Source organism: Ixodes scapularis, unplaced genomic scaffold (genome assembly GCF_016920785.2).
Source record: "Ixodes scapularis isolate PalLabHiFi unplaced genomic scaffold, ASM1692078v2 PGA_scaffold13__105_contigs__length_92229423, whole genome shotgun sequence".
NCBI lineage: Eukaryota > Metazoa > Arthropoda > Arachnida > Ixodida > Ixodidae > Ixodes > Ixodes scapularis.
Genome location: NW_024609839.1, coordinates 90,846,828 through 90,918,916, shown reverse-complemented (window position 1 = coordinate 90,918,916; position 72,089 = coordinate 90,846,828). Strand labels below are relative to the sequence as shown.

Genomic DNA, 72,089 nt, shown 5'->3' with positions numbered 1-72,089 from the left:
AAACAATGAGTATGTATGGTGCAGTGATTTTATTTAAACAGATACTTCTCACTTTAACAAAAATATACATTCCTTGCACAAACTAATTTGATCTAAAAAAAAAAAAGAAAAAGAAACCGTGAATCACCGGTAGCCTGCTCTGTTTGAAAAATAAGCGAAAGCGTGTGTGCGCGCGGTATAAAAAAGCAGCTCGGCATAAAACATACATAAGCTAAAATAAGTCGCGTTTCAGTATATGATTACAGCAAGGCAAGCAAAAGAAGATTAATTACAACGGCTGAAGGACGGGATAAAAATTACAAACAAACGGTTTTGGAAATATGAGGCGCTGCGGCAATGATCAGGCGAGGTATAGCAGTTGTCGTGGTTAGTAACAAAACAATTACCGATGATTAGGAAAAAGCAGAAGCCTTCAATACATATTTTGAGTCAGTTTTTATGCTTAGTGATAATGTAACCTGTGATAGATGCTCGAGCTCGTTCAGCGTAATTCCACCAATTTAACTTGGCGTAAAAGGGGTGTTGCGGCTTCTAAAAATTATTGATGAAACTGAGACATTAGGCCCAGATGGGATCTCGGCGAGAATAATAAAGCGTTGTGCAGACGCAACTGCACCATGCTTTTTTACAATATATAATAAATCGTCAAACGATGCTTCTTTTTCAGACGACCGAAAATTGGCGCACATGGTGCCTGTGCACTCGAATAAAATATGGTTCAGTATTTCACAATATATTAGATGTTAGTGAAAACGGCCTGTAATTTATAATTTATCTTTTAGGCCCTCTGAAAGACAAATTATAAATTACAGACCGTTTTCACTAACGCCTAATATATTTTGAAATACTGAACCATATTTTATACTCAAACATCATAAATCACCTAAACTTTCAGCATTTTTCTTTGAGTAATTAGAGCGGTTTCGAAAGTGATATTCCTCCACTACATAACTGACCGAGCTAACTCACGATTTGGTTACGAATGTCGAAGGAGGCAGACAGATTGGCTGTGTCTTAGATTAAAAAAAAAAAAACATTTGACACACTATCACTCTCAGTATTATTACATAAATTAAAGCTCCTAAACCTTAACGCCGTCATACTTAAGTAGATAAAATCATATTTATCACCATCTCGTCAATGTGTAAATTTAAATGGTGACAATCTAATTTTATTCAGGTTACATCTGGCGTTCCTCAAGGCTCTATTTTTGGAACCGTTGTTATTTTTTATATTTGTTAATGACATTTATTATGGTCTGATTTCGAAAGTATGATTATTTAAATATGATTGTGTCGTTTACACATGTATAACAGACGATAAAAGTCCCACGTGGTTACAGGCTGACCAGAATCGAATAGAGCAATAGAGCAAAAACTGGAACACGGAGCACAAAGTAAAACAAAACGTCGGACCTCCACTCCACGCTGCGAACGTCGTGGGCCAGCGAAGCCTTCAACTATTGCCAACTGGATTATACCAAAAGATTGAATAAAAAAAGGAAAATGCACTGCACCAAAGTTTTTTCACGTATGAAAGGCTAGTGACGTTTCCTCCAACTTGACAGACGTGGATTCATACTTTACCGAGTATAAATCCCGAGACTACTACGCTCTGTAGCAGCTTGGGAATCACAGGAGAAGTACCTCCTCGCAAAGCCCTCTACTCTTCTATGTGCGCACAAGAAACGTTGGGGAAAAATAATCAACCAATCATAGCGAGACGAGGGTCTCGTTGGAGGGGAGCTTGTACTTTTGTGCTAAACATTCAATGCGGCACAGCCCAGTGTTGCCAGATAATAAAATTCTTGACCAATTTTTATTTTAATTTTGCGGCATTCTGGAGCTTTTTGTGTCCTGGTTAGTGGACCATGTTACCAGGCGAAATTTGGTGAAATCTGGGGGAAAATGAATGATGACATCAAGCAACTGAAAACGCTAACGCCACCGCATTAAAGTAGACACCGTCTATTGGCCCAAGCCGCTGATCCATTGAAGTATAACCGTACACCCACACATAAAAGTGACCAGATCAAAATATCTAGTTTTCATAACAGCCATCTGCCAGGGAGTATACATAATGAACCATTGTCCTTTCAGTGAGACTTACATGTTTCAAGCGCATGAAGGATTTTTCGTCTGACAACCAAAGATTTCGACAACGCTATTTTGCGAAGTTAATACATGTTACGAAAAATCTTTTCCTTTCTTTCAGATGACATTTCATCATGCATTGTGGCATTAACAGGCTGAAAGTGAGGGCGCAAACGAGCTGGTGAATATTAAGCATTTAAAAAACCCGGAGGGTCGAGTCAAAATGACACATCTAATAAAAGGTGTATGTGCCGTTTAAAACGTTAGACATTTAAAATGTGAGTCTAAAAGGTGGAACCTTTCAGTGTCTATGTCGTTTTTGCCCGTAGTCTTGCGGTTATTTGTCATTGTGAGGTCCGCAGTACAATGGACCGATTTGTTTAACCGTAGCGCTTGTTGTCGTTGAGCACGTTTAGAAGTGTGTATATATACCTAAAACTGACTGAACTTATATACGTTTCTTTACTAAAATAACTGTTCTGAATAATAATTCTGAATAAGAGTTTTGAAGAAGAGTTCGTAGAAATTTTGAGAAATTTGGATTCCAATGTTGTGTCACGATCACGTTCCCCTCTGGCAACGCTGCTATAGCCCTAAAGGGGTGTCCAAACAGGTCACTACAAAACGCACGACTCCGACAAATCGTGAAAATTGAAGCGGGCGCGTTTCGACACCCCTTAAAACGGCCAAGCTTCACTCGTTCTCCGAAAAACCAAAGAAACCGTAAAAAACCTATTACACAGCTTACCTAATAATAATCTATAGATGCTTAAAAGAAGCCGCACAAGAACCCAGCCGCGACATGAGCCAGAACGGCGTCAATGTCAAATTTCGGGGTATTCTGTGCGAAACAAAGAAACGGCATCTGGCGCTCTCCAGCGGCCACCTGGGAGGGTTTTGTCGTGCAACCGAAATTTCGGTAACACAGTGACTTCCCCGCAATGGTGGTCCGTAAAATTGAGGGCACCTCGGCCGGGATACAAACCCGCCAAGTGAGGATCCCTAGGGCGAAATATCCCGCAATCCCCTAGGTTTTTTTTTTTTTTTTATTACTAGTGCAATATCAGCAGTACACACAGGTCCCTCGTCCGAAACCTGTGGTGTTAGAACAATACGTCCAGTTCTTTCTTAGCGAAAGTTAAAACCTTCGCATTTGGGTTAGTGCGTGAAGCATGGTTATACATTTCGGCACATGCTCGTGTGCTTTTAGGACATCTTTTTCGGGGACACTTAGGCGACCCTCATTAAAGGTACCATTCGCGTTTGCCCACGTGCAATATGCATTTCTACTATTAACTGATTTAATGGTTCCGATGATGCTCAGCAAGTTTCGAATTGGATCCAGATATTCATTTTCGCTATTTAAAACGTTAATTAGCCATTTTCTTTTATTGTTCGACCTATAGTGACGATTAGTCCTCTATAATATTGGCTTCTGGTGAAATATACCTCACCTCCATTGAACGCATTTGTGTTGCTGCTCGACTTTTATTATCTGTAAACATTTGGAACAACCTTTATATAAGAAGGAGAATCAACGCAACCCGACACAAAATGCGTGTCAGAGATATGCAATCACTTGATTTTGCATCAGTAAATAAGGTTTGTGAACATTCTAAAAGGAGTGGGAGTCACATTTTATTGTAGAGTTAAAACGCAGGTACGAAGAACTAAAAAGATACGTATTAGACGACGTAATAAAATTAAAGTTGGGGCTACATAAAGAAAACAGTGAGTGCGCAGGTGAGCTGGTGGAAGTTGATCCTACATATCAGTTAAAAGTATAAAAGGCGCGAACCAAAACGACGCGTATGTGCCGTGCTTGTGTATTTTTTCGTCCTGTTTTAGTTCGCGCCCTTTAACACCTTAGACGACGTGTCTGTAAAATCTCAACTCCACTTAAAGAAGAGGATTGTTATGTCGGTTTCATCCAACTCCACGTTCGCTCACATCTCTTGCTTAGGTGCCATCTCTGCAATAGCACAAATCTTCATCCCTTCAGCGGCAAACAAGTGACGTTACACTGTGGGTGCAGAGTAAAGGAATATCGGCGACCCAAACTCCATTTCTCTTGCGCCTTTCTTTTGCCGTACTCGAGATACAAAATCTTAATTATTGCGAAGGAACACTGAAGGTAGTTTGTAAAACGTCGCGTCTTTAGAAACGACATGGGAAAGCAGTATTTCTGCTAGCATAGGGCAAATCGTCGCTGGCCGGTGGGAATTCCGGCACGTCTGTTCTGCAGAAGTGGAAGCCAGCTGTAACCGATTGAAACCCTTGGCAACGTGTGAAAAAAAGAAGAAAAAAACATTGGGAATGCTGTTTTTATTACAAGAACTCTGATCTTTCTACCGATTGATGCTTTCGCCAGTAAAAGCCTCAAGGCAGGTTCGCACATGGAACTCAGTCCTAAAATAGCTCCCATTCAGCGCCACAGACTGTTACGAAAATTCCCAGCATTTTACACGTCCTTTATCATCTGGGATCATGACTTCCCTGCTTCCTGTCCGCAATCATTCGAAAGAATTATAAGTGCACCGGGAGTCGTGGATTTTTTGAAACCCCGCCTGCTGAAATTAGAAACGCCGACAACGTCATAATAGAGGCTGGCAACAAGCAAGATCATCGCGATAAGTAATGATTTGAACGAAATATATGACACATGACCACTTGTGTGCAAGCTCGCAAACCAGTGTGTCGACGACGAACACTCGACATAAGACGCTATATTTAAAAAATTTCTCCACACGGAAGTAGAGAGAAAAAAGACAGAATTTTAACGAAAGTGCGTTCGCGTGCTAGATTTCAATTATTTACGTTTGGAATTAAAATATTGCAAGGCGTACCAAACATCCTGTCCAGTGGTTCTAACACTCTAAATATTGTTCCACATAAGATCCAATTAGTAAGGGAAACGTTTTTGTAAAAAAGTTCCACTTGTTTGTGGTGAAACGGTGTTCAGATGCGCAGAAAATATGCGAAACATTGTTCCGCATATTTTATGTCACTCTGAATGGAACGATGTTTCACTTATCGACGATTGTTTTTATGAGGAACAATTTTCCACGTATAAAAGTTTAGACTTTATATGGAACCATGGTGCACTTATAAACGGGTAGCTTTTATGTGACAAGACGTGCCCTGGACACGTCGTGTCACATTTGGCAAAAATGTCGGCAAGGAATTCTACCGCTGTGACTGGTCAGCGCCAAGGTCAATCACGGCACCGGCAAATCACTGTCGCCAAACTCTTCGCGGGCGTTTTTGCCAAGCGTTCAGATTAAAGCCTCGGGTCGTACATTCTTCAGTTTAGTGTGGCTAGATGCAATAGCACTCCTGTGTGTCCTCTTCCTATCCCGGCCTACTCATGCAAGCATTAAGTAAATTAGAATATCAACTAAACGTTTTGAATACAGCAGCTAGCAGATTCTGCAGGAACAACAGATTGTTTTTTAAAAGCTTAGGTTTTTATTGAGCCAGTCGTCATGTCCTGTGCCTCATGTGCCGTAGTTCGTTTTGTCTCTGAATGACGCGATCCTCTTTGACGACTTGGCTTATTCAATTTCCGTAAGCCCTAAGCCTCAACAATAGCACGCGGTTGTCAGAAAAATTCACTCATGAGACCAAGGGAAATAAAACAGGTTGAATTTAAGTTAATATCACCTCCTGATGTCCCCAGATCACAACAAATGTTTCTATCAAACTACAAAACCAGGAGAAAAAATAATGTCGCACTTTAAACACTTTGATATTACTGCATAAAAACATATAAGGTGCTCCTAACAGTGGAATGTGCCTGCAATAGGTGTGTTTACAAGAAATTAAAGTCTTGTTTTAGAAACCTAAAGGAGCCTTTTAAGAGCATATCACATTTGAAAACGTTGGCACCTGAACAAAAACATTTGAAGCACACAATCACTACAATGTGCGATAACTACTGCCTTAAAAAAATGTTTTTTTTTTTTTTTTCAAATAGAAAGTTATAACGCGATCCTTCTGCTCCTCTTAACACCGAGGGACTATAACATTACTGCAGGAAGACAGTTTTTCTTGGATGATACAAAAACAGCATGCCAGCCCAGAAGTGATGCGAACTGTAGCCTTACAAAATAGAACACCGCCAGCCCGTTCATGCCATAGGGGGTTACTACAGAAAAAAAACATGATGCCAGCAAAAGCCAGACACTGCTTCTTGGGCTTGGAACATGACTGATTCTCACTATTCAACATTGTTCATAGAGTTAAATCTCCGACACCAGATGTTGCTACTCCACTTTAGGATTGGAAGTTGTTGGCTGCACTGTCACTGCACAGTTAATAACAATGGAAGCCTGGGGCAATGTAAGTTCCTCTAGAACGGTGCAGTTTGATATTAAAGGAAAGCGAAAGCGGTTCTCAATTTAGGGAAAAACACTAAAATCGCATTTATTCCACATTCCGAATCAAGAATGTCGAGTTTATTTTTCACTATGGCGCACAGTGGCTGCCGTCATATTGAGAGTTTTTGGAGTCTCCGCTCTTGCGTATCTCAAAACTATGCACGCGCACTTTTGCTGAATTTAAAGAGGTCAGAACACGACGTCACGACTGGTGTCAGTGCGAGGGAATATACCTGGCAAGCTTGGAATTGCACGCGGTGCCCCCACGAGCGACACACAGATGGCGGCCGAAAGATCCTACTATGACGTAACGACTGGACGTAGTTTAGTGTTTTTTCGCCTTTAGTTACATCTTCAAGCAAACCGAATGTGGTATTCAAGTTCACGAGATAATAATACTACCCCACAGAAAGTTGCCTCATTTTGTGAATTTTGATTGCTTGAACTTGTAACAATTTTGACATTGCCTTGAAGATTAACTTTAGAAGAAACTCATTACTGTAAATTTATATGATAATGCGGCACAGTTGAATCTTAATGGAGAAAAGGGTCTCCTAACTTGGCGACAAACAATAGAAGAGGCAGAAAAACTCGAAGAATCTCCTTCCACAAGTACTCTTCTGATCACAGCGATTTCACAAATTAAATTTGATCCTGTCCCTACAGCCTTTTACTATACTGTCGTAGTCCAGAGAGGCTGAAATGACCAATCGACAACCAAAAGAATTTAATGGCACTGCGCGACACAAACAATTTAACTAGCAACGAGAGTGGCGGGATATCTGACTCCAGCTTTTCATGACGGAGAACGGCACACCGTTGCTGTACATGTGCTGCCTGTGGGCTTGTTTATTGTTACCATTATGTAAGCCTGTTGAGGCATTTGACAATATTATTTGACAGGGACAAAAACACAGGCTGATATAGTGGAAGCAAAGACAAGCATGGGCAGTAGGTAGAAACACGCAACCGTGAACGACATTTCAGCACAGCTAAACACGGACAAACAACAAGCTGGGTCGCATGGCAGCGGCCATGGCACGCTAGTCCTCATACCATCTGTTGCTGCTAGTTCACCTTCTTTCGTCGAGGCACAACCACCAGAATCTTTTGGTCATCGCGCGGTTATTTCAGCTTGCACTGTCCACAACTCGAGACAACCCCTAACATGCCCTGGGGCAGAGGATAAAAAGAAGGAACCTACCAACCTTTCTGTAAGTGTGATAAAAAAATACTGATTTAAAATACAAAAAAAAGGCCTTGAGCCTATAACCTACGGAATAAAAATCATCATACACAACCTCAAGCTCCCAAGAACAGAACGACATAAAGCCTAAACATAGCCGAAGTTTTATTCAACACATTTCTATGCTTTATTATTGTTATTGATTCTTTCAGTTTAAACGTGTAATCATTTCTTTCTTCAAAGCTATTTCAGTAAAGAACTATAAAATGCAGACAATTATTTCATAAATTTACACATTTCCAAATGCCGATTCTTATTTTATTAAATGTTTATGACAAAACCCTGCATTAAAGACCGATTTAACTAAGTAAAAACGTTGCAGAAAATAAAGATCTGTATTCAGCTGTGCCAAAACACATGATATCATTTAATAACTGTGTGACGTTAAGAAACGCTTCTGAAATAGTTTTGACTAAAGATAATGACCACAAGTGTATACTAAAAAAACAAGAACAATGATGAAACCTAGAGAACTGTTGAATGCCTTCCTCGTGTTTTGCAATCGAATGGAAGAAGTTTTTTTGCATACAGTCATTTTAGAAACAGGGGTGATGTCCGTCTGTTTTTGAAATCATCATGTTGAGCATGACATTTTTTTATTTCCTCGGTGAAAAGCCGAAGGGAATCCTTTGTTGTTTGATTAATCACAGTTACCCAGCCATGAGTTGATTGCCTTTTTGCGTTCATTGTCTTTGGGTTTGTTAGGGGTTGTGAACAGTATAACGCTATAAGATCGACGAAGCAACTCCCTTTTTAAAGTGGTGGTATCCAAAAGAGAAATTGTAAAGGGTGTCTTTAAGTCTTCGACCACGTTTTTGTTTTTTCTCTTGGGACGCCCATTCAATTTTTGTCCACTAAACCCGAGGTATTTTCAACACTTCTCAGCATTTGTGTCATCACTCAAAAACCCGTCTTGAATAAGTTAATCTTGTTGAGCCTGTACTAGCTAGCTTGCACCCTCGTTCTTTCACTAATAAATGACTGTAGAATTTAACTATAAGCACAATGTTAATGCATAGTAATAAATAGCAGCATACTTTGTTGACAAGTGCTGATTATTGGACCAGTTTGTAGGCAGTTATTAAAAGAGATCATGAAGAATATGGGAACAGAGAATATGAACACAACACCGCGCTGTGTTCATCTCTTCCTTCTTGTCCGTGCCATTCACAATCTTTGTGAATTCGGGATGGTTTCTTTAGGGCCACGTCAGCTACGTCACGCAACCGTGGCTCAGCTGCAACCGGAATACCGCTACCATGGTATAAACCGCAGTTCGCGTGTTCCGTAAAAGTCTGGTGAGTGGTGTGCATTGATGCCACAAGGAGGCGATGGAGGCGGAAAGGCTGTTTAAACCAAGTTGACAATATGGATTTACAGCTTAGAGAGGCGACGCTTCCGAGACTACTAGCGTCTGCAGCAGTTTGTGACTCGCTGGTGAAGTTTTTCTCACAAAGCTTTCTACTCTTTCCACATTAGCCGCGGGCACGTTGGAGAAAATGAAACCAGCAATCATAGCAAGCAGATTGTATTATTGTTGGCGGGAGGCTTGTACTCTTATTCTGAACCTGCAACATTGTTGAGAGAAAATAAAGGTATGGCAGTCAACTTTCCGAGGGAGAGGGGGGCCGGTCAAGATGGTGACGACCGATGATGATGTTCGCCCGATGCAAGTCCCCCGAGAAGTCGAATAAGAAACAAAACACTAAAAGTTGTTCGATCCCGCTGGACACATTACGACGTTGGTTGATTTACGATGGACAGTGTGGCCAAGTTTATTTCAAAACAAAACGACAACAAGTCAACAGTAATTTACATTACAAAACTCCCAAAATTAAAACCTATACTTTAGTCCCCCAGTCTCAAGAGCCGAATCTGCCTGATCTCAAATGCCGAATCCCCCGAGAATCATCTCGGCAGCCCTCTTCTACACTCGTAGGGGCCTCCTTTCCCTCCAGAGACGGACCAGTCACTTCAAGTTTGCCCATTGTCACGTGGTACACTCTTACCCACTGATCAGCGAGCTGTCAACGTGATCCCCCTCCGACGCCTTAACTGTCAAACCCCACTTCTTTGTAGAGTCACCACATGCTTTCTTCGCCGTCTGGCTGGCGCCATTAAGTTAAGTTATTGCGTCGATTAAAAGCGAAGTTTCTACACTAAGCGGCGAAATACACCGGACGCAAGCACGCTCGCTTAAAAGCCACAAGGGCGGACAGAAGCCCGAGACAGGGGTGTTCCCGCGCCCCAAACTGAAACCCAATCCGTTTGTTAACGACCGGGGTCCGACTCTTCCCCACCGAGCCCCGCGGCTGCACAAAGACCCCCGTGCGTGGGGGCGGAAGACGCCCAAAAATGCATACACAAACGTAGGCAGATAAAAAACAAAATGCCGACGTAACTGTAGGAAGATAGACTTTTTTTAAAACAAATCTTACTTATTTCTAATAAAATCCTTCGTTACTTAACAATGGCTAACACTTTTTTTTATTTGGTGGCATTCAGGAAACGTTCGCATGCGAGTTAGTAGAACATGTCATCTGGCGAAATCTAGTGAGATGTGGGAAAAATGCCTGATGAAATCAAGCAAGTGAAAACATTACCGGCGCCAGACTAAAATAGGCATTGTTTAATCGCGGAAACAGCCGATTGATTAAAGTAGAACCGTAGAGCCAGACATCGAAATGGCCAGATTAGAAAATACAGTTTTCATAACAGCAATCCGCGAGGGAGTGTACATAATGGACCATTGTTATTTCATAGAAACTGACGTGTTTCAAGCGCATGAAGGATTTTTTGTCTGACAACGAAATATTTCAGAAGTTATATTTTGCGCTGTTCATAAACGTTGCGCAAAATATTTTTCTTCTTCTCGGAAGACATTGCAACGTGCTTTGTGCCATATATGAACTGAAAGTAAGGTAGCAAACGAGATGGTGAATATTAAGCATTACAAAATGTCCGAGAGTGCGGGTGAAAGCGACATATACACTAAAAGGTGTATGTGTCGTTTAATAGGTGAGGCATTTGAAATGTGAGATTAAAGGTCAAACCTTTAATCTCACATGTGACGTCCACTGTCCACTGACCATTGCGCCATCCGCTTTTTCCCTGTAGAGAAGGGTGTAGATGTTACATACGATTTGTTTATGCCCTTAGACTTGTATAGATTGTTGATATCACGTATGGCTGTATGGCATGTTGAAGTCTGCCCTAACCGCTCATTCACACTGGAAGCGGATCAGCGTTCGCAAAGCGGTTGCGAACGCGGTTGTACAAAGATCCAGTACACCGCACGCGCACCTGATCTCACCGAGTGCGCGTTACTTCACACTTGAGCTAACTTTAATTATGTTATATTTAATATGCGCAGGCGGAATTAACCGCATTTTTTTTTCTGCGTAAATTCGACGTGTACGTATTTTTTTACATCTAATTTCATCTTCCAGGTAACACATACGTTTTTCTATATATGACGTTCTAAATGTAAAACATAGCTAAATTGGTCATTAATTTATGAATAGTGCAACCGTCTACAAATAACCTTATATTTTAATCTATTTCAATGATATTCTTTATATTGTGCAGAAAAAGCGGAGGACCCAGCACAGAGCCCTGGGGGACACCAGACTCAACTTCTACATATTCCGATGTTTTTGTCCAGCAAATACAACACTCTGCTTTCTTAGGCCGTGTCACGGAAAGAATCTTAGTTCCGTGTCACAGAAAAAATTGTATCGCGCTATTGGGTGATGTTCTGCTGCCTGTACCGCTTTATCGTTTCCTATAAGGCGAACGGCCCGGCCTTGATGTCTTAAAAAGAGTGAAGAACATGCCGGTAAAGCAAAATACTACATCCTTTTTTTAAACTTCCTTGTGGCGTCCTACCCGTAAAGCCATAGTTAGAGAAAAAAGGAATATTCGTCCCATGGCGAACAGATTGTTTTTTAAGCAAGCCAAAAAACTGTAGAACAGGTACTTATTTACTGCTGGGACGCTGTGTATTTGTGAGATATACTCCAGCGCACACTCAAGAAAGATTTCCTGATAACTGCCAAGGGCATACGATTTTCATCAATAGAGAAAGTAAATGGTGTACCTTATGTCTTGGTACTACTGCTCGGTCTTCACAGTCTATGAAAAACAAGAGTATCACGCTGGTGGAACAGTCCGCTCGGTGCGCGAAAATTATTTTGAAAGTGTTTCCTGCATATGAGAAAGTGTTCCGCGCACAGCCCGAACAAACAGATTAGTTGCTCATTCTTGATGGTTTGGTGTGTCTGAAAGAATTCTATTGAAGCCACGGTAGCCAAGTTACGGCTGACGCGTTTTAGAGCGCAGCTCTTAGGGGCCCGTTTCCGGCTTGAGAGGCGTCGGCGTAACCGCGAGGTCACGTTAACCCCCCCAAGGTCACGTGACCCCCCTAAAGTCACGTGACCCCTGAGGTCACCTGGCCGCCCGAGGTCACGTGACCCCCTGACGTCACTAGACCCTCCCTCCTGAGGTCACGTGACCACAAGGAGCTACCTATTCCTCAGTACCCTTCCATCCTCTTCCTCAAGAGCTGCGTTCTAATCGGCGTTACAGGGAATTGTAAACGGCTTTCATTTTTTTAACCCCTCCTTTGTATATCTCCATTGTACAAATGTCATAACACGCAATAGAGACAAACAAAAAAAGGGCCGCCGTGGAGTGCTCGCCCCGCACCCCAGAGGCCCGGGTTCGATTCCCACCCAAAGTCATTAAAAGTCATTCATTCACTTTCTTCAACCTCCCTGAGAAAGTTTTCCCAGCCAATGGGGATTTAAGTGGCCTTTCGCCTCTACAAAAAACGCCCAGCCAAAGCTATTCAGTTGTCGTTTTCGCCTGCTTGACCAGCTTCGCTCAATGAGTCAATGCTTTAGCATTAAACGATGCTTACTTACAACGGCTATAGGAGGGGATAAAAACTATTAAAAATAATTTTGGGAATATATCGGGCGCTGCGGTGATGATCCGCTAGGTAAAGCAGATGTCGTTGTTAGCAACAAAACAATTTCCGGTGATGAGCAAAAAGGAGAAGCGTCCCATAAATGTTTTCGGTCAGTTTTTAAGCTACAGATAATGAAACCTATCATAGATGCTCAAACTCCTTAGCGTAATACACCAACTGAACTTGGTGTAGGAGGTGTGTTCTGACCTCTAAAAAATCTTGATGAAACTAAATCATTATGTCCATATGGTATATCAACGAGAATACAGAAACGCTATGCAGACGCATTTGCTCCATACCTTTTTGTAATATATAACCAGTCGCTGAATGATGCTTCTTTGCGAGACGACTGGAACGTGGCACACGTGATGCCTGTGCATGAGAAAAGGGTCGAATGTGTAATTACAAATTACACGCCGATTTCACTGACGTCTCATATGTTGTAAATTATTGGCGCATGTTTTATACTACAAGATCCTGAATCACCTTAACAGCGATAAAACAATTTTTGTGTCCCAACACGAGTTTCGAAATGGATATTTCTGCACTACACAACTCACAGAGCTAAATCACAATTTGGTTGCGAATGTTGACGTACGTAGACAGATTGATTATGTGTTCGTAGGTTAAAAAAACAAAGAAAAAAAAAAGCATTTGGCATAGTATCATAGAGCTAATATACCCAAACACCTTCATGCTTATATCTATAAAAGCATAACAATCATCACTTGGTCAATGTGTTACTTTGAAGGGTGAAAGTTGTCATTTCATTGAATTTACATCTGGCCAACCGCAAGGCTCTGTTCAGGACCGTCTGTTTTTATATTGGAAAATATAATAATGATGGTTTGAATTCGAATGTAGGATTGCTTTCAGATGATCGTGACATCTTCACGTATATAACGGACGATGAGAGTCACACACAAAGCTTCAACTTTTTATAAGTTGAATCAGAAAGTTGTACCCATGACTCAAGCAGGTAAATATCTTAGCGCCACGCTATCAGCTGACTGCACCTGGAACGTTCATATTGACGATGTTGTAATGAAGGCGGACCGAGCACTTAAATCTTGAACCGAAATTTAAAAAAAAAAGTTCCCTAAAACCACAAAGGAGCTTGCCTACCTTAACTATGTACGCCGTATTGGAGTGCGCCTGAACCATCTGGGACCCTTCACAGAAACACCCTATTGTTGCACTAGAGAGAATTGTGCATCGTGCAGCTCGTTTCGTCTTAACGCGGTACCTCTGTTTTGAGAGTGTCACTAACATGATTACAGAGTTAGGATGCTATTCCTTGGCACAACGACGAAAAAATATGCGCTCGGAGGTTTTTACAGTATCTATCGTAAGAAAACGTGCATTAATAGCATATCCTGTTTATTTCCTCCGAACTAGATATCCATTAGAGAAGGTTATATTACATAAAATGCAAAAACTTCAAACCAGGACGAAATTGGGCAAAAACTAGTTTTTTTGTAAAGTCCAATAATGACGGGAATGCCTTGTCTTTTACAACTGTTTGTACCACAAATGCTGAAATGTTTTCTCGTGTATATCTCGTGTGATGGCGCAGCAGGACCACCATCGATAAAGGCAAAAAAATAAGGATTCCGTCTTGAATATTGCGAACTTGGAGCAAATATGGCTTGTTTCGAAGGAGATTAAAATTGCATTTGTAGGGTCAAACTCGGACCATAAAAATGGATTATATGATAATTTTCTTAGCTTGAAAGAAGTGCTTTCTTTCAAAACAACCTTAAAAAACAAAACAAAAATGACAGCCACTTTGCTGTTTACATAAATGTCCGCGTTTTCCCCCGTCATGTGTGGGCATCGTGCGTGCGCAGAAATGAGAAAGGCGCAAAGTGAAGCGTTTCCGCTTGCCGCGCCGCTGAGCGCTATCTCAGCGGCGCGACGTCCGAGACTCGAGTTGGTGTGTACAGTTTGCTTCACGTTATGTGCGAGTGAAGCTGAGGTCCTACAGTCATGAGCATGTTGCCCTGGTACGACTTGGAAGTGATGTGGAAATTAAGCACAGGGCTCAACAAACACACGAAACAGGCGAACTGTATCTTTTCTCATAGCAGCGTTATCCAAAAGAGGAAGCGGAATAACGGCTCTTTGACCTGGCTCTTCGGGATGATTTGTTCAGTGCTACGTCAGCCACGCCACGAAACCGTTTGTAGAAGTGGTCGCCTTTTTGCGCGCCGCCGAGACGGCGCTTTTTTGAAAGAATGTGTTTATCATCCCAATGCGTTGTACTTCTCCGCCACGGGCGGGGCTGTGCCTCTCTCGCGGCGGGTCATTGCCGGAGGGCCTCTCACCCGGAGCGGGGGGCCTCCGGGCGCACAAATGTACGCGGGCGCTGGGGGCACCGGAGCGCCGCTGTCAGCGGCTGCCGCGCCATTTCGTAAATTCGGCCGAGCCTCGAGCTCGAGCGACTTACTCGACAACTTCGGGTCATGTTCCAATGTTTCCTGGCTTTGACTTGAAAGTCACCGGGCGCAGCTGGAGTATACGCGCCGGCGCGGACCCAGCATCGTGGGATTCTCCACGAAACGCCTTTTAGGTCGCCCAAATGTGACGGGCGCGCCTTTCGTTTGCGTTGAGGCTCCTGCCCGCACTCCGTGGTGAGGAATGTTCTTAGTGATGCACGTTTCGACGACTCTCGCCGAAATGGAGAACCGCTTGATCTTCCTTGAAACATAGACATATCAGGGCTTAGACTTTCATCCCCAGGGCCCGATCTTAGTTGTCCCCTCGGCAACAGCAATGACCTCTGGTGCGATTTGTCGAGACTGCGTTGGGGCCTGTACCCAAGGGGTTTCGAATCAAAGCCTTATTGGACAGGGCTGGTTCCAGCGCAGTGTCTTAAGCCCTGACCAAGCGTGTGAGCACAGGGTTTGAACGGGCTTGCGAGCCCCTGACTGTTCTGTTCCCGCGGTTTGCCTTGTTACCTGCCGTACGCGGCAGCCTTTGTTCGCCGGCTACTTAGCCGTTGCCCTGACCGTGCGCGCTAGGACACTTGACTTCGTGTCTCGCCATCGTAAGCCCGTGAGGCCAGTTATTCCCAGTTGTGTGACTGTATCGTGTACTCAGGGAAAGTTGAAGTGAAGCTTTTTTGTTTTTAATCAAACATTAAGCAGTCTGGTCGTCCCCCTCCTGAGTCCTCGCCACCTACAGCCAGCCCTTCAGCAACCAGCATCGTTCCACTGTCCCCCGGTCCCCTTCGGTCCGCTCGATGGGAACCCAGGGTTCCCATCGAGGTCCGGGCCAACAACCTTACGACTGCTCCGTTGCTCTGTTGCAACCAGGATACCGCTACCATGATATAAACCGCAGCTTGCGTGCTCCGTAAACTTCTGGTGAGTGGTGTACACTGATGCTGCAAGAGACGACGTAGGCCGAAAGGCTGTTTCTTTCAGCTCGACAAACGTGAATTTCGACCTTCGAAAGGCGACAGTGCCGAGTTTACTACAGTATGTAGCAGTTTGTGAGCCTCAGGCGAGATTCCTATCACAAAGCCCGCCCCTCTTTCTACTTAACAAGAGGGAACGTTGTAGAAAAGAAATCACCAATCATAGGAAGCAGAGGGTCTTGTTGGAGGGGGCTTGTACTCTTACTCTGAACCTGCATCACGTCATAGCCAGCGTTGCCAAATGTTAAAATTTTTGACAAATATTTTCTTTTATTAGGTGGCATTCTGGAGACATTTATGTCCTGGTTAGTGGACCATGTCACCTGGCAAAACTGGGTGAGGTCTAGGGGAAAATACCTGATGACATAAAACAACTGAAAACACTATCGCCACCGCACTAAAGTAGACCTCACTTAATGGTGCAAGCAGCCGATCAATTGAAGTAGAACTATAGAGCCACACATCAAAGAGGCCAAAGCAGGAAATATAGTTTTCATAACAGCCATCTGCCAGGGAGTATACATAATGGACCATTGTCCTTTCAGTGAGACTTACATGTTTCAAGCGCATGAAGGATTTTTCGTCTGACAACCAAAGATTTAGACAACGCTATTTTGCGCAGTTCATACACGTTACGAAAAATCTTTTTCTTTCTTTCAGATGACATTTCATCATGTATTGTGGCATTAACAGGCTGAAAGTGAGGGCGCAAACGAGCTGGTGAATATTAGGCAATCCGAAAACGCCGAGAGTGCGGATAAAAACGACAGATACACTATAAGATGTATGTCTGGTTTCAAAAGTGATACATATAAAACGTGAGACTAAAAAATTAATCATTTCAGTGTATTTGTCGTTTTATTTTTTTCCGGAAGTCTCGGGGTGTTTGTTATTGTGACGTCCACAGTCCACGGGCCCGATTTGTTTAACCGTAGCGCTTGTTGTCGTTGAGCACGTTTAGAAGTGTGTATATATACCTAAAACTGACTGAACTTATATACGTTTCTTTACTAAAATAACTGTTCTGAATAATAATTCTGAATAAGAGTTTTGAAGAAGAGTTCGTAGAAATTTTGAGAAATTTGGATTCCAATTTTGTGTCACGATCACGTTCCCCTCTGGCAACGCTGCTATAGCCCTAAAACCCAAGCTTTACTCGTTCTTCGAGAAACCAAAGAAACCGTAAAAAACCTATTACGCAGCATACCTAATCATAATCTATAGAGGTTTAAAAGAAGCCATACAAGAACCCAGTCGCGACATGAGCCAGAACGGCGTCAATGTCAAATTTCGGGGTATTCTGTGCGAAACAAAAAAATGGCATCTGGCGCCCCCCGGCGGCCACCTGGGAAAGTTTTGTCGTGCAACCGAAATCTCGGTAACACACTGGCTTCCCCGCAATGGGGCTCCGTCAGATTGAGGCCGCTTCGACCGGGACTCAATCCAGCGATGCGAAAGCCCTTAGGCCGGAACACTTCGGAGTTACCTACTTTTTTTAACATTGGTGCATTGGGAGCAGTACACACAGGTGCCTCTTCCAACCTCAGTTATTTGTTCAATTAATACCTACATTTCTTTGATGGCGAAAATTGAAACCTTCGCATTTTGGTTAGCACATCAAGTATTGGTTATCCACTCTGGCACAGGCTCGTGGGCTTTTAGGGCGCCTTATCGCCCTAAAAGCCCACGAGCCTGTGCTTTATCATATCATAATATATCGCTGAGGGCAACCTCAGTGATATATTATCACTGAGGTCGCCCATTAACCTGGGCGACCTCAGTGATAATATAATAGTCGTATTTATTCAAAGTATCATCCGTGCTTTCGCATCGACAGCCTTGCGCCGGTTGCACGAGTGGTAAATTAAGTGCATCTCCGCGCTTTCCACGTGCTGTATGTATTTATACAATTGACTCATTTCGTGGTTTCGACGATGCTAAGCAAGTTTCCAATTGGAACCAGGTGTTTATTTTCGCTCATTAAAACGTTTATTAGCCATTCTCTTTGATGATTCAACCTACAGTGACGATTAGTCCTGAATAATATTGGCTTCTGGTGATATACCTCGCCTCCATAAAACGCATTTGTGTTGCTATTCGGATCTTATTATCTGTAAAACTTTAGAACAACCTTTATATAAAAAACGAGATCAAACGCAACCCGGCACAAATTGTGTGTCAGCAATATGCAAGCACGTGATTTTGCATCAGTAAATAAGTTTTAAGAACAGCACCTCTTAAAGAAGTACGAGCCACATTCTAATGGAGGTTTAAACGCAGGTATGGAGAACTCAAAATATTAGCCTTAGACGACGTAATAAAACATTGGTTGGAGCTTGTTTGTATACATATTGATTAAAAGTTTATAAAACGAGAACTGAAAAGACGTGTCCTTGCCGTACTTGTGTACTTCTTTCGTCATGTTTTAGTTCGTGCCCTTCAACCTCTTATATGACGTGTCTCTTTACTCTCAACTCCACTTCAAAGGCCCCTGCAAGGACTTTTATAATGGTTTTTAATTTGCTCCAGACCTGAGCGCACTGAACGTAGAAACGTAATGAAACCTTTCTTTTCTAGAATTTAGCTTTATTTTAAAGTTAGAGGCAAGTTAAAATTGCAAAAACAAGCAAACAATAACCTCCTTCATGACGTCCTTGGTCGCCAGAGTGGCCGTTACCTATAGTGAGCTCAGCGAGCGCTCACGACTGTCGCAATCCGTGTCGACGGCTCGAGAGGGCGCCACTAAAGCATGTGCTGGATAGGCTGTGTGAAAAGGGCGGCCAGGGTGGCTGGCATTGTATTTGCTTCGCGATTAAACACCAATTCGGCATGACACTCCATTGGCCAGAAATGACATTAAACACGAGGTAAAGGACAGTTCAGAACGAGAGCCACTTGGCACGGCCATACCGCCAAAGGGCCAAACCGCAAGCCAAAGGTGCTCGCCGAAGGCCCTCGGAGCGCTCGGAACCTGTCAGATCTTCCAGTCCATACGACCGCAGCGCCGCCGCGTACATCGGGGACCTTCATACGCTCGCTGTTCGTCGGGGCCTGATCCCACTACTCCTTCCAAGTATGCGCCGCCTTCTCCACCGCTTGCTGGTGGGTATGTTGACGGGTCATTTCTTGTTTCCGTTCTTTATAAAGTGCATTTGTTTCTTTTCTAATCCAAAACACAGAACAAAAACTACTTTTACAAATAATTGAAACGGTTCGCGCCACTTATATTTTGTATTTCGACTAAAAAGAAGCTTTTAGCGGCTCTGACCAGTAGTAAGCCCAGGACCAAAGACGTCACATATTGCGCGCATTCGGCAACGCGGGTCGCCCTCGTAGGTGGGTGACGTTTCCGCGTCGTCCGGTTAAAATATGACGCACTGATATTTGCTTACTCTTTCCGTGCTCGCTGGCTTGCCCGAACCCCAAGAGACGTGGAAACCGCAAAAACGATAGACGCTTAAATATGATTGCAGCGCCCCCTTAATATCGGGCAAGTGCTGAAGCAAAAAGAAAGCTTATTTCGTACACTATAAGAAGTTTGGGTCGACGAAGGATTCGACCGCTCCGATTGGTCGGAGTCAAGGTCAAACCCGGCACCGGCTAATCACCGCCGTCGAATTCATCGCGGACTTTTTCGCCAAGTGTCCAGCTCAGAGCCCCCGGTAAGACGAAAACCAGTTCAATTTTGCTTGGTGAAATACCAGTCCAATGTGTCCTCGTGTTGTCCCGGCCTACTCATGCAATCATTACATAAATTAGATGTAAATTTTTTTTTTTTATTCAACAGCTATCACATTCTGCAGGAATAGCACATATTTTTTTTAAAAGCTTAGCTGTTTATTGAGCCAAGCGCCACGTTGCCCTGTGCGTTTTGAGGCTTAGTTCGTATGATTTTTGAATCAGCCGAAGTTATATCTTTTTGACAACTTGACTTGCTCAAGTTCCGTCTGGCCTAAGCCTGAACACAATGCCCGCCAAAATGTTATAACAAAATGCACACATTAGACCAAGGCAAAACAAAGCAGGTTTAATTTAAGTTAATAGCACATTCTGATGTCACCGGTTCAGAACAAACGTTTCTACCGAGCTTTAAAAGCAGGAGAAAACATATTGCCGCCCTTAAAACACTTTAATATGACCGCATGAAAAAGTATAATGTGTTCGTGATAATGGAATGTGCCTGCTATAAGTAAGTTAACTAGAACACGGGACCTTGTTTTAGAAACATCAAGGAGCCTTTTAAGAGCCTTTCAAAGTACGGAAAAGTACGGAACCATCGCATACTGTAGTGGTTGTGCACAAGTGCACAACCACTACACTGTGCGATGGCTGCTGCCTTAAAATAATTTATTTTTTTCTTCAAATAGAAAGTTATAATGCAATACTTCTGCTCCTCTGAACACCGAGAACCTATAACATTACTGCAGCAAAACAGCTTTTCTTGGATGATACAGAAATGGCATGCCAGGCCAGAAGTGATGCGAACTGCAGCCTTACAAAATAGATCACCGCCAGCCCGTTCATGCATAGGGGGTTACTACAGAAAAAAACATGATGCCAGCGAAAGCCATAAACTGCTCCTTGGGCTTAGAACATGACTGATTCTCACTATTCAACACGGTTCATCGACTTAAATCTCCGACACCAGATGTCGCTACTTCACTTTAGGATTAGAAGTTACTGGCCGCACTGTCATTGCACAGTTGATAACAATGGAAGCCTGGGGCAATGTAAGTTCCTCTACAGCGGTGAAGTTTGCTATTAAAAGAAAACTAAAGCGGTTCTTTATTTGAGGAAAAACACTTAAATGACCTTTATTCCACATTCCGGATCAAGAATGTCGAGTTTATTTTTCATTATGGCGCACACAGGCTGCCGTCATATTAAGAGTTTTCGGAATCTCCACTCTCGCGTATCTCAAAAGTAGGCACGCGCACTTTTGCTATATTTAAAGAGGTCAGAACACGACGTCACGACTGGGGTCAGTGCGAAGGAATATACCTGGCAAGCTTGCAATTGCACGCGGTGCCCAAACGAGCGACACACGCATGGCGGCCGAAAGATCTTACTATGACGTAACGACTGGACGGAGTTTAGTGTTTTTTCGCCTTTAGCTACATCTTCAAGCAAACCGAATGTGGTATTCAAGTTCACGGGATAATAATACTATAAAATTCGCCTCTAACTCGTCCTTTTCAAGAACACTCCATCTTCTGTTTAAGTAATGTTCTGGTCCAAGAATATATTCCTGATGAAGAAATCAATTAAAAAAATGCATAAATGTGTCAACTTTTAAAAACCCCAAGCCACATGAATTTCAGCAGCAGTTGTTGATATATTCTGTCATGGCAGTGTCCTCAAATAAAATATTAATAAACGTTAGGTGTTTTTGTTAACAAATGAGGAAACAGTTACCTCATTTTGTGAATTTCGCTTGCTTGAACTTGTAACGATTTTGACATTGTCTTGAAGATTGACTTTCGAAGAAACGCTAGAAACGCATCTCCTAACTTGGCGACAAACAAAAGAAGAGACTGAAAAACTATAAGAATCTCCTTCCACAAGTAGATTTCTGATCACAGCCATTTCACAAATTGAATTTGTTCACGGAACCTACAGCCTTCTACTTGTCGTAGTCGATAGAGGCTGAAGTGACCAACCGACAACCAAAAGATTTTAATTGCACTTCACGACACAAGAAATTTAACTAGCAATGAGGGAACGCAGACGAGATTTTAGTGGCGGGATATCTGTCACAGTGTGATCTTGGTGGAGAACTGCACACCGTTGCTGTACATATGCAGCCTGTACGCTTGTTTGTAGTTACCATTATGTGAGCCTGTTGAGGCATTTGACAATATTATTTGACAGGGACAAAGAACACAGGCCGATATAATGGATGCAACGACAAGAATGTGTAGTAATTAGAAACACGTGAATGTGAACCTCATTTGAGTACTGCTCAACACGGAGAAACAACAAGCTGGATCGCATAGCAGCGGCCATGGCACGCTAGTCCTTATACCATCTGTTGCTGCTAGTTCACCTTCTTTCGTCGAGGCACGACCACCAGAATGTTTTTGTCATCGCGCGGTCATTTTATCTTGTACTGTCCACAACTCGAGACAACCCCTAACATGCCCTGGGGCAGAGGATAAAAAGAGGGAAACTACTAACCCCTGTGGAAACATGATAAAAAATACTGCTTTAAAATACAAAAACAGGCCTTGAGCCTATAACCTACGGAATAAAAAATAATCATTGACAACCTCAAGCTTCCAAGAACAGAACGACATAAAGAGAAAGCATAGCGAAGTTTTTTCAAACACATTTTCATGCTTTATTATTGTAATTGATTCTTTCATTTTAAACCTGTGGTAATATCTTTTCTTCAAAGCTATTTCAGTGAAAAACTATAAACGGCACTCAATTATTTTATAAATTTTCACATTTACAAGTGCCGATTCTTATTTTTATTAAACGTTTAGGACGAACACCTGCATTAACGATGTGTATTCAGCTGTGCTAAAATGAATGATATCATGTAATAACTGTGTGCCCTTATGGAACATTAGTGAAATAGCTTTGACTAAAGAAAATACCCATAAGTGTATATACTGAAAAAATCAAGAACAATGAGGAAACCTAGAAAACTGTTGAATGCCTTCCTTTTGTTTTGAAATTGATTCTTTGCATACAGTTATTTTGGAAACCTACGTGATATCCACCTGTTTTTGGAATCATGATGTTGCGCATGATATTTTTTATTTCCTTGGTGGAAATCTCAAGGGCATTCTTTGTTGTTTGCTCAATCAAATTTACCTAGACATTAGTTGATTGCTCCTTTGCGTTCATTGTCCTTGGGTTTGTTAGGGGTTGTGAACAGTATAATGCTATAAGCTCGACGAAGCAACTACCTTTTTAAGTGGTGGCAAGGAAACGATGAATTGTAAAGAGTGCCTTTGAGTGTTCCCCCACGTTTCCTCTTTGGGACGCGTATGAATTTTTTGGTCCACTGAACCTCAGCTGTGTTTGAAACTTCTCTGCGTTTGTGTCATCATTTAGAAAATAAGTCTTGAATAAATTAATCTTGTTTAGCGTGTACTAGCTATCTTGCACCCTAGTTTTTTTTTATCACTAATAAACGAGTGTAGGATTTAACTATAAGCACAGTGTTAATGTATAGCAATTAATAGCAGCACAGTTTGTTGACAAGTGCTGATTATTGGACCAGTTGGTAGACGATTATTAAAACGAGATCATGAAGAATATGGGAACAGAGGATATGAACACAGCACAGCGCTGCGTTCATCTCTTCCTTCTTGTCCGTGCCATTCACAATCTTTGTGAATTCGGGATGGTTTCTTTAGGGCCACGTCAGCCACGTCAGGCAATCGTAGCTCAGCTGCAACCGGAATACCGCTACCATGGTATAAACCGCAGTTCGCGTGTTTCGTAAAAGTCTGGTGAGTGGTGTACATTGATGCCGCGAGAGGCGATGGAGGCGGAAAGGCTGTTTAAACCAAGTTGACAATATGAATTTACAGCTTGGAGAGGCGACGCTTCCGAGACTACTAGAGTCTGTAGCAGTTTGTGACTCGCTGGTGAAGTTCCTCCCGCAAAGCTCTCCACACTTTCCACATTAGCAGCGGGCACGTTGGAGAAAACAAAGCCAGCAATCATAGCAAGCAGAGGGTATTGTTGGAGGGAGGCTTGTACTCTTATTCTGAATCTGCAAAAGACCATAGCCCAGTGTTGCCAAAGCACAAAAGTATGACCAAATTTTTTTTTTTTTTTATGGCACCATGGAAACGTTCGTTTCCCAGTTAGTAGACCATGTCATCTGGCGAAATCTGGTAAAATGTGGGAGAAAATGCGTGATGGAATCAAGCAACTGAGACCACTACAGGCACCGGACTAAAATAGGCATTGCTTAATCGCGAAAACAGCCGATTGATTGAAGTAGAATCGTAGAGCCAGACATCGAAAGGGCCAGATCAGAATATACAGTTTTCATAACAGCAATCAACGAGGAAGTGTACATAATGGACCATTGTTATTTCATATTAACTGACGTGTTTCAAGCGCATGAAGGATTTTTTGTCTGACAACGAAAATTTCAACAATTATATTTTGCGCAGTTCGTAAACGTTGCGCAAAATATTTTTCTTCTTCTCAGAAGACATTGCAACGTGCATTGTGGCATTAATGAACTGAAATTAAGGTTGCAAAGGAGATGGTGAATATTAAGAATTACAAAATGTCCGAGACTGCGGATGAAAGCGACATATACACTAAAAGGTGTATGTGTAGTTTGTTAGGTGAGACATTTAAAATCTAAGATTAAAGGCCAGACATTTCCATGGATCTGTCGTGTTTGCCTGTAGTCTTGGGTTTTTTTTTTTTTCCTTTGTAACATGCACAGTCCACTGGTCCGATTTGTTTCACAGTGACTTTGTCACATCGAGCACTTTGAGAAATGTGTATATGTACCTAAACCTGACTGAATTAATTTACTTCTTTTTTTTTCTCCAAAATTGTGCTCTGGATAAGAATTGTAAGTAAGAGTTTTGAAGACAATTTCGTCAAATCTGGTGAAATTTGAATACCAGTTTTGTGTCGGGGTTACTTTTCCATCTACCAATCTTGCTATAGCCCAAACACGGTCGAGCTTTTAGTCTTCCTACGAGACGCCAAAGAAACCGCAAGGAACCTCCAAGACATCACCAGATCATTAATCTTTAGAGGTTTAAAAGAAGTCTGACAAGAAACCAGCCGCGACATAAGCCTGAACAACGTACATTGCCTGCTGTGCCGGCTGCCACAAACTATTGAACACGCCTTCTTGCATTGTTGGGATGCTATATTTTGAAGGATGTTTTACAGCACACGTTCAAAAAATACGTGTGCATGGATCATTGCGCCATCCGCTTTCTCCCTGTAGAAACGGGTGCAAATGTTTCATACGATTTGTTTATGGCCTTAGGCTTGTATAGACTGTGAATATCACTTATTGCTGTATGGCGTGTTGAAGTCCGCCCTAACTTGGCACACTTATTTTAGTAGAACTTGTGCTACAGATCCAGAATGTATTGGAACGTAGTCAGACCCCACCCGAGTGGATCGGTCCGTTAGATGCTTTAATAGACATGAAGGAGTTTTAACACTGAAAACGGCCCTAAGCATGGGCACGTGGTGTATCTTTCAGTCCTGATGTGTCTTTTTCTCACAATAAAGAAAACAAAAGAGGTGTGCCGCAGCGGCTATCGCACCAGGCTTGCATTCCGCTGTCTCCGGTTCCATCCCATTCGAGTTCTTACTGTCTAGGGTGTACCGCGGTGCTATTGTGAACCATCATAGCGTTGGCATAAAATTTATTATATTTTTAATTTTTATTTATTTTGTTTATTTATTAAACCTCAAATGCCCCAAATAAGGGGTATTACATGAGGTTAGTACGAAACATCAAAACATTTCTTTGATGAATCCCTTGAAAGGGGCGGGGTTGGAGTGGAGCACGGCGTCGGTCGACAGATCGTTCCAATTTTTCGCTGTCTGGCAGAAATATGAAAAAAAGATTATTGAAAAAGAAATTATAATGCAATTAAGTGCAAAGGTGCAAGCGAGCTGGACAACAATCATCATCATCATCATTTATTATCCTTGAAGGCCCTTACGGGCATTACACAAAGAAGTGGTACATTTGATATTATTTTCCTTAATCGAACACTTCCGCACATAATTTTAACAAAATAGAAGAGGGAACTAGTCGGATAATGAAGATATGAAAGTGGTTACAGAGGCGGCGAATTTATGTGTGTCAGTTATGGTAACAATGTCATTTGGTAGTGTGTTCCAATCGTTTATTGCCAGAGGTAAAGTTGAATTACTGTATGAAGTAGTTGACGAAAAAAGGGGCCGCAACTTGCAGGAGTGGTGAAAGCGGGGGAAAATCTGCCACGGGGGTAAAAGCAGAGATTCACGATAATGATGACGATAATAACCCCCTGAAAAGGGGAACAAGAGGTAAAACAGAATATAGTTCTGTGTTGCCAAAGAATAAAAGTATGACCAAGAACTTTTTTTTTTCATTTGGTGGCATTTATAGGAAAGGTTCGCATGCCAGTTAGTAGACCATGTCGTCTGGCGAAATCTGGTGAGATGTGGGGGAAAATGCCTGATAAAATCAAGCAAGTGAAAACATTACCGGCACCGTATTAAAATAGGCATTGCTTAATCGCGCAAACAGCCGATTGATTAAAGTAGAATCGTAGAGCCAGACATCGAAAGGGCCAGATTAGAAAATACAGTTTTCATAACAGCAATCCGCGAGGGAGTGTACGTAATAGACCATTGTTATTTCAAAGAAACTGACGTGTCTCAAGCGCATGAAGGATTTTTTTGTCTGACAACGAAATCTTTCAACAATTATATTTTGCGCAGTTCATAAATGTTGCGCAAAACTTTTTTCTTGTGGAAATCGTCCTCTATGTTATTCTCCACATTTTTCTTCTTTTGACATTTGCATTTGTGACATTTGTCCCTCTTGTTCTCCTTCTCCAGGGATTATTGTCGTCATTGCTTTTTATCTTAATTTTTTTATATATATTCCTTCCCGCAGATTAAAAGCTATCTTAATATTTGTTGTCACTTTGTCATCTCGCGTTAGGACAGAACCGCGAAGAACAAACAGGCAGGCAGGCTACCAGGGTAAGAACGCTTTATTCCGGGTAGGCGTGACAGTATATATAGCGCTGCCACGGGCCAATGGCAAAACAGTTAATAAAACAAACAAACAATAGATAACAGTATCGTCATGCTTCGGTGACGCTGCCGAAGTGATAACAATATTGAAACAGGCTTTGCGCATCACTGCTGATGATTTATAACTTTTGTCCATATATATTCATGTTCTTTTTCTCCACTCCCGCAAACCGGCGCAAAGTTACTTGGCGCGATCTCAAAAGGGTGTGTTGAGGGCCTTCATTTTCGCGTTTCATAGTTTTGAAAAATGGGGGAGTAGAACTGGGGCGCTCTTCTTGCACCTGAAAATCCGGGGAAAATCGGGCTGTTCAAGGAGTCGCTCCGGAATTCGTGTCTTGGCGGGTTATATTTAGAAACAAGATCAACTAGTTCACATAAAATTAACTATAGCTTGTCGGTTTGAGTGTGTTAGTATTTTTACTAAGACTAAAAAATTTAAACACTCTACAAATAATACGCAGAAGCATAGTGTTTGAGCTCACATAATATTTCTTGTCTCCCACATTTTTGTTTTTACTTCTACATGAAGTCTATATGGATGGCTTACGGCCCGGCTCAGGCACCACTTTTAAGCATTTCACCCCCACCGTACTGCCCAGGTTTTATTTCCCCACGAATGACCTGAAGTCACGGTGGCAAAAGAGCAATTCAAATCCGTTATAAAAAAATGTAATTTCCTCTTGAAATAACGCAGGTCCTTTTATAACTTCAAACATTGCCGCCGCGATATTTGTTAGCTAGGGTATCGCGCAATAGTCTGATGCCAAATGATCACAGGGTCAGTACTGAGCTTCCACGGAATGCTTCCAGCCTCCAGGTACAATTTAGGCTCGTCTGGAATCGAAAATGTGTCGGTTGTAACGCAAACGAGAAAATATATGTGTTCTTCGAACTAGCAACTTTGGGGACAAATGTAAAAGTGATTTTAGAACGCCTACTAATTTCCAGACTTTCAGGTGGTTTTCGGCTCCAAGGAAAGTGGGTTTTCTCGTAAAAATCGGGCTAGCCGGGTTTTTATCAAACTCGTTGCGGGTGCAAAAATTGGAAATATCGGGATTTTAGCCGAAAACAAAAGCCCCTGGGTATGATTCATGGTGTTTCTGCTGCCATTTTACTGTGGTATCATATAAGAGCTATCTGGAGGTCCAGATAATATTTAAAGTACGGCAACATGGCACTTCAGCTAACAAAAAAGTGAACAAGCTTTGTAATATGATTATGGTTTTTTGGTTCCCATCGCCAAAGTTGACAACATTCGCCGATGCGCAATTAGATAAGTGCAACCCACATATCTATAAATGGCTTGTAGAATACGTCTGCCATGCTTATGTCTGAAGCCTACCGGTAACGTAGTGGAAGGTGAGATGTTCCACGTCGACGAACGTCTCGTGACTAAAATCCACGCTGTCAAGCGCCCAGGTCACATTTCAGCATAAAATGTAGCCTTTTGATTGTAGTTAGCCATTAACCCCTACATCTAAAAGGAGCTTTTTTACTTTTAGAAAAACTTGCATCGCCTTGACGCATTATTATGGAGTGTTGGCAGTATTTTTTAGCTACACGTGTAATATAAATATTCACTCTATATCTATGAAGACTGTAGTATAATATGAAAAACACCACTGACCGCCGGAGGACAGACTAAATATTTTCCTAGAACACATGTATCGGCAAACAATTCCATTTGTCAATGGTTTTTGAGAAACATAAATAAGCGAACGTATCAGTGTGGCAGGGGTATGGCTTGATTCTATGTGGTGTCTTGAAGCCTGTTGAAAATTCCTCTGTATAAAACTTACGGTACGTATAGCCTTCACAGCTATCATTTTAATAAAATATTCTGGCGTGCTAGTTGGCTATACATACTAAATTACATATAATGCTAAGACAAGAACAGACTAAGAAGTGGATAGGATAGGCGCTAACTCACAAAGGACGGGTTTATATACAACGAGAAAGAAAAGGTGAACGAAGTGGCTGGTGTTGAAAAAGGAAAAGAAATAATTCTATTTTTAGCCGGGGCGTTCTAAGAAAGAAACTTCTTTTTTATTTATTTATTTATTTGCTTACCCTGAAGGCCTGAGGCATTATAGAGTGGAGTGGATTACATTTCATAAGATAGTACAACATTGCGCAGCTACCAGTATAGACATATAAGAGGCTCCTAATCATACAATAATAGCTAAGGCGTTCTTGAAAAGATTGTGGCCTTCGATGGCTGCCGTAGGTGCGGGAAGGCGATTCCACCCACCTTATGTGCGCGGGAAAAAGGACTGAAGAAAGCGTTAGTTTTTCAAAGTGGAATTCCAACCTTAAAAGCATGATCCAACCTGGATGAGGTATACTGGGGAGGTAAAATAAGATCGTGGCGCAGATGTGGGTGATGAAAGAGCTTGTGAAATAGACATAGTCGAAATAATTTTTGGTGAGATGCTAAAGTTGGTAGGTTGAGGCTAGATTTCATTGAGCTTATGCTGGCTGTTCTGTTATAGTTAGATAGGATAAAACGAACTGAACTATTTTGAACCGTTTCAAGTGAACCTATTAAATTTTCTTGGTAAGGATTCCACACAGATGAAGCATATTCAAGTTTTGAACGGATTAGTGTTTTATATAACAAAAGTTTTATGGACGAAGGGGCTTTTGAGAAGTTACGTTGGATGTATCCAAGCATTCTGTTAGCGTTGTTGATAACATACGAGATACGGTCGGTACAGGTGAGATCGGCTGTAATATGAATACCAAGGTATTTGTAGTGTTGCGATCGGCCTTGGCCGGGGCCGCGTCTCTTCCTTCGGCCTCTCTTTGAGCCCGCCCGACCGTCTTGTTTAAATCGGAAACCATCCGTCTAAGCCGTTCTCGGTGCTGTTATGACCCGTCTCGATCTCCCTGTGTTTGTGAAAATCGACCTTGCATTCCGGTGCGGACGACGACCAAGCGAACGTCGAGACGGTTGGCGTGCGATCCGAACCCTTTTCGAGCGTTCGACCGAAACCGGAGAAGCGTTTCTCTTGGGCTCAAGGGCATCAGAACCGACGTTCCCGTCGGTGTGCTTTCTCTACGGCGCCTGCCTTGCGTACGCCTTCCCCGAGAACGTTGCCGTCGGTGTGTTCTGTCTACGGCGTCTGCATTCCACGGAGGCGTCTGCATTCTACGAGAACGCCAGGCAGAATCCGACCCTGAACAGATGGACAGTCTGTTGTGTCTACCATACGCGAGACCCTGCAAGTCGCCCTCAATTCGGAGAAGAACAACGACCGAGCATCGGGGCCGAGAGGAGGAGGCTGACGTCGAGGCCAACTTTGGAATGCGGCACGAACCAAAAAATGGCACGGCAGCTCCAGAACACCAATTTAATTATATAAGGACCTGTTCGGCTGCCCATTCTGTGCTCTTCGAAGATGTAGAAACTTCTGTATATATGTAATTAAACAGAGTTAATCGTGAGAGACCCTCCCGTCTCCTGCTGATGTTCCTGCCTGGAGTCAGTTTGCGATCCGTGTCTTCGCCTGGCCCTGCCTGAGGCTGCCCCGGGAACTCCTCGGTCGCAACAGTAAGAAGTGACGGAATCAAGGGCACGGTGATTTAGAAAGTAGGTGGGAAAACTATTCGCTTTTACTAGTGTACGTTGTTGGGCTAGTTGGTTCATCTTAGTAGAACATATAAAATAGCGCAACAGAAAGAGAAGGACAAGAAGTATACAGCGCCTGTCCTGTATACTTCTTGTCCTTGTCTTTCTGTTGCGCTATTTTATGTTTTACTATTTGCTTTTCTAGATACCCGCATTTATTTGCATTCATTAACGTTTAGATCCATATATCACGGTTTGCACCATTCAGAGATGGCATTAATGTCCGACTAAAGGTTAGTTATATCATCTTCGCAAGCTATTTCACGAAAAACCACGCAGTCATCGGCAAAGAAGAGAATCTTAGAAGAAACGCAAGAAGGTAGATCGTTTATGTAGATAAGGAAAAAGGACCAAGAACAGAACCCTGTGGCACACCGGAGGGAACACCAGTTGGCTCCGAGTTAGAGTTGTTAACTGAAACAAACTGTGAACGGTTCAGAAGAAAACATTCGATTCATGCGAGATGTTCGTGATCAAGGTTAAGTTGGTGTAGTTTATATAGTAAATGTTTCCGGCATACCTTGTCAAATGCTTTAGAGAAATCTAAAAAAATGCAATCGGCAAATGAGGAATGCTCAAGAATTAGGTTTAGTTTATGCCTAAAGGATACCAACTGAGTTTCAGAGGAGTAAGTTTTGCGGAAGCCATGCTGTGAAGGTGTGAAAAAGCAGTTTGATTCAAGAAATGTAACGAGATGCGAAAACAGAATGTGTTCAAGAAGTTTACAAGGAATGCTTGTTAGTGAAATGGGTCGGTAATTGGAAGGAGAAGACTTGCTACCTGATTTATGGAATGGAATCACCTCCCGACCTTCCATTCACCAAAAAGATAACCGTTGTCAAGCGACTGCTGAAAAATCTTAGAACATATAATAGAAGAATAGACACTTGCACTTTTCAAAAACTTGGGATTAATTGAATCGCATCAAGGAGACTAAGAAGGTTTAAGTGACCTAATGAGGCTCTCTACACCAGTAGGTTCAATGAGTATGGGAGACATGACAAGGCAGTCAAAGCCATGAGTATCGGGTATCGGGACACTTGAAAGGGGCACTGACACATCAAAATCATATTTTTTTATTATCGGAAGCGATTGAAAACGATGCCAGGACATTACCCTCAAAATCTGAAATTTGGGAATTCAGTATTTGTGAAGTAAAAAAACGATTTCCAAATGCCGAATTCGAAGTTCCCGCGCGATCTGCGCCGGTGCGTTGACGTCAAATATTGCGGACTCCTGAGAGTCCACTTTTTTTCACGACTCCCTGCTGTTGCCATGGCGACCCAAAGCAAGGAGGAAAGAAGCGAGCGCCGGCGTAGAGGTGGACCGGTTTTGAGCGGTGTCGCCTGTTTTCCGTGGGGGGATACAAATCCAGGAGATGGCACCACAACGAACTCCCGATTTTTGGTATTTCAAAAAGAAGGGCCGTAGTGCGTTCGCAATTGCGTTAAAAAACATGTTTTAGGATTGCCGTTATTAAATGTTATAGAGATGTCGCCTACAAAGCTTCTAAATTTCCTGATTTTTGACGTCACCGATCAAAAGAAGCGAGGAGGCGAGAGGCGGGAAAATCAAACGCCAAAAATAAAAAGGCGCGCGCGCGCGCGCGGGAAAATTTCTTTTCGCGATGCGGTTTTTTTGGCGTGTCTATGACTGCAACTTGCATCGTTTTAGACAATAAAAAAAAATACGACCTTTGGGGTGTCAGTGCCTCTTGAAGTTACAGAAAAGTTGCATGAAAACATTTCATTCAGCACCACTGCACACTGGCTAGAAGGAATTACGTTTCCAGTGCTGTCAACTAAATTGATCGTATCCTCATCTGTTGGTTGTATAACACACCAAATTTTTCTAATGCCGTTTATTAACATTGATCGCAAAGTGCTTTGGAAGAAATTCTTCCCTAGCATTTTTAGTGCAGCTACATATTCGTCGGAGGCATGCTTGTAAGCAGTCCAGTGGGCACCGTTACCAGATAGTTTAGCTGATCTATATAAGCGCTTCTTTTTGTTTGATAAACGTTTTAGGTTACGGCTATACCACGGAACATCACTATTAGATATGATGGTGAAAATGGGAATGTATTTATTCGTTAAATCATTCACTTTAGCCTCAAAAAATGGCCCAATTTCTTCGTACAGTGCGATTATCAAAACCATTCAAACATTATCAAGAAAAACTGACAGTTCATAATTAATTGCTTCGAAATTTGCTTTTGTATAGTACAAATATTTTTTTAAGGTTCTTTGGTCGCGACAAGCAAATCTGGAAAGTAAGCAAACAGTGATCGCTTAAGCCAGGCCAGTAACTAGTCTCGGATGTCAAAACAAGATCAAGGGTGTTCGCGACAGATTGTGTTGTCCTTGTAGATTGCTTAATAAGCTGTGTACAGGAAAATACAGAGCACAAGCTCAAGAATTTATTGGCTAAAGAGGAGACGGGGCCGTATACTGGGCGGTTCAGTGTTCCATGATATACGTGTTCGGAATGTTAAAATCGCCAAGCAGGGATAAAGGAAGCGTGGGGTATTGAGATGAAACTATATTAATTACATCATGAAGTTCATCTACAAAAATTGTTAGACTAATAGGACTAAAACAGAGTTGACCAAAACAAAAAAAAAAGTAAAAATTATACAAATGTAATGATTTTGAACTATATACGATTATATGTTTAAGAGATTGAAAACAACCTCTAAACCGTGAAATGCGGGAATAAGATTGAAACAATTAAGTGATCGGCCATAGGTCGCCGATCAGTGCCTCGTACAGCCTACTGGCGACCTGAGTGATCGAGAGTGTCGCAGTGGTCAGCCTTCCACGATTGGCCGAATGCTGACTCTGACCTGGGCAAAGGATTTCTCATCGACAGAAATAAGAGTAATGTAAGAACTTCGATTTTCGACGGTGTTGTTTGTGTTGGTTTAAAGCGCATTGATTTCCAGCTTCCACCATGCTAATTACAAACACCACCAAACTTGTTGTTCAGAAGGTAATGACGTCACGAGAGGTAACCATGGGAGGGCAACACCCAAACATTTCGCCGCTAATAATCCATTTTACACCAAACAGGCGCCACAGCGAAAGTCATAACGGCGCGAGCGCAAGGACCCACCCAGTGCCCCCCCCCCCCCCCCCCACCCCCACCCCCACCTCACGCGCTCTCGTGCACACGTAATTGCGAAGATCGTCATGTATACTGAAAAAAATGGGGTTGTGTGTGTGTTTATACAGCCTAGAACTTGGTCTGCCTTACAGGGGCGACGAGTCTCCCAGCTGTAGATGAGAAATTTAGCCAGTGCGGTACAGCCTGGGGTCTTTAACGTGCACCACGCAGTAGTGATACACGACCGCACGCCGGTACGATGCTCATCCAGATCGAAACGGGCAGGGGTGGGGCTCGAACCCAGGATCCCTGGGTTCTGCAGCGCGAGCTTTCGCTCCACGTGCTCCGAGCTGGTGTGCGCTAGACCACTCGGCCACCGATCCCCCCTCATGTATACTGATTCAGACTGAACGCTGCATAAATACGCGCACGTGACGTGCACTGCACTCGTCACGTGCGTTTCTTCTTCGTCCTCGTCTTTTTTTCGCGCCAACTCGCCCACCTATCCATTCTTCTATGATAGCTGGAAAGTTTGTCGCCATCTGTGAGCGCGTCGGCGTGACGCGTCGGCGTCGCCGTCGGCGTAACCTCGGGGTGCATGATGGGAAACGTCCCATAATGCACCGCGGTCACGCGCCCGTTGCATTATGGGACGTTTCGCGTAATGCACCGCGCGGGAGGTGGGAGGGGGATGGGGGAGGAGGAGGATGGAGGAGTAGGTGAAAGAGGGAGGAGGGGAGGACTAGCAGGGAGGATGAGGAGGGAGGAAGGGTATACCCTCCCCTCAGTACCCTTCTTTCCTCCTCCTCAAGAGCCGCGCTCTAATGCCGTGTTACAGAGTGTTGTAAACGTCTTTCATTTTTTCCTTTCATCTTTTGGTACCTGCTCTCCCCCTCTATAATGACTTCGGGCCCTGACGGTGTGTTCAATAAATAAGTAAATAAATGAATAAGGGGTAATCACAGGCGGCCATAACTGAGCCGGTGGCTGCCAATCCCGACTTGACGGCGAGCTTTTCCTGTGATTTCGCAACGTGTATTCCACCCCGTCAAGATTGCCGGGCTTAGCAGCCTGTAAGTGTGACTTCTCTTTGAAAGTGTGGTGTGAAGAGAATACTCAGTAGACCTCTCCAGAGAATCCCAGCAGACCTCGCGGCAAGGGGAATCGTAGGGCTGTTCCGATGCATGCATGTGCCTAGTGACACACTTCGTATTTCCTGGAAGCGGCAGGTTTTATTATCACTTGTCTTTAAAACCTCATAACCTACACAAAAAATAAAAAGATAAAGCGAACACAAATGACAATTATATACTCTGTCTTGCTTTCCTACTGCCTTCTCTGCGTTCTAAAATCACGAAGGGTTAAACCAACGTCAACTTCGTCTCCGATTCCGGGATAATCTTGCGTGCCGTACATCGGAATTTCACAATGTCTTAAGCAGACGGCAAGTGCACCAGATGTTTTTTAAAGAAATGTATTGTGGCGTCTAGTTTAACATCTTCGTGTCGGAAGGAAGGTACAACCTTTTCTCATATAATACATTTCTTTGACGCCCTGTATTTTTTTTATGTTCGCTGTCGTATATTTCAAAGCTTTTCCCGGCATAAAAGGTAGTTACATCGAAGCATGTAAGGTACCCAAAGGGAAGAAAGCACCCTCGAAGTTCATAATTTTGTGAACAAGTGACATGGCGCATAGCCTTCAGCTTCACCTCCTTCTTCTCGCGTTGGTGAGTGCAAAACTTAGTAAATAGTGTACACCAGCTGCTGAGAAAAACGATTCTGCCACCTTTTGTGGAGAGTATCTTTTAACTGTCTTTGTTAAGAGGTTACGCGGCTTGACCATTTCTATACAGTGAGATTGCAGTTCTGAACAATCTGTTCTCGTTACAACGAACAGGATAATGGGGTAACAAAATGTACGAAATGCCGCCACAGCTATAACAGGAATTTGATATTTGTCTGACGCTTCCGGTAGCAAAGTTTGCTGCATGCCGCACACAACTGATGGTCATCACAGACATAGTCGTAGCTATTAACTTTACAATTAAACAGTACTTACCAACTTCAAAACCGCAAGTGTTCATGCTCATGACAAAACTAGTATCAGCTAAATTTTAGTGGTGTATTTTATGGTTTTAATTATAGATAATATTCTTCAAATACCTCTGAACAGAGAACCCTCGTTTCATAATCATCCGCGCTTCCCCGCCGCTAGATTTGAGGGTTCTGCACGAGTGGTGCATTTCCGAGTTTGCCACGCGCTTCGAGTCGTTCTAAAATAAACTCATTTATTGGTTTTCGATGACGCCCATTGATATTTTAATTGTAACCATATGCTTAGTTACACTATCTTAAAATGGTAATTAACACATTTTAGGTCATCATCCGACTTGCATGGAAAATTAGAAGCGTAAATAATGCCTCCCCCCTGGCCGTGTAACACACCTGCACAAAGCTCCTTTGTGTTCATTTTAAAATTTGATCTAATTAATCTGTTCGAAGTAAATAAAACGCCCTGTTTATCGAATAAAGCTAATATTCTGGCATGAAAGTGCGTCATGGAGTAACGCTAAAGCTCTGCGCCAGTTTACTATTTGATCTAAAAGCGTAGTGTTCAACATAAAAAAAACACTGCGCTCATTCTACCAAACCCACAGAGACACACAAATGTGACGATATATTTCTACTTCCGGCTTGAACTGTAAAAGTGATTAGCATATAGAATATGCTGTTTTGTTCTAAAATCAAGCGATGTCCCTGTCCGGCGTTCAAATTTTCACCTCAGCGTGCTTCCTCTTTTATACAGATCCCCATCCAACAATGTAAGTACACACTATTCAGACACGCACTTTACAGATTTGTTATCATTCATTACTGCCACGAAACTGGTTTTCGAACTACCAATGTTTGTGAAGAGCTCTAACAAGAAATTTTTCGAAAGAGAAAAAGCTTACTGTGAATTGTTTTATGTTTATTTTTCTATATTTTAGTATTGTTCGCAGCTATTAAAAAACTTGATACATGACCTCCCCCATTCACTCGAGGATTTTGTTTTCGAGGTAAAATTCTATCAGTTGCTGATGATGAAGATTACTAAAACATATGACAATGAACAATTTAAGGCATACGGATGAAGTAACAGAATATATCAGATCATTGATGTATATTACAATTTTATAAAAAGTAAGGTACCTAAAACACTTCCGTGTGGGACTCATAATTAAACTGGCAGAGGTAGAAAATGAGCATTGTTAATACTAAGAGATTTCTGACGATTCATTAGTAATGAAGGTATCCAGTCGATTATACTGTCTTCAAAATTAAGTTGGGAAAGTTTCAGTAGCAAACGCTGATGAGGTACAGTGCCGAAAGCCTTGGAAACATCTATGAAAGTGGCACGGGTAGAAAGTGACTTGGTGAAAGTTTTATGGAGGTCAGATGAAAAAAAAAAAAGTTGAAAGTTGCCTCAGGTTTTTTCGGAAACCATGCTGACTTGGATGGCGCAGGTTATTTTGAACTAGGAAGTTTATTACGTGAGAGTAAATAATATGTGCTTTACAATTTTACAAGGTATGCTGGTAAGGGATATATGTATGAAGTTCGATAGAAGATCTCGGCAACCATATTTTAGCAAATGTATGGCGTTCCCATGTTTCCAGTCAGAAGGAATATCAGAGGTTAAAAGAGATGCCTGGTATAAGCGAGCTAAAATTACGAAAACTATAACAATTTCTTTGGTTACAGACACAGCCCTTGGTGATGATATACCATCAAAGCAAGGGGCAGAGTTAAGGTTCAACATTTCAATAGATTTGTCGGTTATATATATATATATATTTATACGCTAGCGGTTGCGGTAAGGCGCCCGCGCAATATTTCCGTCTTTTATCTAGCCCCAGCCTTGTACCTGCTCCACCAGTGGTAACTTTAGTGCACTACTACGCTTCTCACGTGCTCAAAGTCCGTCTGAAAATGACTGATTTAGTGGTTTCGATGACGCTGAGCAAATTTCTAATTGGAACTATATGTATATCTTAATTAATTAAAAAGTTAATTAACGAATTTTAATTAATTAGCCGACTGATCGTTACGATTAGCCCCCTATACGTATTATGTCCCCCTGGCCATATAACTCTACTCCACAAGCGGCTATTTTTAAACAAATGTGTTAAGCATAAAAAAACACCCTATATACAGGGTGTTTCACGAAAAGTGGACAAACTCGATATTGCGAAAACTACGCGTCGCAACAAAAAATGCTTATGTCGTTTTTGGTCGTGTGCCAGGTGCCTATTTAGGAAAATTATTAAAGTCCGGGATAATTAGATTGTTAAATATTTTCGAGGGCAAGGTTTCAATTAGAAAATTGCTCAGCACCATCGAAAAACACTATATCAATAAATTGCAGAACGATAGAAGGCACGCGAAGCATTTTACGGCTTTCTGAAGAACCGCACAAATTCGACGGGTTTTTAGGTTTTGGTTTGCAACCGCTTGTCAGCCCCGTCGGCACCGCGCCCGGCAGAGAAATAGTGCAACCAAGCTCTGCTGTGCTTTTCTCGCGCAACGCGGCAGAGGCTGGTTGCATATATATGAATATATGCAACCAGCAGATATATATATATATATATATATATATATATATATATATATATATATATATATATATATATATATATATATATATATATATATATGAATATATATATATGAATATATATATATATATATATATATATATATATATATATATATATATGTATATATATAACGGGCATGGTGGCGGGAGGCCGAAGGCGTGGGTATAAAACTGAGAAGAAGAAAACCCTTCGTGAAAAACAGCAACAACGGACGATTTAATCTTCGACGTTTCGGCCGGAGTCCGGCCTTCGTCAGGAAGACGAAGGCCGGACTCCGGCCTTCGTGTCCCCTAAATTTGGCGGGTAATTTTTTCCGCTAATTTTAGCGGGGAATTTCGTTTGCTAAATTTAGCGGGGAATTTTTTCCGCTAGTTTTAGCGGGGAATTTTTTTCCGCTAAACTTCCTGCCGAAGACCGGACTCCGGACGAAACGTCGAAGATTAAATCGTCCGTTGTTGCTGTTTTTCACTAAGGGTATTTTTCTTCTCAGTTTTATATATATATATATATATATATATATATATATATATGCTAGCTAATAATCCATATTCTCCTAATAATCCATATATATATATATATATATATATATATATATATATGCAACCAGCTAATAATCCATATATATATATATATATATATATATATATATATATATATATATATATGCAACCAGCAGATATATATATATATATATAGAATTTCCTGGTATATATAGTAAAGATTGACAAGTGCAGCCGTAGTAATGTTGTTAACGCAGAGGGGAGAGAGTGATCATTGAATTTATTGCATTAATGTTAGGGGAAGCAAAAGGGAAAGAGGGCTGGCAAAAAATTGGGCCAGGAGTGGGGATAGAACCCGCAACCTCCGCCTATGCGGGGCGATGCGTTAACCAATTAGACCGTCCCGGCCACTGGCTTCGGCGGATGATTAGATCATTATCGCGTTCCGCCATCGCTAGCTTGGTGCCCGCTTGACGAGTATAAAGTGTGGCGCGCCACTGAGTTCCCCACGAGCCTCAAGTCGATCTAAAAAGAGTTGATATAGTGGTTTTCGATGACGCTCAGTAAGTTACCAATTGGAACCATATGTCTAGGCCATGGGCACTGAAGAAATCAATAGTAGGAGGCTAGTGACGGAGAACTGGGAAAGTTTTCAATTACCTTGACTTAAGAAGTAATAGAAGAAATTGTTATGTCTGATGTCCCTGTGCAGTCGCTGCTTATCTACGCAGCAAACTCAAACTTCGGTTTTTCGTGGCATCCGAAATTTTGCTGAAGCCAAATTTTTAACTTCTAAAACAACCTTCTATGTTTGTTGTTTTTCAATTTTCCGCTTTGAGGACTACGGGGCTTCTTTTCAGGTTCTAAAAAAATGAAAGACGTTTACAATCTCATGTAATGCCGAATTAGAGCGCAGCTCTTGAGGAGGAGGAGGGAAAGATACAAAGAGGGTATGCCCCTCCTCCTTACCTCCCATTTAGGGGAAAAGTATCCGCTAAATTTAGCGGGGAAAATCTTCCGCTAAGTTTGACGGGGAACATTTTCCACTAAATTTGGCGGGGAAATTTTTCACTAAATTTATCGGGGAATTTTGTCCGCTAAATTTGGCGGGGAATTGTGTCCCCTAAATTTGGCGGGTAATTTTTTCCGCTAATTTTAGCGGGGAATTTTGTTTGCTAAATTTAGCGGGGAATTTTTTCCGCTAGTTTTTTGCGGGGAAACTTTTTCCGCTAAACTTCGCGGGAAAGTGTTTTCGCTTAATTTAGCGGAAAGACTTTCCCGTTAAATTTAATGGTGAAAGTTTTTTCGCTAAATTTGGCAAGGAAAGTTTTCCGCTAAATTTAGCGGGAAATTTGTCAGCTATATTGAGCGAGCAAATTTACCCATAATCCAGCGCGCGGTTACGCCGACGCCGACGGCGAAGGCGACGCCACTCAAGTTGGAAACGGGCGCCTAAGATTTGTACTCTAAAAAATTTATTGACCTTTTTACTTTGTTTTAAAAGTCGAACTTTCCGCACATTTAGCGCCCTTCCCACTCTTGGGCCCTGGAAGTCTAAACGTGCAATATACTTCTTTTCTTTCTAGGCGGCGGCCGTCTCATTGATCTCGAAGATATCGTTTACAAATTCCTCCTGCTAAATTGCACTAACAATGAAAGGCTGGTAACTTATGATGTCTTTGGTGATAACAAAACACGAGGCCCCCATCCCGAACAAGAACTTTTTAAGTATGTTATATACTACATTTCTGGCTCGAATAACGAACGTCCAGTCATTAAATAATAAAATTATTGGCGTAACAAGATTCAACGGCAACCGCTTTTTATTACTGCTAAAAGAGAACAGCCGTGCAGAATTTCCCGGTATCAAAAATTTAATCGGCCCGCGCAGTGACTGCGTTCCCAGTTTATTTCGTCCAAGGCAATAGGCGTAAGCCACGAAACCCTGCAATTAATATTTGATTTCGCAAGTAAAAATACTTTGATCGAATAAAGTCAAGCGCAGTGTAAATCGCTCACCGCTAGCCGGAGGTCTTGGAGATACGACGTTGAAACCCACAAACATTAACTTCCCAAATTCCTTCTAAGAAAGACTGCATCGGTTCTTCGCCGTTATTCAATTGACCGGTCGATTTGTGTCGTATTTTGGTGTCAAATTTTACATTATTCATTACTGATTGAATCTTGCAGTACACCACACTATTGCCTTGCTACCTAGCAGCTATTGTTTGTGTTTGCTTATAACTGAAGTCTAATTTTAAATTGTGGCTCTAATGTGTGTACTAGTCGAGGACACTGAGTTTGAGAGTAGCGCAAAGACCCTTATGTTCGCATTGAGTACGAGCACGCAAGCCCTCAGCGAAACGCTGCGGAGCGCGTCAAACCAGCGCTTTTAGTACAGCGGAATGCAAACGCATAGGATGGATGGATGGATGAATACGCCTGAGCCCTTTGGGTCGGGCGGTAGCTTACGCCACCTAGCCATTTTGTTTTACCATAGCATGCGGTGCATACGCAAGCACACGCAGCGCTATCTAGATGTTTCCATGCAAACTGCTGCAAGCAATCTGAAACCAGTATTTGGTCCAGCCAATCTAAGTCCCGCGCCGTCCCGCGTGCGATGATGCCAACGAGACGGGAACGCAAAGAACCGCTGCAAGCAACCATGGATAGTGAGCGTACGTATGTAAAGCTCGTGGCGTTGCGTGAGTATAAAGCAGGGGTGGCCAGAGTGGAATTAGGTTAAAACCGCGGATAAAACTACAAAAGTTTAGAGAGCCGACAAGAAAAAAACAAAAGGAGGGGTGTGTGTGTGTGGAGGGGCGGGGGGGGGGGGGGGGGAAGGGGGCTTATTTTTAACAAGGAACAATATGGAGAGAACAGTCCTTTTCAAAGAGGACAAGTATAATCGTCGACTACAACAAATAACACCAGGCATCATAATGTTTCTCAACCGCTAGGCAAAAATAAATGTATGGTTCGTTATCCAGTCACTGTCTCCTGATGTCCGTTGTTAGGATGGAACCTTTGCTGTCCGTGCTAAATCCCAGAACCTAACTGCACGTTCCCCCGGTCCGTCCTCGTCGTCTTTCCCATTCCGTGTTTGTACTCTCGCGGCACGTGCGCGGCACGTGCGCCTGGCATAGTCCTTCGCCAGACACTCCTCACAGGTCTCCCCCTCTTGAGTCGTGAACAAGACCGGAGTATATCTGGAACTGGCTCGTGGTACGGTGTCAGCTGGTCCGCGTTAGCCACGTGTCGGTTTCGCCCAGTAACTGGGTCCTTAAGCACAAAGTCGTTAGCACCCTGGCACTGGACCACACGGAAGGGCCCCGTACGGCGTGGAGCAAGCTTCGCAGTAATGCCTTTGGCCGCATCGCTCAATGTGTGGGCGTCAAGGAGGACAAGGTCACCTTGACGTATTGTTGCAGGCTTCCGGTGCCGGTCGTAATAAGTTTTTTGGGCCTGCCTTGCTTTCTCTTGGTGATCCCGAGCGAAATCGAGTGCGTCGTGCAGGCGCCGAGTGAATTCCGCCACAAAAGCATGACATTCTGAAGCTGGTGGCTCCCTGTCATCCTTGAGTCCCGCCACTTCCCACGGGGTGCGAAGCTCTCGGCCGTAGCAAAGGAAGGCTGGGGTGAATCCGGTGACGACGCTTTCTGCCGTGCGCATCGCGAAAGCGATTTCAGGAATGTGCTGGTCCCAGTCTCTGTGGGTAGAACAATATGCTCTAAGGCTCTCCTTCACCGTGTCATTGTGCCTCTCTACCATTTGTCCTGATGACCTGTATGGCACAGTGTGGCGGTCGGCGATCCCCCAGTGGCTCAGAAGATCTCGCCACAGTTTACTGACGAATGGCTTGCCGTTTTCACTGGAGATGGAAACAGGTGTGCCGTGTCGGCAGAAAACATGCACCATGCACTCTATAATGGTTTTGCTGGTTGCTGTTCGTAAAGGAAAAAGTTCGATAAACTTTGTGAATTTGTCGATTATCACCACAAGGTGTTTGTTCCGTCTAGGTGTGGTGGGCAGAGGTCCTACAATGTCCACACTTAGCTCCTCCATCGGTGCAGTGGCCCACTGGCTGCTCATAAGCCCTTGTGGCTTCTGGCGGCGGGCTTTAGTGCGTTGGCACACTTGACAGCAACGAACGTGCCTGGCGACGTCAGCTCTCATTCCCAACCAGACAAAGCGGGAAGAGACGCGTTTTAGAGTTTTGAAAAAACCTGCGTGAGCGCTTGTGGGATGGTCATGTGACATCTTAAGTGCCAATTGGCGAAGATGGGTAGGGAGCCAGGGCACCTTTCTTTCCCCGCGTAGTTGAACGAGGAGGCCGTTGGCTTCTACTTCGGTTGTTTCCGTCAAGTCCGCCAGTAGGCGCCGGTCAGGGTCATCATCAGGAAGCTTCATGCCTTCTTTAACACTCAGGAGCCTCGACAAAAGAGTGTCCTGCTTTTGCTCGTCAATTAATCTTGCTCTGTCGCTCAAGCAGGTGACATCGTCGATCAGGGACACTGCTGCAGCTGCCTCAAAGGTGATCTGAGGCTCCGACTCTGGTGCACAGATGGGAAACAGCGTTTCAGGCAGGCTCTGATCAGGTATGTCTACCTGCTGGAGAGGTGCCCTACTGAGGGCATCTGCTGGGATATTCGCAAGCCCTCTCCGGTGCTTGATTTTGCAGTTGAAGCCCTGGAGTCGAAGCACCCAACGCTTGACTCTTGGGGAGGCCTGGTCGGTGCTGAACATCCAGGATAGTGAGGAGTGGTCGCAGTGGATTTCAGACTCGGTAAACTCGAGGTAAGGTCTGAACTTGTCTACTGCCCAGACCACTGCGAGACACTCCCACTCCTGGACGGTGTAACGCCGCTCAGATTCAGTAAGCTCCCTGCTGATGAAGGACACCGGTTGCAGTTGGTCAGGGCCTTGCCGTAGAAGCACTGCAGCTATGCCAACTCCGCTGGCATCTGTTTCGACGACGAAGGGCCGATTCAGGTCTGGCAAACTCATCACCGCATCGTGAGCCAGTGCATCCTTGAGCAGGGTGAAGGCATGCTCCTGCTGGTGATTCCGGATCCACTTTCGGTCATTTCTCAAGAGATCGGTGAGGGGGCGGGCAATAATGGAGAACTGTTTGATAAAGTTCCGGTAATAGCCAACCAAACCCAGAAAGGCTTGCAGCTGCTTGACTGTGGTAAGTCGGGGGTAGTCGAGCACCGCCAACACCTTCCCCTCGTCCGGCCTACATTGTCCAGGGCTTATTACATGGCCCAAAAACTTCAGCGACTGGCAGCACACCTGAACCTTGTCGGGGTTCATGGTGAGTCGTGCTGATCTGATGCGCTCCAGGACTTCTCGGACATGTGCAACATGGCTGTCCAGGGTCTCTGAATACACAAGTACATCGTCCATAAATGCCATAGCAAGTTGGTGGTTGATTCCATTCAGGACTCTGTCCATCAGCGTTTGAAAGGAGGCTGGACCACCTGCAACACCAAACGGCATCCTTGTAAACTCGAAGGTGCCCTGGTGGCATATGAACGCCGTCTTCGGAATGTCGTCCTCGCGCATAGGGATTTGGAAAAAACCCTGCGAAAGGTCAAAGCTTGAGAACCACTCCGCTCTCCCGAGTTGTGCCAGCAGCCAGTCGGTTCGGGGCATTGGATACACTGGCACCCTGGTGCGTGCGTTGAGCGGCCGGTAGTCTATGGCCAGGCGAAAGCCTCCGGACTTTTTGGCCACCAGAACAGGTGCACTGGTCCACTCACTGGTGCTCCGACGCACAAGTCCCTGTTCCCGCAAGTCTTGAAGGCAACTGTCAATGATCTTTTGTTTCTTGGAATTGACGGGACGCAACTTGCAACGAACGGGTGGACTGTCTCCTGTGTCAATTCGGTGCTCAGCAAGGGAAGTGCAGCCGGGAGTTTTGGTGAAGATTGGCCCAAAGATCTCCAACAATTTCTTTATGAGCATACACTCCCGGTGTCTTTGCAGAGTCTCCATCGCCTTCGGTAGCACTATGGCTGAATGTGGTGGCGCAAGTTGACTCCTCTTTGAAGAGGTTCTCCAGGGAGTACGAATATTCTTCTGCCCCAAGCTCGCTGCTTGCTTGCTTTATGGCCTTCACGGAATGGCTTTCCCATTCCGTGTTTGTACTCTCGCGGCACGTGCGCGGCACGTGCGCCTGGCATAGTCCTTCGCCAGATACTCCTCACACCGTTATGCGTATACGGTTCGAAATTCTTTCTCGAACAATAAAGGAAACATGGACACTGGACACATCGGTGTGTCAAAAAGTTTGTGCAGCTGTATGTGCGTAGTGTAGTACAAAGCTGCAAAGACTGAGTTTTTCTTTCTATTTTAGAACTTTGTTTGTCCTAGGGACACAGGAAGGGAAGAACGGCACTCTTACCAGGGAGCCGCGAGCCGCACTTAGTCCCGCAAAGAGCCAGAGGCGGCTTACGAACGACAGTTTGGCCACCCCTGGTATAGAGTATGGGCAGTGTGGATCTTGCGACCCTAACGCAAACGCACAGCACTTGCTTTTTCTCATATACGCAGTACTAAAACTTTCTACTGTCAGCTCATGTGTACGGTGCTTGCAACGCGTTCAAGCAAAGTCACAGGAAGCAGTATTGTAACTGACAGTATAAGAAACGCTGAGCGTAACGAGTTCGCAGCATCCCAATATCGCGCTACAGCTAATGAGATTTCAGCATTAGCCGATAAGAACGCCGAAGGGCAAATCACGAAGCAAGAATCGTGATCATAAACCACGGCCCGCGCTTCTCAAGCTGACAGTGAATGTAGGCTTTCACTGCATCGCTATGAGCTACAAACTAAAATTGTATGTCGGTATTAATCATCCCAAGATCTCAACCGCGATCACAATTGTGCTCTAAACAATATTTGGCTTCAGTTTTTGTAGCGCAGGCTGCGTGGCGATGGAAGCTCTAGGCGACAGCAGCAGAATAAACTGAAGGACGCAGTTTTTACCATGTAATCTGCATCGTAATGCGGGTGTTCTTTTCTGTTGCTTGAAAAAAATGTATGAATCCTTTTACGTCATAAGGGATAATATAGTCAATGATAAATAATTTGGAATAATACTTAATTGCTTTGACTTTGCTATAGAGATCAACCTTCGCTAGAATAATAAAAAAACTATAACCACGTCCCTAAAGGGATCAAGCTGCCGAGAAATGCGCCTCTTCTTCAATGCAGGAACCCACCTGTGACGATTGAAGTCGGCCCGGTGACTTACGGCAAGGCTCAAGTACAGTCGCTACAGATTTCTGCTGTTTATGTACAGATTTTTCACAACAACCAGACTGATGAGGTCGGTAAGGCTCAGATATCAGAGCAAGTAGAGCACGAAGACGAGTACATCTGGACCGTAGACAAGGGACTAGAGTTCACTGCTAAACTCACGTTCAGTGTAAACGTTCCACTGGTATATCAATTCAGCTCGGAATTTTCAACATCAGTGAAGTCGAGTACTGGATCCACAACGGTCGAAACACGCACAACGAAGCAATGGATTAAACAAGAGGTAGAAATACCCCCTTTATCCACCATTGAAGCCAAGTGGTATGTCAACGAAGCAAAAGTGGTGCGTACAATTCGACATCTATAATGAACCAACCGTTGAAATGTTACAATGCGAACACGCTATCGGTCTAGCTGCATTGTTTATTGGACCACCCTTCTAAGAAGTGATCGCTATAAAATTTGCACAACGGCATTTTTTTCCGAATAAAAGCGAAGGAAAAAAAAAGGCGTTTTGGGGTAATTATGTCATAAGACGCCACGTTCGAACTAAATCCTCCTGGATGTATTATCGTATTTTACGTTACTGACCGGTTAATATTTTGTTTGTTTACGAAGCGTGTACAAGGGGCGAACTATATTGATTAACAATTTATAATTTGCTTTGCTGCAGATACCGGTCACTTACTGGTATGTGCCCATAATATGTCCATCCTCTCGACAGACTTCCCCGTTTAGCCGCGATTTCTCTTGCTCCACCTCTGTGGCAGCCTTTCCACGCCCTGCCGGAGCCACTTTTTGGGAGCACCTGACACCCAGGCTCGAACAGCTGCTTCCATTTTATTAATGGCCAAAAATAGTGTCCTCGTAGGTAATTTTGTTTTATTCCACCCAACAGATGATAGGCACTGGAGGCCCGATCAAGCCATATCTATGCGCGACCAAACGTTTGACTGGTCGTACAGCCTGCCAAGAAGACAGCGGAGTCCGATGAGACGCTGGCGGATCACGCCTTCACGCGAATGCGCACGACGCTATTATTGACCGGCACCTGGTCGGGTTTGGCTGTCTTTGTCACACATCGTGCGACCAGTCAGACCTTCGATCAGGCATGGGTATGGCCTGACCGGGCTCCCAGTGGTTATCACTTGTTGGGTGTCATTACAAATCCCATTGTAGGACGCTATTTTGCGGTCACTGATAAGCAGGAAGCAGCTGTCTAGGCGTGGGAATTAAACACTCCCAAAAAGTGGGTCCAGCAGACCATGAAGAGGCTGCCACACACGTCGTGCAAGGGCACTCGACTCCAAGAGGAGTCCGCCGAGAAGGATGACAGATATGCACAGATTTCTAAGTTACCGCGGCGTCTGCAGAAAAAAAATGTGAATAAATATTTTACTTTCGTCTTACTATGGTTATCAAAGACACAGCCAATCAGAGCACAAATGATTAGCCTACGTGCAGAAAGCTTAAGAAAATTTGGAGATATACAGTTTAACCATACTGGGTAGCTAAACTCAAGCGTCACACAACTCTCAACGTAAAAAAAAAAAGAACCGTTAGTCCAAAATCAGCATTATAAAAAAAAAAGAAAAATTCGACTGAATGCGAATGCGCAGTGGGAATGCATTCAACGTGGATAATCTGTGGGTCCTATTCGCGTCACTAATATTTCCCGACATAATTGCTGGTTCTCGAGTGCAGAGGGACCACTGCCATGTTACGGTGTGAAGTTACAGGTACGGGTGCAGAGCTAATGACTTCACAACTGCATTTTAATTTGCTAAAGCCATGACTATCTGAAGGACGTGACTATTTCTGTGGCCTTCGTTATTGCCCGGAAAATGTGTTAACGTTCTCAGTGTGTCTTTTCTTCGCCAACATATTTCAGTTAATCGGAACTGAACTCAATCAGCCGTATTCACCATCGTGACTAACTAGCGCTGTTTAAAAGTTAATAGCGCGTCTACGTAATCGCAAGCTAAGTGAAGAATCAGCGACTACGGAGCTACTAGACCCTGCGGTAGTCGCGAGCAGGAAGCAGGCGAGTCATCCTTTTCGGAGGTACATTGGGGGATGGAGAAGGAGCCACCAAGATGAAGATCATAACTGGGATATATAAACAGAGAGTAGTGGCCCATAGTATGGTGCGGCAGCTTGAGAGAGCGAGCCTGATTTGTCGTATTTTGGTACCTTTTATTAGTTTGATTTTTTGCTTCTTTTTGAGGTACAGCGCATTTGCATAAATCTCATTTTAAAATAATTTATCTTCAAATCAAATACTTGCATCGGTCAAATTAAAAAGAGCCAGAGATTTCATATTACTCCCGGGGCTTTACTTCTCCTGTATGGTTCCATGCGTAATAGCACAGCCCGAAGGCTTCGTTTTGTGTGAGCGACTTTTGACGTAACAAGAGCAATGAGCGCTTACTGGAGCAAGGCAGCATTTAAAAAAAAAAAATGTTGATGCTTCTGAGGAGGAGCTCCTACGTCAAGGATCTGAAAAGGCAAGGTCTTAAAGGTTTTGTTTTTTCTGAATGCTTTCTTTTTGCATTTTAGATGGTCAAAAAGGCGTCGGTCTGTGTCCAGTTTTATTACGGAAAAAAAATTATCATTCTACCAGCCGCTAAAGTTGTCAAATTTAAATATAAAACCAAACTCTCTGAGCTTAATTTAAAAAAAAAAAATAAAAAAATTCTTAGAGTTGGAAATTCTTCCCCCAAAATGAGCTATATGCGTGTACATTCCCTTTTTTTATATGTTCATTATTTATTTATATTTTCTTCACGGTCACCGCGACAGTTAAATCCGCTAGTTCCAGATATCAACCAACATACCTTAACGCCTCTGCGATTTTGGCTTGCGCACGCAACGAGGGAAATCATTTTGTGTAAGCCCCTAAGTTAGTCAGCCTATGTGGGCGTAGGTGTCTCAGCTGTAAAGAAAAATTTAGCTAGTACAGTACAACCGTTTGCCTCGAATTTTTAACATGCATCACGTAGTAGTGATTCACGACGGCTGCACAACATTAGAGCGCACGACACAAGAGCGCCGACATTAGAGCGCCACGACCTTAGCGCACGCGACACGAGGACGCAGTGAAATTATCTCGCGTGTCATTAGCGCGCCCGTCACGAGAGCGCACAACCAGCCCAGCGCGAGCGGCCCGACCCGACCGACCTCTTGTTCGGACATCGCGTGTTTTATGGGAAATTGGCGCGGATTTTCGCCGCGGCATTCAGGAAAGACATTGCGAAATGAGTCGACGAAATTTTTGCTTCTGGCAAACCAAGAAGTGTTGCAAAAAGCTGACAGCAGAAAAAAAAGAAGAAAACATGAATATTTGTTTCGCCCATTTCAGCAGAAAAAAAGCATTGCAGCCATCTAGCTTCATTAGTTCTTTGATTTGAATTGATAAAGTTCACCACCGACCTCGCTAATTTTATTTTAAATTATTTTAAAACGTTCAAAAGGAAAGAAGCATCGTAAATACTGCCAAGAATTTACGAAATATATGCTTCCCCGTATTCTGGGGTTTTTAAGATCAATTTTGGGAAAGGAGCTCTCGTGCCAAGTGTCATATGTCAACCATTCATATTGTCACAAATGACAGTATTAAGGTTTCTCTGTATCCGTCAAAAGCCTGGAAAGCTCGGCATCCAATAAAATTGCCCTCAATTTTCCTTCGATGAGTTTTTTGCTGAGTTTTGTAGCGGTGAGCTTTCTTCATTACAATCATGGACGTCACAATAGTATTTACAATTATGTGAGAGACGTCTAAATAGCCACCTAATAGATCGGAGCTTAAATACTGCCAAGAATAAACAAAATATAGCAAAAAGTAAACTATTTCTAGTATATTCGAGAGGCGCACCGCAGCACCGCGAAGAAATCTTAGACTCGCTGCTCCACCCAACTGGAGACATTCCCTGTACCCGTGTACGCCACCCCCACTCCTCGGCCCCTTCCTCGCTTCGATGTGAGTGAAGAATTGGTTAGAAAGAGTCGTACCTGATTTATTTTTATTTTTTTTTATGAAAGACATATTCAATCAATCGATAAAAGCAAATACTCCGATCCGAAAAGTCGCACAATTTTCTTCTGTCTGCATGTGGAGCCGCGCACACACCACACATTTGTGCGGTGTTCACTCAACTGGTTGTGCGCTCTCGTGTCGCGCGCTCAACTGGCCGTGCGCTCCCATACACGACCCATCCAGATCAAAGCTGGCAGGGGTGGGTTTGTGCCCAAAGTACCCGAGTTTCGCAGCGCAAGCGTTAGTAAAATGGGGTTCAAATACCTGCTTGTTCAACTACAACAACTACAACTTCTACTACTACTACTACTACTACCACCACAACTACTAAGGATAGTATTACTACTAATAATAATACTAATAATACAATACACATTTATTTTCGAGAGCTTAATTCATCACGAAGCAGTCTGGTTCATCAAAGCCGACAAGAGCTTGTGTGACTAAACCTTTTTAGGTAGAATTCAGGCACGTAGCCAGGATTTTATTCCGGGGGGGGAGGGGGGGGGGGAGGGGGGGGGGGGCCGCCCATGACAAAATGTTGTAGGATAGGAGGGGAAGGGGGGAGAGGAGGTCCCAGCAAAATGGAAGATTTCGGGGGGGGGGGGGGGGGGGGGGGCCGGGCCCCATGGGCCTCCCCCCTGGTTACGTGCCTGGTAGAATTAGTAACATAGTCGGTGAAGAAAGAAAAAGTTAAGATACTAGAAGACTACAGTAAATGTTCACTTCAGTAGTACTGATCACTATAAATCATTAGTAAAAATATCGTTAATGTCAAACGCACCGAGACAGGAGAAAAAAGTTGAACTTGGTTCGTCCGTATGGTCACGGGACATAAAAAATAATAATACTATTAATAATAATATAATACATTTATGGACGCATCGGGACTGTTGAAGATGGATATGTCTAGAGGCATATCAACGCCAGCGAAGGGCTTGTGGGATGACACCATAAAAAAGCAGAAATATCCGTACAAATGCTAGCCAAAAACAAATATGAAGCGCCCGCAAAGAAGGGCTTTCCGTCGTCTTTTTCACAATATCTGCTGCTCCAAGCCTTTCTAGATGTGTCCCCCGACGTTCCAAGACAGTAAGTGCTGCGTTAACGCTGGCGGTCAGCGTTGATAGGAGCCATGGAGAAAAATTACGCATTTTGATTCGATTTGATTTGATTTTTGAGCGTTAGCACTGAGCCGAGTCACACTCTCAACCTCGGATAAACTATCCCTATCCCCTAATAACCCCTTCCTCTGCATACCTCGGCGAAGTCACTCACGAACTCGCTCACTCACACTCACTCACGCTCACCGCGTCATGGTGAAGGGCTGTGAATGACTTCGTGAACTCGGACCAAGTCGTGATGTGAAGGGGATGTGACTTCGTGAACGCGGAAGGAGTCGTGATGTGAATGGGCGTGACTCCGTGAACGCGAAAGAACCCGTGATGTGAAGGGGATGTGACTTCGTGAACGCGGAAGGAGTCGTTATGTGAATGGGCGTGACTCCGTGAACTCGGAAGAAGCCGTGATGTGAAGTGGATGGGACTTCGTGAACGCGGAACTAGTCGTGATGCGAAGGGGAGTGACTTCATGAGCTCGGAATTAGCCGTGATGTGACGGGGAGTGACCTCGTGAACTCTTACGCACCCGTGATGCAGTGGTGAAGGACTTCGTGACTCTGGTGTATACGTGATGTGATGGTGAATGAATTCGTGAACTGAATTTGTGATGTGGTGGGGACTGAGTTGTTGAACTAGGAGTCAGGACTCAGGAGATGTCGGTATGGATTTGCTTGCGTGTGCGTACTCTTCGCGACTGATAGCCGACTTGACATTTGGAAGTGTCTGCAGCATGTTGGTGCCCTTACACGCACAAACATGCTGTGGCGGTTAGTATAGAGTGCAGACGGAGCAGAAACTTGGAAGGAACTTCTGTTAGAGCCCAGAACGAGATTCGTAAGGGTGGTCTGGTAACGTTTGGGGGAAGCAACTGCAGGGGGCGTTTGCTTTGGAGGACTTTGAGAGAGGATGTGACATTTTGCGTGTGCGACTGTGCGCGGCTTAAGCGCGAAATCGGAAATGGGTAGGGGACTGTGTATTGCAGACGAAGCGGCACCAGCGCTTCCCAGATGGGGATTGGGAAGGAGGGGGGGATGTTTGGACCGGCACAGACTCAGCGGCGACTCCAACGAGTTTGGCGGACCTCCGGCTCCTTTGCCCCGATACTGCGGGCCTGCGTACCCGCGTCGAGTAGTACATGTGCAGCTTAGCGAAAGTTAGGGGCGGCTTTGTCTGTGCGCGGCAGACGTTTGAGCCTCCTGCATGGCCGTGGGGTTCCGTTTACGCGGCGCGGCTTGGCGGCTCCTCCTTTCGGTGTGTGTGTCTGTGTGTGTCATTGTGTGGTGGGGAGCCGGGGAAGGTGTCGTTTTGCCAGTGTGCTATTCTGCCACGGGAGGGTTTCTCTTCGCGTTGATTGCATCTGCGTGTGTCCGTGCGCCCATGTTTTTGTCTTTTGTAAGCGCGTGCGTGCGCGCACCCCTCAAGGAAACACAAATAAAACCGTCTTCCCGGAGCTTTTACGCGAGTACTGGTGTGACCCTAACTGGACTATACAATGTTGGTTTTCTCGCTCTCGCTTAATATAATGCTTACAGATATTCTATGATGCTGGTAATATGCGGCATACGCTCGTTTTTATCCGTCCACACGAAAAAGCGTGCGCCGGATTTGATCTGTTTCGGCCGCTTCCGGATTTTTTCAAACGCTATTTAGCATCTAAGATCTCGGGAAGGCTTGACGCTATTTAGAAAAATCACGGAAGTTTACGGGCTTTATCCATATGCCGGAGAATTATGATAATTTTAAAAATGTGAGGAAGCAGCCGATTGGCACCACGGTTTGTCGCCCACGTTTCCTAACAAGCGCGCGGACATGTCCGTTGCAATAACAGGCGGAGAGGATTTTACGTGCTCTCAGGCGTTTAGGTGGGGGCTTCGCTTGCTATTGCCGATAATAGTTTTCATCCAGTCGTGCATATTCCCGAGTTCTTGAATTCTAGGAATACGAACAGAGTCCTTCGATTTCCGTTGAACGTGAATATTGACTAAAGAGGTTTTTGTTTCTGTTTATTTGAGCAAAAGTCAGCTACTGGCACGATACTTGTGTGTAGAAGCCGGACCCCATCAGGAAATATGCGACGAACACGTGGCGAGACTCAATCCACTAAGCAGCCTAGCCTTACTCCGTGAACAGCGCTTCGAACGCGAAGGCGGAGTACGAGTGTTCAAAGATTCTTGATAAAATGACATAAATCTTTTCCAAGGGGGGAGACAGATAGTCCGTCCCCATTTCTGAATTTATCTCTTTTTTTATGCTAGCTAGTTTTGCATACGAACCATATCGGCCACATTTTGCTGGAGTGCTTTTCATTTGAAATCGAGACCACTCTTCTTACATAAGCGCTTAGACACTCGTCTCCTCCCTATTTTCCTGAGCAAGTGACTCATTGAAAGGTCTGCTGAGTTTTTTCAACAGCGTCGGAGCAATACGAATGGCTCTCACTTCGATCGGAAGTGAGAGCCCATCACACAGGACCACAAGCAGACCGCGATTGCGTCGTCATCACCGTCATCCTGCTGTTGCAAGCAGGCTACCAATGAAAAACAAGGTGCGCGGTCGAGGTGGAAGTCAAATTCGAAGTAAGTGTTTATACGACGTGCAAGTAGGGGTACCAAAACGTGTCTTCCGCGCTTGCGAACGTTATCGTGACTTATTTAAAAGAAGTAAATACGAAGAATGGCACAACAATCAGCGGGAAACATAAAGGGCGCGCACAGAACGCGCGAAGACGAGACAGAAAAGCGCGCGCCGTCATTGGTCAAAACGAGGTGTAAATAGAGGTACGTCAAAGCGTCTGAGGGGTAAACAAACACACGAGTGCGCAAAGAGCAGAATAAGCCTGTTATTTTTAAAACATGGAAAACTATTGAACCGGGCTTGCCGCGTTTTTTTTACTTTTTCCATGCACGTCGCCGTGCTGTTCTGGGGCACGTATCGTCGGTTCACTAAAGAGCTTTTACTTTCCCACGCTCTTTACAGCCTGACATGTCCAGTTTTTATGACAGGCTGTGTTCCCCGTCTAGAAGTGTGGACGAGCTGTTTACCCGTCCTCCCATCTTGCATTTCCCACCAGACCTTGTTCCAAAATGACCCTTCTTTTTTAACAAAAACAAAATTAAGAACCTGCTTCTATTCATCTCAAAGACTATGTTTGATGTTCGCTGAAGGCGTCCTCACTGGCTCTGTCTGCTTGAAGAAATCACCGGTTATCAAGGGGAGCTGAAGGAGCGAAGATGACCTCTGTTTCCCTTCCCTTCGAGATTAGTTAGCTTGCTTCTCCTTGCCAACTTCGTCTTTAATTTCACTAGAAAAACGATAAACAGTAGGGAGTTCTTGTAGACGGTTTTTGTGTTCGGTAACGATACCCAACAACGATACTATGCATGCACTAAGACGACAGAGGAGTATTGGGTATCCTTACAGGAATTATTGGAACAATACACAAAACTCCCTAGTTTCTTAGACGTGTAAACAGGAAGTATAAGCACTTACATAATTCGTCCCCAACACGCTCGTTTGTGATTAGTGCTTTTGTGTTTCAAGCTTGGGGTAAACTTTTGTGTTTCAAGCTTGAGGCAACCTGTAGGTACAAAGTTTGACCTTGCCAAGTGTAGGGAAAAGTTCGCTGTTCGGGTTTTTCCTTTTACGTCCTTTGTCGACCCGTTGTGGCCTGTTCTTTTTTGTTACGGGTTACGTGCGGAGTCTGTCGGTTTTGGTTTTAAGGAGCCTTTTGGTTTTTGTTTTAAGGAGCATCTCTGTTACGCCCGACGCGCCACCACCGCGCCGTGACGTAGCAGAGATGAGTTCATGTACAGGTGAATATGTCGCCGAAATTATGTTCTGGCTATACACGAACCAACGAACTCATCTCTGTTACGTCACTGCGCGGTGGTCGCGCGTCGGGCGCACTTCCGGTCTGGGACTGAAGGCGGAAGTCCCTATGTGAGACGTGTATTCCAGCGTTGTATTAAAAAAAAAAACCTGACAAAAACTTGCCTTCTCGTCAAAACGCCGCGGCTGGGGCTGTGCCAAAAGAGTCGAGAAAGATTTGATGATCAGTTTTCATGTGCTCGTTTCGTCCGAGAACGTGGATATGTGCCGTGAAAATGGAAAACCAGTCGCCGTCGGACCACGATTGCTTGGGCGGGAAGCAGTTTGGGTTAAATTCACGGATACTTGTTGTCATCAGATTTATTTGTGTTGTTCCGTCATGAAAGCGGCAATACCGCCAAGTTGTTGGGACCGCCTGCATGCGGACGTTCAGTGCGTCTTCAAGATCGAACGGCCGCCTGATTGCTCGAACTGTCGTCTGCTCTTTCAAACGCTTCTGCTCGTCGTCTGCTCTTTTAGACGACACCGGCCCGTGGACCAAATGTTGGCCCGGTACTTGCGATAAGAAGTGAGTGCAGGCCTCAAAATACTTAACTTTGAAAATTGGTAAGCAGGCTCGATGTAAACAGTGGATACAAGGAGATGTTAATTGTTGTTACCAGTGACCATCAACGACTTGTTATGCCTCATTCACTTGGCCCGATTCTGCTTGCGATTTTCAGTATCGATGTTGAACATCTCAGCTACGGTTCACGCTGTTGCAACCCGAGCGACGTCATGGCTGAAAATTGCGACCGAAATTTCATCATGCTAATCAGGCGTCCACGCGGAATGAATCGCCGCATGTCACATTATTCACGCGAAGTTTTGTGGTGTAGCGAGCCTCGGTAATTTCGCTGAGGCTGCTCAAGTAGTCAGGCATTGCCCGGGAAGACGTAGAATCAACAATTCCAACGCAGAAAAGTGCACGGGGACTCACACCGCCGCCGACAACAACGCAATTCAATGGTTTGTTTATCGGCGACGTGGCGAGCTTCTTGCCCACACCCCATCGCGCATGCCCGGCTACGGTGGCGTCGGCGAGGAGCGCTCCAGTTTGTTTGTAAACATGAGTTGGTGTATAAAATATAGTGGAAAAATGATGTGAAATAAGGTGCCAGTGAGCACCACGTTTTACATGCTCACGTCACGTCATGTGAGTATAACGTTAGAAAATTCATAAGTCTAGATACTTTAGTCCTTGTCATTCGCAGAGTTTTCTCCGTAGCTAGCAGCCGCCTGCATTACTGGTGTTCTCGCGGAAAGTGGCGCACTAGCTCCCAATCAATCGCACAGCGTGCCATCCTGACTGAAAGCAATGCCAAGGGGTGAAACTGGAAGACCCTGTCCTCTAATAAAACGCTTCGTAGAGATTCCCACTTCAAGAACTTGCGTCCCATCAAGTTTCCGAGTCTATTATATTTGCGAACACCGCCCCGTCGGACTTTAGCAAATGATTGACTCTTTGTCCAACAGATGTTTAGTCGAACTGTGGTAAAGTTTGAAGGTGGGCCAGTCGGTGCATAGTGCACAGTCTTTGTAGCAAGTTCGCAGCCCTCACCGGCCTGGCCGGAGCTGCTTGGTGGGTTGTGGACTTTTGACAAAGACCGTTCATACAAGGAAAAACGGCGCAAGAGGACCCAAGGAAAGCAAGTAGAGGACAGACAGCGCTGTGCACGTGTCGCTGTTCTACTTGTGTGTGTGTCCTTTTGCGCCGCAGTTCCTTTCATGTTTAGTCGAACGGAGCTTCGGATGCGTAGGAGTTTAACGAAATACGGAAACATGCCGCCCACAGGTATCGACATAGGTGTGGCGTGCCAAGTACATTCAGTTCATTGCTCTATTGTACTTATATTCACTGACCGGTGAAGACCGCAGTGCAAGGTCTGCCTTCAGCGCGAGGTTTCTAGCCTCCGGGTCACCACTGCGCATCCGACTGTTGGGGCTGGTATACGTTCTCTGTGCCTCGACTCTCGAGGCATGCGTATTCCGCGCGCCCCGGGAACATTGTCTTTTATTGATTTTGTATGCATGTTGTTTTCGTAGACCTGCGTCACCAGAAAAGCACAAGCTTGCAAGCGCAGTGAATGCTCGGCGGAAGGGAGCGAGTGTGCGCTGGGGGCTTCGAACTGCAGTCTTAACCAAGTTAAGAATGCAGTAAGCTCCGCATTTTGCGTGAGCCCACTACAGTATAATTAGGGCTCCGCGTTTTCGAATAAACCCTATGAAATCCGAAGAACACTTGCCGTTTAAACTTTTGCCGATTCGGGTTTATCCGAAAAACCCCAAATATTTTGGGGCTGCCAGAAGTAATAACTCCGACAGGTCTTCATATTTCCCCGGAATTTACAACAAGCTTTACGTTTGTCATCCTTTCTAGTTGCAACTTATGAACTTATCCCGTTGTTATAGAAACGAGGTAGCTTCTTTTACGACCACAGTCGAAGTCTCGCGTATGAAAAGGCTGATTTACTAAATTCGGAAACTGCTGTTTTCTAAATTTAATTCGCACCACCGAAGAAGCCGACAAACTCCGAATTTTGTATACCATTAAAGAAAGCTCCTAAAAACACCCCGAATTCATTGTAAAAAAATTGCAGTGGCTTAGCTCGGCAATGCCAGGATATACGTAGCGTAAGCTTAGGTTCAGCTGGTTATTCTTAGCTTTCCTGGTTGTCTACGATTAGCTTGATTATCATGCTTACTGCTGCTTCAATCACACAGACGGTTTACGGATTATGTGACTACTTCGGGATCCGATGAGTTAAGCTTCTGCGCTCTTCTTATTGCGGAGGAGGCGCCGTGTAACCGAGCCTTCGGTTGCACGTCAAAAGATCCCCAGATGGTCCAAATTAATCCTCCGCTGGGGCGTGCCAGATGCCCGTCGTTGGTTTGGCCAGCTGTGCGCCGTGTTATGTATCAAGCAACCAAGCTGCCGCCCAGAACAACCGGACAGCGCGAGCCATGATCTCGAGCGGGTCGATGCGCGCGGCGCGTGCATCGGGGACTGACACGTGTGACGCAGCGCGGCTCGCCAGAAGCCTCGCGAAACTGCTCAACCTCGGCCAGTGTAGCCTACGCTACAAAATAAACTCCGAAAAACACGCTCCGATTCTATTCAAAAATGAACTCCGAAAACACAGTACGCTACCTATAATACGAGTTTATGCGCAGCCAAATCCCGGCGTAAAACAACGAGAGCGAGGCGCGCGTGAGTCGCGCGCCTCGCCTCGGTTCAAAGCTGAGAAAAGTGGAGTCGACCGCCATCATTAGTTATCTCGACTGCATTTTGCTCAAAGTAGGTTGAGCGACACGAACACGCTCAGAAGTAAACATATTGCTTTGAGGTGAATGATCCAATGAGTGGTTTAATTAATAATGAGGTGTACTCTGACCAACGGGTTCGAATAAAACACAGATTTCATTGCTTCGGCAAGCTGCAGGTCGCCTCTTTAAGAGGTTTTTCAGAGGAGGCACTTACTTTTTTTATTTATTTGTTTAACTGACATACCCTCAGGGCCATCGGCATTACAGAGGTGAGCGGGAGTTAGAAGAGAATAGAACAAAGCTGTACACTTTGGAGCTCAGTCTGAGCTGTATAGATTATTTACGGCAGTTTTAAACATATAGTAAGTGGCAATTGTGGCAACAGATGTGGGAAGGTAGTTCCAGTCCACTGGAATTTTTGGGAATGGATGACTCTTGTTTTGGAATGTCTACTTTATATATATATGATGAAATCCGTGACAAAATATTACACGGGTGATTCAGCGGTCGGTTGTGAAGTATTGCGTTATTATGGTATCTCTTATGAAAGTGAAATCATCGCGCTATTTTACGACGTAAAGTGAGGTAGGCAACGATAGGCTGGTTGCCATGGATCATAATTATTAAGATAAAACACACAAAACAATTTTGTACAGTTCGAACGACGGTTTAGCGAGCGAAACCTGGCCCACGACGTTTCATCGAATGACACTTTAGCGAATGGCGGCGTTCATTTGACCGAATAGATATAATGGAGGCCGCCGCCGTCCTGTTTTCGAGCTTGCCGAGCCTTTGGCGATGGACGCTCGAACTTGAGCGTCCATCACATTCAAACAGACCGCCTGGCGCGGTCTGTTTGAATGCCCAGTTTGCCGCCCCTACAAATGCCTAAACGTCGACTCGCGTATGTGATCTCTATTCGCTAAAATGTAATTCGCTAAAACGTCTTCGTTCATATATTATGGACTCGTATTAATGTTTGTAAGATGTTTCACAAAAATCGTGCACGCAGGTTCGTGTCTGTCTCTCCTTTTTGCCCCCTCAGTGAGCGGTCATTAGCAAAAATATAAGCGCCTTATTTTTTTTTCGTAGAAAAAACCGTGCGCAACGAAAGTAAAAAAAAAAAAAAAAAAAAAGACAGGCCAGAAGATTTTGAGGTGGGGTCCCCTTCACAATCACAACGCCGACAACCAGGCGAAGTCTGGGGAGCCTTCATGTGCGCTTTGCTAGGGGGATGCCACCCTTTGTAATACCGCTCGCCGACAAACCAGCAGCCATTTTGGTTCTGGGCATCCGTGGGGCTTATAACTCTCCCGGAAACAAGCACCTTATCTCACAAGTTCGGAGCAGGGAAGTCAAGAAGCCGCTCGCTCTCCACAGCATGCGCACACGATGAAGAAAGCGCGAAACAAAACGAAAATGAAAGAAACGGGACAACAAAACTAAAAGCCCCCCCCCCCCCCCCCCCCCAGAGGGAACTAGCTAAACAAACAAAATGACAAGGGCAGGGTGCGTCGCCCGGCCCAGCCCAATATTCCCCCCCCCCCCCCCCCCCCCCCCACACACACACACACACAGACACACACTGAAACACACATCTGGAGTCGTGAGCGCCGCTGCGAAAGAACTTCGAGGATGGCTGAGAGCCGGAGGCAGTGGCGGTGGCCGCGGCTGCAGGGGCCGACGCCGCTTTCCGTGACATCGGTGACTCGGTGACTCGGTGAATGTCTGTGACTCGGTGAACGGCTGTGACTCGGTGAAGGGCCGTGAAGTCGAACCGGTCGAACGACTTCATGAACGGGATCACTTCACGGACGTGAGGGGAACGACTTGCTGAACTCGATGAGCTCGTGATGGGACGGTGAGCGACTTCGTGAATTCAGAGTTGGCGGTGATGGGATGGGGAATGCTTCATGAACTCTATAGGATTCGTGATGTGATGGTGAAGTACTTCGTGAACTTGACGGATTCGTGAAGTGACGGTGAATGACTTTGTGAGTTCAGAGATTGCGGTGACGTGATGGGGATGAGTTTGTTGTCCGGTTGAACTCCGTGATGTGAATGGCCGTGACTTTTGGACGTCGGTGTACTTTGTGATGTGAAGGGCCGTGAATATTAGACATCGGTGTACTCTGTGATGTGAAGGGCTGTGACGTTTGGACGTCGGTGTACTTTGTGATGTGAAAGGCCGTGACTTTTAGACGTCGGTGTACTCTGTGATGTGAAAGGCTGTGACTTTTGGACGTGGATGTACTTTGTGATGTGAAGGGCTGTGACTTTTGGATGTTGCTGTAATTAGTGATGTGATGGTGAGTGAGTGGGTTCGGAAATGCCGACCTATGTTCCTCTGGCAAATAGCGAGCGCTCGGCACGCACTTGCCGAGCGGATTCTTGTTTCCCTCGATGCGGGCAATCTCTCCGTGTGCCGCCCGTAGATCTGGAGCCAGTGGGGCGCTCGCCGAGCGGCTCCAACCGCTCCGTGGAGAAGTGGCGGAGCGCGTCGAGCGGTCCGGAGTAGTTCCCCGCGCAGCCTTTTTCGGAGGAGTACGATCTGTAGTCGTCACTCGCAACGTTTCAGTTTCGTTATCGACATTCCCGCGGTGGAGTGAAGGAGTTTCGCGGCTTTTTTGTTTCGATTGCTGGGTGGGCTGTCTTGCTGCGCTGGCTTTCGTTCCCCTCGTCATGACCGACTCGCCCGAGCAAACTGCGGCGATGACATCGTTGCAGTTAATTTCAGGAGGTATAATAAAACGCAGTGACAGCGACGAAGATACCAGCTTAGCTCCAGCTCGAGTGACGACGAGGCAGGCGTTCTCGGCGAAGTGTTTGCCGAGTCGTTTGGCTGGCCAGCGAAGAGGCCCAAGATACCGCGTTACGTCGAAGGCGTTGTGCGCGCCTATTCGGATGAAGAGGTAGATAGGTATGTCGTTTGTTCGTTTTGTGGTCTCGGTAATGTAATTGGAATAATTAGAAGACAACACGCCAAATACTCCGCAGATGGAAGTCGCATTTGGAGATGACGATCGCTCGTACAAGTACTTCTAGTTGTCTTCATCGGGCCTATATAACTGTAAGGAAAAATAAATTCTGTCTTAATGTCGGGGTCACCGTTAATCAAGTAGTGAAAAATCAATTTTCTTTTTTTCTTTTTTTGTCAAAGCATAAAGTTCCGATCAGAACTTCATGCTTTCGGCAAGGTAGCGATGGGAACCGAAACTGTTCGAAAGCGAGAGCAGACGCTCTGGAAGCGGTGGCGTTGGGAACGTTACGCTCGATTTGCTCCGCATTGCGTGCCACTGAATTGGATCACGTGATTGATCCCTCACGGAGGCCGACCGCTCGACGACCGCTAGCGCGGAGCGCTCGGCATTTGCAAGGGGAAGGGGCTATAAGTCATTTCAGTTGCCTTTTGAGTCTCTCGGGGTGACTAGGCCCTAAACATGATTGGTGAATACCGAGTGCTTACTTAGCTGTGATTACAACTTGCCACGTGATCATTTTAATCGAGGACGTTGGTAGTCAGCAGTTAAATAGGTGTAAGTCACGTCCGGTGAGTAAGGTTGATTGTCTTGGTTCGTTTTCCTGTACCCGACTAAACCAGTCACGTACCGAAATTGTGCCGTGGTCCTCTCTTTTTTGTTTTTTGTGTGCGATTGATTTAGTCGGTGTTAGCGTACCTACAAAAACAACGAGCGCCGTGACGGTGCACTTTTGGCGGGGCGTGATTGGCCGCATCGGCTGCGTCCGGTTTTAGTTGAAACGGAGCATAGTTTAAGATCAAGCAAACATTTTGCGCCATGGTGGCTTGATCGGGGTTCTTAAACTGACGAGTCAGTCGAAATTATCCATGCTGTTGTTTTTAATCTTTTTTTTTTTTACTTTCTAGGTGGTGCCGTGGGTATTAGACATCACCTTGAAGGGAAACGTTGCAGCGTTGTTTGAAAAGCCAGGCAATCAACTAACCTGGAAGTACATCCCCGTAAGCGAGGTTAAACATGAACACATCACAAAGAACGGATCTTCCGTCTCTGTCCAAGCTTCAGGGCAGTTTACAGCAACCGTTGCTCAGAGTTATCACCTTTCTACCAGTGAGAAAAAATTAACGCAGCGCACTGCGAGATTGGCTAAATTTATTTTTGAGCAAGTGGATGAATGAACCGCAATCAAGAGGATTAATACAGTCCTTCAATGAATAAAGACAAAAAAAAAACAGTTCCAATCTTTACTTTGGCCCAATAAACATTAAATATTCTCCATGCAGTACTTTCGGTATTTCGTTTATTGAAGCCAGGGGGACTAAAACCCCAAAGCAGATAAATAAATAAAATTCTAAATAACATGTGACTTTTTAATTTACCCAACATATAAGGAAATTCTGAAAAGCAAGAAAAAAAAAGTAAGAAAATAAAAGAGGTGTGCGAATATTATGGTTTTTGCTGTTGTTGTTTTACAGAAAAAGAGCAAAATTTAGTGGGTACGTGGTGTGCAGAGCAGGTCAAATTACTATTTTTTGTAATTAAATTACATTACTAATTACTTTGTTTAAGAACTCTGAAATGTAATTCAATTGCATTACAAATTACTGCAACACAACATTAATCAATTTTAATCGCAAATTACCGCAAAAAGTAATTAAATTCATTTCAAATTACTATTTCATATATTCACAATTTATTTTCACACCAACTTTTATTAAAATGCTACTTACTGTCAAGGAGAGCTGACAAGAACTCCCTGTTACAGGGAGTTCTAGTCTCTAGCTAGTAAGGAGCACTTGAGCTTCAAAACTTTTGTCGGAGAGAGATCCTCTTTTGAAGTAGGGTGTGTCTCTGGCCATGCTGAACAATCTCTCAGCGGGCGCCGGCGACTGTAGTTGAGTATTAAAACGGACGAAGAGTTATTTTATACTCGGAGAGCTCTCGAAAGCGGAGAAGTCTGCCGTCTCGCTCTGCGTCCAACGCTGAAACTCTTCAGCCACAGGAAAACGGGCTTCTGACCGCCTGATGTTCAAAATAGCGTCGACTGGATCCTGAACTTCCGAGTTTAGCTCGATTTCCTCGCGTTCTTGTGTGGGAAATGATGCATAATACGGCGCTGCACCAGTGTCTACTTTTTTAGCCTCCAGTTCCTTGTCTGCCCGCCATGTCAGCTTGAACTTCGAATGTGTCGCGGCCGCAATCATGTTGTCCGGTTCTTGAAATTGTTTTGAGAAGCTGAAAGAATTTGATGATCGCCGTGGAAGACACACACACGAGGTGATAGCTCTCGCTGGCATTCAGCAAATGATGTGCGGCCTACTCACCACGACGTTAGTAGGTCACTCAATGCACACGCGATTCATTTCGGTTTTAGAATTATACCATTCTGAGCGTGTACAAAAACAGGCAGGATATTCAGTACAGTCACTTCGAGATACAAGCGAAGGGATCAGTCACATTGTAGATAAAAGGAAACATAGTTCTGAAGGTACGTGTTTGCAACACCGGTTTTTAGACCATCAAGAAGGGCCCTGCAGAACTGCAGCCCCCACCTCTTATGTAGAGCACGTTGCAGCGACCTTAGCGTCGGGAGCAGAACGCCCATTTACATATACTCTGCAGAATGTCCAGGGACTGTACCACTGGTTTCAAAATCTAAAACATATCATGGAAACGCAGTAAATTAACCAAGAACTAAACACACTCAATGAAGGAAATGGGGAACAAGAGTAATAGCCAGCCCATACGATGATATTAATATATCAAATTTGAATTACCGACGTGAACTCTTAAACAAAGGCCAAGTCTTCAACGGCGATCCTTGGAAGGTTCAGGTCATCTAGAAGGGTGTTGATGCCGCTTCCTAGTCCTCGAATTTGCTCCAATGCTCGGTAGATGCAATTCCATCGTGTCGAATACGGTACAAGGAGAAACCGTCCAAGGTGGCTTTTCACTATATTAAGGAGATGCTGGAGTGATGCTACTTGTTCCGCAACGATTTGCATTTTACGATGACGCTCGTGCAGTGGCGTTTGTATCGTACGTCTTCGAGAGCATAATCTGCGTCGACTGTGGCCACCATGGTTGAGAGTGCGGGCAGCACAGCGGTCATACTTCGGAAGGCGTGCTTCACTTCCTTCAAGACAGGCGTCCGATTCCAGACGCGTTTGCAGAGTCAGGCCCAGGTTCACCATATCTACGTCGTCATCTTCGTGGGCTTCGGCTTGTCTAAATATACTGCCAAAATCGACATGTTATGTGCAATCCAGCCCGAATTTCCGCAGTAGCACAACTAGACAAATCCTGTACCTGAATGCCTTCCCGAAGTTAGTCATATTGTCTGTGGCCGTTGTGTACACTTTGTTGAGAATGGGCAGTCTGTGAAGACAGCGCGTATTGCCGCTGCAAGCACGTCGTTCGTGTGATGACCGGTCAGGCGCATGCATGCCAACACTGCGTATCGTCTCTGCACCCATATTCTATCCAGTTGGCTGTTAGGCCAAGAACAATTCTGAAAAAAATATGCCTTATCAAATAAGTAACACGCTGATCCGATTAAGCCAGTCGACGAAATGACGAATTAGAGCAGTAGGGCATACCGGCTAAACGAAGTCCAACAATCTGCAGTGCACCACGTAGTGCTGACGTCTAGCAGAAGAGATCATGGTTTTGTCTTCATACTTATGTACATAACACCAATCTTGTCTGCCTCTGCCTTGCGGGAAAGTATTTTGACGCCTGGCTGCAATGTGTTTATAAATCTAACAAAGCCCTCATGCTCCACGAGTAAGAAACACTAGAACGAGCCCGATACAACCTTCGTGATCGCCAGATCAATATTTTGCTTAGAAGCGGATTTGTCTTTTCTCACGTAGCCGTCAAGCTTTGGCTGTTTCGCATTTGGAGAGTCAGTGGATGAACCGTTGTCCATATTTCTCTTTTCACTCCGGCCCTCGTACTCATTAAAGGCACCTTGATGTCTCTTCTAAAACAAAACGGCAACACAAATTATTCATGGCATATGAACGTGAGGTGTTCGTACTGTGAAGAAACAGCAGGCACGAGATTGAACATTTATAGCGCGACCAGCGCGGTACAAATATTCGATTACACCAGACCTTTGACAGTGTGAATGTTTCTGTGTTGACTTATGGAACATGAATAGTCTGTTTATACGATAGGGAAAAAACACTTGCTAAGCTAAATTCCGTCAGTTCTATAAACAATGAAAGAACTTACCTGCAAAGGTCTTCGAAGATCTGACGTTGCCTCGACATTGGCGGAAGGCGTTTTTGGCTTAGAAGGCCAGAGTCTAGAGGCCACCGCGATGTTATCGCCATTCCTAGACTTTAAATCAAAGTTTGTTTCTAAATCGGGACGCGATAATTTTTCGCAGTTTAAAGCCCTTATTTCTAAAGGCAGCAGAGACGCGGGACAAAAACCGGACAGCACAACACCCTCTCAAAACAGAGCTGCAAAATAAATGTCTACATAGAGTCATTGTTTTACTGCAATACCCCAACAGACAACCTACCACCGTCAACCCTTCAACCAGCCAGGCGAACGCCTAGACCGTACGTATACAACCCTTTTTCCCCACCCAGACCCACAACCGGAACCGACTGACATTGGGAAGCTAAACAAAAAGAAGCAACGTACTCTGTATTTGCAGATCCAAAGCAACCGCCGTCAACCCTACACCCAGCCAGAGGGCAAAACACAAGAGAGATAAGGCGAACCAACATGCCCTCCGAACCGAATAGAATGACTATGGGTCTGTCTGTGTTGTGGGTTCGCGTTTTCCCGAAATACTTACTGCGTTTGCGGTTGATTCTGAATGCGCCTGATATCAGATTGCCTTGCTATAAAGTATTCCTGTGGGCTGTGTAAGGTGCTACCGACAGGATGCAGCCGCCTCAAGTCTCACGGTGTTTCGTGTCCGCCAGCGGGCGGATGCGCCGAAGTCAGGGTACGAAGCCTGATCGGAACAACTAATGATGATGTCATGTTCGAGAAAGATCGCGGCCTGCTGTCAGGCCCCCAGGTAGATATATTGAAGGCAGACGAATAAAGGAAGGGAGGCTTTTTGGTTGGTCTCTGCGATCTGAGCGTGCCTCTGTCTAGCGTCGTTGGCTCGCGCCGGTGCCCAACACGACACTGTCTTCGTTTTGTAAATTTCAGGGCAAGATAATCTTCAAAGGGGACAAAAGCCATGTCTTGGGAAGCCTATTTCTGGAGCAACACGAACCCAGCAATATTTAGATGACATGACCTTCTAGTCTGACCATCACGCGAACCAGCTCCCACAAACGAAAACTATATGTGTCGTTTCTTTTTCGCTTTTTTTTTTTAAAAAACTCTGCATTCTTTGTAAATGCAAGAACTGCAACTGCTTTTTTTGTGTGTCCATTTTTGTGAAAATAAATACAAGCATGCTGAAAACCCAAGAAGTGTAGCGTTCGACTTCCGCCGTCCGCCGCAGGTGATCAATCAGACGACGCGTTCCGTAGGGTCAAGCGGGGTTTATTACCATGACTCGGGTATCCCGACCTGGCCAAGACTCGGGGCAGCAACTGCCGTCGGCCGCACAGGCCACCCCATTTAAGCCCGTGGGTATGCCGTGGGCACCGGGAGCCGCCCCCCCCCCCCCCCCCCCCCCCCCCCTCCGCTAGTCACCGGTTTGGCCGCCGTGTGGCGGGCCAAGCGCCCCACACCTTTCCCCCCTTAGAGGTCGAGGTCTAAGGTGGCGTCCTCGTGGGCCGGGTCGCGGAGCAGATCCGGGCGGAGTTGGCGGAGCACCCGGATGGCCTCTGCGACTTCCAACGGGCGGGGGGCTGCCGGAGGTGCAGCAGGAGGTGGCGCGGCTCGGCGAGCCCAGTCCGCGGCGACGCGGGCTTGGTGCAAGGCGCCCGCCAGGTGGGTGGGGCGGTGCAGTTCCGGCACTCCGCAGACGGGGCACAGCAGGCCGCGCTCCGCCTCGTTGTATACAGCCGCGGGCTCGTGTGTGTGCCGGTCCTCCAGAGTATTGCCCCGGAAGGGCTCGGGGACGGTCTCCGGGGGCGCTGTAACAATGGCGGTGCTATGCCTACGCTTCGCTTCCGATAAGATTAGTTGGTGCGGCGCGATACTGCATTTCTTTCTTTTTGTCCGTTCCTGATTGGATGCAGGATCCTTAAAAGCGAGCTTCCTTTTGTAATAAAGACAGATCGTGCTTCCAGCAGAGAGAGAGTCTGTTCCTTCGGCAGCCGTTCCGTCGCCGAACCGCCGGAAAGGTAACAGCGCGCCGCGCTCGGGCCGGGGCTGTTCCCTCCAGCGTAGCGCTGACGCCCAGCCCACCGGTCGGTCCTCCACTAGCACGGTCCAGGTTGCGACGGAGACACTCTCGCGGCGCGGCGCGAAGCGTGCCGCCAAGCGCCTAAAATGGAGAGCGTGACGGGCCCGCTCTTGGTGGAAGTGACGATCCTGCGTAAGAAATACAGAACGGGCACACGTAGAAAAAAGACGAATTAACGGGTCTGGTTGTGATACGTCAAACAAGTTCGGAGGCACTCGCGAACAAGACGATCCCTTTGTGAAAACAAAGGGCAGACCCGCGGGAAGGAGATGGATCCTCTCCCCCCTCTCCGCGAAGAGGCGCAGCCAGCCACAAAAGGTAATGAATAGAACGGGTGTTGAGTCACCGAGGGCGCAGGTTGTACCGCCTGGGTGTAGTTCCGTGGTCCAAGGGCTGGCTGGGAGCCGGGAAGTCCGGGACCTGCGAAATAACTGCTGGCTCGAAGTAGCGCTTTAGTTCAGACACATGAATTGGGCCGTGCTGCTGTGTACCATGCAGTCGTGCTAGGCGGTAGCTCAGCGGGGAAACTGTTTCCGTTATACGAAAGGGTCTATCCCAACGGTTGGCTGGGGATGCTGCGAAGCCTTTCGACGCATCGCTGAGGGGATGTGTCCGACGAAGTACCAGGTCTCCAACCTGAAAGTGCACGTTGCGGCGGCCCTTGTCGTACTGGGCGGCCTGTTGAAGACGAGCGATGTCGAGGTTCTCTCGTGCTTCACGAACGGCTGACGAGAGTCGGTGATGGACGTCCTGGGCGAACTGCGCGTATGGGCGTCCATTCTGCGCAACATCTGTGTATAAAAATTAATTTTCCATTGGGAAGCGTTAGCTCCTTACCAAAGTTGAGACGAGCAGGCGTGAAACCAGTCGATCGGTTGACCGTGGTGCGCGTTGCAAATGCCATCTCGTCGAGTTTGGCATCCCAGTCTTTGTGGCGGGCTGTGTGAGAAATCAACATCATTTTGAGGTTGCCGTTGATCCTCTCCGTGATGTTGGCTTGCGGATGATACGGCCAAGTCAGCTTGTGCCGTATCCCAAGCGCAGCTCAGATGTCGACGAAGATCTTGCTTCGAAAGGGCGAAGAACCGTCCACGATGAGCTCTGCAGGAAAGCCGAATCTGGTGAAGACGGACAGAAGGCAGTCCCAGATCCGCTGCGAAAGAAGCTTCCGTAAGGGGAACAGTTCGACCCACTTGGTGAAGTGGTCAGTCACAACAGGTAGGTACGGATTTCCTCGAGGACTGCGTGGAATCGGTCCCATGACATCACATGCGACAATCTGCCAAGGCGACTGGTTAACGATTGGCTGCATTAATCCTGGTGGTTGGCCTCCGCGAGGTTTTGCCTTCTGACACACTGGACAACTGCGAGCATACTTCAGTACGTCCTGCCTGATTCCTGGCGAAGTCGCAACACGGCATAACTTATCGTAAGTCTTACTGCCGCTGTGTGACCCACTAATGCTGAATCATGGAAGTACCTGATGAATGATTTGCGCAGCTTCCGAGGTATCACGATCCGGAAAGGCGATCCATCGCTGTCATCGTCTGCCTGGGCGATGTGGCGTAGAAGAAGTCCGTCTTCGCTCAGCAGGTACGAGTCGTACTGGACGTCGCTTCCGGTGCCGCTTGCTCTTCGTGCCGCAAGCCTCTCGCACACGTGTCGACAAAGTCCATCTTCCTGTTGGGCCCCGCAAAAGAAATTACGAATATAATTCCAATTACCGCCAGTAGGGTAATGCATTACTTTACGAAATTTCCTGCATCAAAACGTAATGAGATACATTGCAAATTACTCTCAGATGTAATTTAATTACAGCAATTCAATTACAGTAATTTCATTACTGCCACCTCTGCCGCTTGCACGCTTCGCGGTGTCGGCTGATGAACGAAACGCTATCGTATTTATTAATCACCGCTCCACACGCCTCCCCTTCGGCTGAATGGTTACGTGTCAGGATCACAATCTTCACGTCGTGGGTTTCATTCCCCTTGGGGACGTTTAGAGTGTTTTGTTCTGCATTTTCAATTTAAACGCTAACAACTCTCCCGCACATGCGTATTTTTTTTTTCTTTACTTGTTTAGCGGGTTTTTCTGCCCAGGGGGCAGAGATAAAGGAGTGAAATCTGACAGAGTCCCTGCCCCCCCAACAGTTCAACAGTCAACAGTGCAATGAATACATTCAGCAATTGGTATACTCAGTAAAAATAAAAAAGAAGGCACAATGAAACGATTACTTCAACATTCAACAGTGTGAATTGTAAAATAAAATAAAATAAAACGGCACAATAAAGCAACTAGCAAAATCCCATGTTACACAACAAGCATGATTCGAAGCGTAGAACAAATGTAACGTCGTATGACACAGAAGCATCATATCACTAATATAAACATAAAATAAAAAGCTTTTTTCACGAAAAGAAAAAAAAAGAGAGAAGAAGGAGACAGCATAAAATAGGACTGATGGCCGTCATTTCGTTTAGCAATGAAGAATGATCAAATATATGTCCAGAGCCACATTTGCAGTCAAATATATGTACATAAAAATAATAAGCCTACATATTACACAACTGAGAAGCTGATACCACTGCCCACGAGAAAGCTATGGCACTGTTTCTTGAAGGCATAAAATGTTTTATTGTAATCTATAGTCATATCTGTTCTTCTTAGCAACTTGGTTATCTGAAAAGACCGAGTAGTGCGGCCATAATTGGGTTTCGCTTTGGGTCTCGCAGTTGGTAAAGACCCAAACTCTCTTTTGGTGTGGAGTATATTTTGTGTATGTGAATCCATTGCAAGACTCTAAAATAGTGTACTTCGTCTGCCTGAAGCATATTATATTTGACGAATAGTGTTTGGGTTCTTATGTTTCTGATATCTCCTTTTGTAATTTTTGCACATGCCAAGAATCCTCTTCTGCAAGGTGATAAGTTTGACATAGTTTGAATTGATTGTCGCCCCCCAAACTAAGATACCGTAACTGATTTTAGAGTAGAACGAAAAATTGTACAACGCCTGTTTTAGCCAAGTGGGCAGCAAGTTTCGTATTTGATATATACTTTCCGTAACACGAGATAATTCACCTTTGAGTTTATTCACACGAGTGTTCCATGAAAGGTCCTCAGTAAACCATACACCGAGGAAGTTTTGTTCAGACACTTTCTCAAACACAGTGTCTTCAAATTTTAAGCTCATGGGGCTGCGGTCGAGTTTATTTATAGGCTTAAAAATAATATACTTAGTTTTGCTTGTATTTAGTGTTAAACAATTTTTTTTGTAACCAAATGGATAGTTTCAATAGGTAGACATTTGCAGCACTTTCTAGGCATGTTTTCGTCCCACCAGAGAAGAATACGTTGGTATCGTCTGCATACATTAATAGATCGGGGGAACCGGATATAGTCGTTATATTATTGACATATCTAACAAAAACAAATGGACCTAAAATTGACCCCTGAGGAACACCATGATGCATTTTTAAGTCTTTTTTTACGATTCGCCGTTTATTAGTACATATTGGTAACAATCTGCAAGATACTCTCAATTAATTTTAGAGCTACTCCGCGTACATCGTAAATTTCAAGCTTTCTAATTGAAATATTGTGCTGCACAGTATCAAAAGGTTTACTTAAATCTAAAAACAGATCAAGAGTAAATAATTTGTTCTCAATATTCTCAGCTATTTTATCCTTTATGTTAAGAACCGCTAGCTCCACCGATTTTTTTTTTTTTTTTTGCTTTTGAAAGCCGTATTGGGACTGCGTTATTATACTATGCTTCTCGAAAAAAGGTGTTAATCTATCAGCAATCACAAGCTCAGATATTTTAGAAAAAACTGGAAGAACTGAAGAAGGTCTGTAGTTATTAATGTTTGACTTACCACCTCCTTTACACACTGGAGTAACCGTGGCTATTTTTAGCTCGTCAGGGAAATCACCAGACTCAAGCATCTTATTTACTGTATTCGATAGAACTGAACTATGGTCACAGTGTACATCATAGGTGGGGTTATTATTTCAACTATTCCAGCGGCGGCGTCATTTTTTAGGTTTCTGATTATTTTATGAATTTCAAATAGTGTCGTTGGAGTAAGCATAATCGGGCCAATTTGATTTCCTGCGTCAATACAGTCACCTTGGAAGCCCTCCCAGCGTACGCACTCGTGCTAATAAAATATATATTCATTTTATCTTTAAGTTTTTTCCCAGTGTCACGCTTATCATCTATTGGTATTTCTTTCAGATTACATTGGGCCTGCTCTCTTTTCGTGAGTTTGTTTACCGTGTCCCACACTTTTCTATGGTAATTGTGTATACCTAGAAGTTCTTTTTCATAGTATTCGCATTTCGCTTTTTTAAGGTCGGTATTCAGTTTGTTTCTGCATTTCTTGAAATCCATAAGCAGCCGCCGATCAGGACGCCGAATAAAGGCATGATACTTGGCATTTTTCTGCCTTATTCTTCCACA

At 44.6% G+C, this 72,089-nt stretch overlaps 1 pseudogene; it reads left to right on the top strand.

The window, feature by feature from the left end:
• The first annotated feature begins 35,225 nt into the window (after positions 1–35,225).
• Positions 35,226–62,522, top strand: LOC120843052 (annotated as a pseudogene).
• Positions 62,523–72,089: the final 9,567 nt, after the last annotated feature.